Below are 72,089 nucleotides of genomic sequence, written 5' to 3'. Positions count from 1 at the left end.
ATGAGGTAACTGAGGCACAGAGAAGTTAAGTGACTTGCCCAAAGTCACACAGCTGACAAGTGGCGGAGCCGGGATTCGAACCCATGAACTCTGACTCCAAAGCCCGTGCTCTTTCCATGCACAATCTCAGCCAAAGAACACCTCAAGAATTTGGACCCCCTCAGAAACACCCAAGACCACTCAAGAAGTGACACTGGAGATGAAACAGGGAGCTTGGAGAGGGCAAAGAATGGGGCTTAGAGTGAATAATGTGTGCCCCACCCAATCCATTCCATGGGGTAAGGGAACTACTGGGCAGGATGCCAGGGTGGACTGGCCATGTTCCAATATACCTGCTTCCAGTAAATGGCATTGTTTTGTGCCCCTTGGCATGTCGGTTCATTCTGCTGGGATGCTGGGGCATTGGGGTAGTGGCTATTACAGCCCCACTTAGACTGAAAACTCATTGTGGGCAGGAAAAATGTCTGTTTAATGTTATATTGTACTCTCCCAAGTGCTTAATATAGTGCTTTGCACAAAGTAAGTGCTTAATAAATATAATTGAATGAATCAATGAATAGTGGGAGTTCTCTTAGAGACACTCTGGTATGCTGCTAATGGAAGGCAATTTTCAGGAACAGTAGTGTTAAGTATTTTCATCCTCTCTACTTTCCCACAAAACATACATAAAAAAGCAAATTAAACTCTTAAGTGAAATTACCAGATAAAACAGACAATTGAATTAAATGAATAAGTGAAATTTACAGACAGTAATTCCAAACTAAATTCAATTTTAATTCTAAAACTCTGCATTCTGATGTTAAAGAGTGATGACAGTGAACCTGATATGATTAATTTGAAAGAGACTCTATTTCTGGCCTATGAATGATGTCAAAAGCAACTTTTTGTAAATCTACTAATCTGTAAATATTAGCAATTCAGGAAAAATATCCCTACTCAAATAATCCATCCACTTCCAAGCACATTGGAGAGAAAGTAACCTTAAAAAAAACATTTCATTTACATCCTCTATATTCACTCAAGTATTTTGGAATGAAGCAAAAAGTGTAATCTTTTAGTTGGTCATTTGTACTTTGATTTAGAGAATTGACAGTAAATCTTATGACCTTTTCAGTGATGGTATCATTCTGATTTCATTGGAACTGTAACACTGAATAGTGCTATGACAGACTGACGTGAACAGTGCTGAACCTACCCACTCAAGATAATCAATCCCCTGGCTAAGAAGCACGTGACTGTATCATTGCAATTAACAACCTCCTTTTCAGTTACTGGAGTCATCTAAGAGCAACTAGGAAAACCCCATCGTGTTGGAAGTAAAAATGCTAAGACCCATGTTAGAAGATATGCAGCTTCCTAGCCCAGAGCTCAGAAATATGACAATCTCCCTTTATTTGTTAGTCTATCATTATTCTTGTTGTACTGTTTTTCTCTCCGTCTCCATCTTCTTCTTGCTCATCTTCTACTTTAACATTCAACATTGCACACATGTTTAAAATAAAATTCATTCATTTATTCAATCATATTGATTAAGAACTTACTTTAATAATGTTGGTATTTGTTAAGTTCTTACTACGTGCAGAGCACTGTTCTAAGCACTGGGGTAGATACAGGGGAATGAGGTTGTCCCATATGAGGCTCACAGTCTTCATCCCTATTTTACAGATGAGGGAACTGAGGCACAAAGAAATGAAGTGACTTGCCCACAGTCACACAGCTGACAAAGGGCAGAGACGGAATTCGAACCTATGATCTCTGACTCCCAAGCCCGGGCTCTTTCTCTGACTCCCAAGCCCGGGCTCTTTCCACTGAGCCATGCTGCTTCAGAGCACTGTACTAAGGATTCGGTAAGGTACAAAATGACAACAGACACATTCCCTGCCCATAATAAGCTTACAGTCTAGAGGGAGAGATAGACATTAATATAGATTAATTACACATATAATGACAAATATAAATTTCAGATATAAAAACATCATAATGACCCCTAGAAGACTGTAGAGTTACCACAGTGGAGAAAGCAACAGGTAACTTCAGCTTCACCTGTCTGTACATTTTCAGTCCTTCTCTATACTTGCTGAGCAAGGTAACTGGCAATACTCCTACCTGCCCTTCTAAGCTCTTGACATGCTCTGTACATATCATAAGGCAGGGATAATAGGTGCTACTGCACGCTCTCAGTTCCACTCATCCAGACAGACAACCACACTGCCTCCCAGGGAGGCTGGTGGCTGTTACAGCTGTGACTGTGGCTATGGGTTGCCTTGGACTTTGCGCCTGAAGGAGCCTGAATTTCTTCTCTTCTAGCCACAGCACTCTCCTGAATTTTTATTTTGTGCATTTGTCCTTGTCTTTGATATTGTAGTGTTTTGTTGTTTCATCACTTGTGTGTCTGGCTTCAGTCTCTTTTTCCCACTTTTATTCTTAGTTTGTGATCTCCTTGAGGACCAAGGACTGTATCTAATTGGCACTTCTTTATATTTTCCCAGCTCTTAATACAATGCACTGAACAAAGTAAGCACTGAATAAGCACTACTACTACTGTTCAGCTCCTCTCAGGGTCACACCTGACAGTTTCCAGTACTCTACCAGGCTCAATTATGGGAGGGAGAGTCAAGCAGAGGCCTACCCATTCCATTCCTAGCTTGGGGCAGTGGCTAGTGAGTGGAAGGCAATCTGCTACAAGTCAAAACTAATCCGTGCTGGGCAGCAGAGGCATGGGAGAGAGGAGAAGGCAGAGACTCAAGTTTACTGCACAGAAGGAGACAATGGTAAACCACTACTGCAATTTTACCAAGAAAACTCTATGGATGCTTGCAGATGGAGGAGGGGCATTCTGGGAGAGATGTGTCCATGGCATCACTATGAGTCGGAGATGACTCGACAGCATAAGACGAGACTATTGTTTAACCACTGAAAGAGTTCTCACGATACCATCTGTCTCAGCTCCCTGATTCTCCCTATTTGCTTAAACCATCCATTCAAATGTGTCTCTCTCATTTTCCTTTAAAATCTCTAAGGCAGGGGACTCTGCAACCTTCTTCAGTTATAAATCATGCAACAGTCTCTGTTGCCTTCAGTGAATGTTTGTGGGGAAAAATGAGTTTAATCTAGACATTTTTCACGGGTATATCTTTTATGCATCTTCTATGTTGGTTCTAAATGTCTGAGGATATTTCAGTCATTGCCAGAAACTAGATCACAACAGAAGCAGTGTGGCCTAGTCAAAAGAACACAGGCCTGGGAGTCAGAGAAGCTGTGTTCTAATCTTGGCTCTGCCTCTTGTCTTCTGTGTGAGTCATTTACATCTCTGTGCCTCAGCTTCCTCATCTGTAAAATGGGGATTAAATCTTATTCCCTCCAATTTAGACTGTAAGTCCAGTGTGGATAGGGACTCTGTCCAACCTGATTATCTTGTATATACCACAGCATTTGGTATAGTACTTGACATATTGTAAGCACTTAACAAATACCACCATTATTATGACAGGTGACAGGGTCCAAATTCTCTAAATATAAATATGAACGAGATCATCTAATGATTTACACTTCCTATTTCATCACAATATTAGTGGAGTGAGTAGAAGAAAGATGAACAAAAGCAAATTTTCAAGAGTCATCTCCTGCCCACTTAAGTTAAAAAGGCCTGGCTAGCCAATGACAATCGATCAATTAGGCTTATTTATTTAAAGGAGAAAAAAGACCTTGGCCCCAAATGGGACAGGCAGCATGGGTTTTAGGACGATGATATAAAATTAAGCAGAGATATCGATGACTCACTATTTATTAAGCGCTTACTGGAAAATGTAGAGGTCAAGAAATAAACACATTTATAGGGCATTTCCGTAAACTGTGAAATGTTAGTAGCTGAATAACTGTTCTGTTTTGTCTTTAAATTTTGTTTTTTCTTCTAGAGAATGACTGCTTGAACCCAGCACGCTCAGTCCATAGTCCTGAAGGAACTACTGGCCCTTTACAAAGGGGCCTCACAATGTCAGAAGAGTGCCCCTTACCTGTGCCATCGTGGTCTATCCAAAATGCACATGGAAAGGACACACTATAAGAGAATTGATATACTTTAGACATGGTCCCTAGGTCACAGGCACTCACAATCTAAAAGCTAGGAACTATAGATATATACTGCTTGATAAAAAGTAGAAACAATAAACCTAAGACAATAACAAAAGCTATGGTGCCCTACTGCTAGAAAGAACAGCTTTGCCAATGTTCCCTGCCCATGGAGGAATGATCACAACCCTGACTGTATTGTACGAACCAATCATGACCTTGTCCACATGGCAGACTTCTGCTTACCTCAAGGGTATGGGCCTTCCCCTGGCAATGGTTAGTCAGTCAGTCAATTATATTTATGGAGCGCTTACTATGTGAGGAGCGCTGTACTACTTCTACTACTAAAAATAATTATTATAATATCTGTTAAGCACTTACTATATTCCAGGCACTGTACTAAGAGCTGGGGCAGATACAAGCTAAACGAGTTGGACACATTCATTCATTGATACATTCAATCGTATTTATTTAGCACTTTCTATGTACAGAGCACTGTACTAAGCACTTGGAATGTACAGTTCAGCAACAGATAGAGACAATCCCTGCCCAACAACGGGCTCACAGTCAAAATGGGAGAGACAGACAACAAAACAAAACATGTAGTCAGGAGTCAATACCATTAAGATAAATAGAATCATAGATATATACATATCATTAATAAAATAGAGTAAGAAATAATATATACAAATATGCACAAGTGCTGTGGGAAGGGGGAAGAGTAGAAGGAGGGAGTAAGTGAAATGGGGGGGAAGGAGGGGCAGATGGAAAAAAGAGGGCTCAGTCTGGGAAGGCCTCCTGGAGGAGGTGAGCTCTCAGTAGGGCTTTGAAGAGGGGAAGAGAGTTTGGCAGATGTGAGGAGGGACAGCATTCCAGGTCAGTGGTAGGACATGGGCTAGGGGTCAACGGCAGGACAGGCGATAACGAGGGACCGTGAGGAGGTTAGTCCCTGTCTCACATAGGGCTCATAGTCTCAATTCCCATTTTGCAGATGAAGTAACTGAGAAGCTAAATGACTTGCCCAAGGTCACATAAAAGAAAAGTGGAGGATCCAGAATTAGAACGCATGACCTTCTGACTCTCAGGTCAGTGCTGTATTCACTACACCATGCTGCTTTTCCAAGCACTTGGGAGGGTACACTGTAACAGTACAGTACATTTATAAAGTACAGTATAACAGTAAACAGAAAAATTCTCTGCCTACAACAAATTTATAGTCTAGGGGAGAAGAATTAGCTGGAATTAGCTGTCAAACTATCTGTGGCGTTTTGTTTACCTCCTCAGATCGTTTAAAAAAAGTCAATTTTATCATTTTTTTCTAGTTTCCTGCAGATTTTCATTTAAAAATACTATCCACTGTGTGTATTTCTTGTCTCATCATTTACAATTTCCATGCAGTTCATTCATTAAATTTGAAATACTTCTTCCTTAAGTGAACACATTTTACCATCCTGCATTTTAATATGTTCAGAAACAAATTAATATTAATTAAATTAATATTAAGAAATAGAATAGAAATAGAATAGAAATTAATATTAAGAAATAGCTGTTTACAATAATTAGAAAACATTTTTTTCTCACCCTAATTCCCCTGCTCCATCAATTTCCCCTCCCTTCAATCTATAGTAACTGCCCTCTCTAAAGTCACCAAATGATATCCTCCTTGTAAAATCCAGTGGCATCTACTGCCTCTTAATCTTCTTCAACCTCTCAGCTGCCTTCAACAATGTGGACCATCTCTTCTGCTGGCAACATTATCTAACCTTGACTTCATTTACACTGTCCTCTCCTGGTTCTCTTCCTATTTCTCTAGTCACACATTCTCTGTCTGTTTCATGGTCTCCCAACCCTCTCCCCGTCCCTTGTGTTGTCCCCTCCCCAATTACCCTCTCTTACAACTTCAGCCAAATATGGCCTGGAAACCCCTCCTCCATCATAAGGAAGCTTCCTTCCCTTCATCCTTGACCTGTCCCTGACTCAGTGTCCCAAGGTGACCCTGGGGTACCGACCATCTCAAGGTCAAATGCTATCTCGTGACCTCCTGAGCCAGCAGGCGGAACTTGGAAATGAGGGTTGAATACCACCCCCACAGCCAGAACTGCCAGATTGACAGCCTAAGATGGGAATACAGAAAGTGTCCCTCGCCCCTGTGACAATCAAATTAGGAATGGAGGAGTGGAGAGGGCAGAGTTTGGATAAACTGATGCCGGAAGCTGAAATGGCCTAAGGGCACAGGTGATAAATACCTGCCACCTCTAACCTTCTGTGCAGAGGAACAGGACTTGCAGCAGCCGGCCACTCTGCCTGCACCAAGTGAGGAGCTGTGGGACGGGTGAGTGTCCCATCCTGCTGAGTGCTCGTGGGGTTGGAAGCCAGACGCTTCACCATGTAACATTTAAGTGGATTTGATGTCCACTTAAAATGGACATCATGGGGACGTGAACATGGTGGGAGCTAACTGCCTCACTAAGTGTGAGTAGCACATAAGTGGATTTGATGTCTAAGTGGGTGCCTCCCCAAGAGTGGGATGTGAACAGGGTGGGAGCTAGCTGCCTCACCAAGTGCAAGCAGCACATAAGTGGGTAACGCATAACTGGGTTTAATGCATAAGTGTATGTAACTCATAAGTGTATGTAACTCATTAGTGTTTAATGCATAAGTATATTTAATGTAAAGGTGGATTCCTCCTGGGTGGGGCGCGCACACGGTGGGAGCCAGCCGCCTCACCACGTTGTGAGTAAAGCATAAGTGGGCTCGGGCGTCTGGCCACACACAAGTAACATACCAGTATATTCCTCCCATTAGCGAAACTTTAACACCATATCTCTCCCAAAAATGGAAGGCCGATTTGTCGTGTCTAATTAATTAAATTCGCCCCTCAGAATAAATTTTATGCAAACCCAGATTTTCCATCCCCGGCCTCTCTCTCTCGCCGCACCGATTCCCAAAGAACCTGTCCCTGGTGACAGGGGACACTCAGTCACTCCTTCTCTTTGCCATCACTGAAAACTCACTTTCCCCAAATGACATGGTCTCCCTTGCTCTTCTCTCCAGAGGGGACCTTATCTTCTCCTACTCCCTCAGACTCACTGAAAAAGGAGGGAGTGTTGGCTTCCTTCTCACACCCCAGTGCTGCTTTTGCACGATTCCATTTCTCCCAACCCCTTTCTTTCTCTTCCTTCAAAGCCCATATCATCCGCCTCTACCACCCACTGCAGATTCTGGTAACTGTCATATACAACCCCCCAGATCCCACCTCCAACTTCTTCAACCATTTTTATCCCTTTCTCACATTCCTTCTCTCTTTCTCCATGCTTACATTGATCCTTGGGGACTTCATTATCCACATAGAAGGTGGTCAGCAGAAGGGTCATCAGGAAAATCTATCATTTAATTCTGCTGACCTCCTGTTCCAGCCCACCTTACCCACTTAACAACGTGGACACACACCCAATCACGTAATCTCTAGCTATTCCACAATCTCTACCCTCACCAACTCTGAAATCCCTCTATCTGACCCAACCTTCTCACTTGCCTCCTCTCCCACACACCTCCTCCCAATAAATCTGTACTTTTCCCTCAAAGAGAAAGATGGGTTCTTTTGACTCCATCAATTTTTGCAACTCATCATGTCCCACTAAGCCTCCATATCCAAACTACCCTCCTTTGATGTCCAAATGGACCCTCTCTTAGAACCACCCTTTCTACTAAACTCAACTCACTCACTCTTTTATCCCTTCATTGATCTCATACCACTAACCCACACCCCTGGATCACCTTCATTGTCTGCCTCCTTTGCTCTTGTGTTTGAGCAGCAGAGCACTTTTGGCAGAAATCTAAATATCAGGCCGACATCCTTGCATACTTTAACTCTTTCTTCTCCCCGGTCCGGCAAAATTATTTCTCCACCCTTATTGACACCCATGCCCATCATCCTCACCAGTTGTTCCAGACATTTAACTCCTTCCTCAGGCCCCCTATCCTCCCTTCTCCCTCATCCCTTTCCACCAATGAACTGGACACCTGTTTTATTGAGAAAATTGAAACTATCAGGTGTGAGCTCCCTAAAACCTCCCTGCCTCTCCTCAGGCCCTCCTCCCCGCTGTCCCATCTTCATTGCTCCCATCTTTCCCAGCAGTATCCCTAGAGGAGATCACCTGCTGCCTCTCAAAATCCACCCTTCCACCTGCACATCTGACCCCATTCCTTCACACCTTATCTAAACACTTGCCCCCTCCCTTCTTCTCTAACAGCCATCTTCAATTGTTGACTAAACAATGGCTTCCTCCCAAGGCTCCCCCTACTGTAAAAATACCAAACAACAAAACCCTTCTTGTCCCCATGGCTCCCTCCAGTTATCAACCCATCTCCTTCCTACCATTCCTCTCCAAACTTCTTGAGCAAATTGTCTACACCGGCTGCCTTCAGTTCCTCTCCAGTTCTCTCCAATATAGCTTCCATCCTCTTCTCTGTAAAGAAACCACCCATTCAGAGGTCACCAGTGATCTCCTCCTTGCCAAATCAAATGCCCTCTACTCCATCCTAATCCTCATAGCCCACTCAGATGTCTTCAGTATTGTCAACCACTCCCTTCTCCTGGAAACACTATCCAAGTTTGGGTTCATTAACTCTGTTGTCTCTTCTTTCTCCCCTTATCTCTCTGGCCTTTTATTCTCAGTCACCTCTGTGAGCTCCTCCTTTGCCTCCCAACCCCCATCTCTGGAGGTCCTCTGGAGGTTCCTCAAGTATCAGTTCTGAGTCCCCTTCTATTCTCCATCTTCACCCACTCCCTTGGAGAGATTATTCTCTCCCTTGGTTTCAGCCACTATCTCTAGCTCTACTATTGATTGATTGATCTTTCTGGATGAGTCCCAAATCTACGTCTCCCACCCTCATCTTTCTTCTTTGCTGTGGTCTCCTACTTTCTTCTGCCTTCAGAACATCTCTGCTGGAATGTCTCACCAACAACTCAAATTTAACACGTTCAGAGCAGAACTTCTCATCTTCCTGCCCAAACCCTTTCCTTTCCATGAATTTCCCATTATTGTAGACAGTTCCATCATCCTTCCTGTCTCAGAAGCACATAACATTGACATTACCCTTCACTCATGTTTCTCATTCAACCCAGTCAGTTGTTCAGTCATATTTATTGAACACTTACCCGGTGCAGAACACTTTACAGAGTGTTTGAGAGAGTACAACAATAAGCAGATGCATTCCCTGCCCTAATAAATTAAGAGGAAACACACTGATATAAATTAAGTAAATTATAGATATGTACTAAGTGCTGTGGGGCTGGGAGGGGTGAAGAATTAATAGGGAAAGTCAAGGTTATACAGATGGGCATTGAAGAAAAGGAAAAGAGAGCTTAATTAGGAACGGTGTCTCAGGGGAGATGTGCCTTCAATAAGGCTTAGAAGAGGAGAGTAACTGTCAGATATAAGGCAGTCCGGAGAGCAAGAGCTTGGCAACAAGTGAGATTGAGGTGCAGTAAGAAGGTTAGTCTTAGAGGAGCGAAATTTTGCAGGTTGGTTTGTAGCAGGAGAGCAACCAAGTGAGGTAGGAGGTGGCTAGGTGACAGTGCTTTCAAGCTGATGGTAAGGAGTTTTTATTTGAAGTTAAGGTGGATGGGAAACCACTGGAGGTTCTTGAGGAGTGGGGAAACATGACAAATATTTTTGGAGAGAAATTATCCGGGCAGCAGAGTGAAGTATGGAGTCATGGGAGACAGGAGACTGGGAGGTCATCAAGGAGACTGATACAGTAATTGGATTAAAACGTTAGCAATTGGGAGATTTTAGCAACATTATCTAATCTTTGCTTCACTGACTCTGTCCTGTCCTGGTTCTTCTCCTATTTCTCTGGCCGCTCATTTAGGATTTAGTAATGGATTGAATATGTGGCTTGAATGAGGGTGAGGAATCAAGGATAACACCAAGGTTACAAGCTGATGAGACAGGAAGGATTGTGGTGCTATTTACAGTGTTGGTTAAGTCAAGGGGAGGACAGAATTTGGGTGGGAAGATAAGAAGTTCTGTTTTAGACACTTTAAGTTTGAGGTGACAGGAGGACATCCAAGTAGAGATGTCTTGAAGGAAATACGAGGCTGCAGAGAGGGAAAAAGATCAGGGCTGGAGATAAAGATTTTGGTATCATCTGTAAAGAGGTGGTAGTTATGAATGAGTTATCCAAGGCAGTGGGTGTAGAGAGAGAACAGAAGGGGATCCAGAACTGAACCTAGGGGGACAGTCACTGTTAGAGGGTGGGAGACAGAGAAGGAGCCTGAGAAAGAGACTGAGAATGAGTGGCCAGAGAGATAGCAGAAGAATCAGGAGAGGACAGTGTCCATGAAGCTGAAGTTAGGTAGTATTTCCAGGATAAAGGGGTGGTCAGCAGTGTCAAAGGGAGCTGAGAGGTCAAAGATGAGTAGGATGGAGTAGAGACCATTGGATTTGGGAAGAAGCAGCTCATTTGTAAACTTTGAGAGTGTGGTTTCTGTGGAATGAAGGGGACAGAAGCCAAATTTGAGGGGATCAAGGAGAGAAACTTAAGACAGCAGGTGTAGACAACACACTCAAGGAGTTTGGATAGAAAAAGTGTGAGGGAGTTGGGGTGATAACTGGAAGGAACTGTGGGGTGAAGGGAGGGTTTTGTTTTGTTTTCGGATAGGGCAGATATAGGTGCGTATGAAGGCAGTGGGGAAGAAGCCAATGGAGAGTTAATAGTTGAAGATGGCCGTTAGGGAGGAAAAAAGGGAGGGGGCAAGTATTTTGCTAACGTGCAAAGGAACCCACATATTTGGTATCAAATTCTGTCAGCTATACCTTCACAACACTGCTAAATCTGCCCTTTCCTCTACCTCCAAACTGTTACCACTTTGATCCAAGTATTTAGACTATACTGTCCTGACTATTGCATCAGCCTGCATGCTGACCTCCTTGCCTCCTGTCTCTCTACACTCCAGTCCATACTTTACTCTGCTGCCTGGATCATTTTTCTAAAATAGTTCAGTTCATGTTTCCCCACTCTTCAAGAAATGTCTGGTAGTTGCCCATGGACTGCCACATCAAATAAAAACTCTTTATTATTGACTTTAAGTACTCAATTACCCTGCCCCTCGCAATTTACCTGGCTGATTTCCTACTACAACTCAGCAGATTCACTTCATTTCTCTAACACCAACTTATTCACTGTACCTTCATATCTTCTATCTCACCTTGTCTGGGCCCTGCCTCTGGCCTGGAACTCCCTCCCCCTTCGTAGCCAACAGACCAACAGCCTCCCCACCATCGAAGTCTTATTAAAAGCACATCTTCCCATCTCCTCCAAGAGACCTTCATCGATTAAGCCTTCATTTCCTTTTCTCCCCCTCCCATCTGCATCCCCCCTTACACTTAGATTTGCACTGTTTATTCATTCCACTCAGCCCCTATGCACAAATCTATAATTAATTTATATTAATGTCTGACTCCTACTCTAGAATGAAAGCTCCTTGTGGATACATAATGTGTTTTCCCACATTATTATACATACTCTCCCGAATTGCTTTCTACACTGCTATACACCCAGTAAGCACTCAATAAATGCCTTTGCTGGATTGATTGTAACATGGACTTCATTTCTTTTATTTGGGGGTTTTCAGTAGAAAGTGGACCAGAAAAACAGCATGACTCAGAGGAAGGAGCATGGGCTTGGGAGTCAGAAGATATGCGCTCTAATTCCAGTTCACCACTTGTCTGCTGTGTGACCTTGGACAAGCTACTTAACTTATCTGGGCCTCAGTGACCTCAGCCGCAAAATAGGGATTGAGACTAGGAGCCCCACATGGGACCACCTGATTACCTTGAACCTACCCCAACACTTAGAACTGTGCTTGGCACATAGTAAGTACTTAATAATAATGTTGGTATTTGTAAAGCACTTACTATGTGCAGATCACTGTTCTATGCACTGGGATAGATACAGGGTAATCAGGTTGTCGCATATGAGCTCACAGTTTTAATTCCCATTTTACAGATGACGTAACTGAGGCACAGAGAAGTGAAGTGACTGAATCGAACCCATGACCTTTGACTCCCAGGCCCAGTCTCTTTCTACTGAGCCACTTTGCTTCCCTAACACCATATAATTATTATTATTATTATTATGGAAAAAGCAATAACATTTTGGAGGAAATGGAGGAGGAGGGAATGGAATTGTTATTGTAAGTCTTAGATGAAAATATTTTATTATGAGGCTGTTTAAATTGTTGATGTTTTTAACAAAATAAACATGTCTTTATTAGTTGCACTGGCAGTCAGTTATATTCACTGAGTACTGACTGTGTGCAGTTTATTGTTCTAAACAGTTGGGAGAGTACAATATGGTAACACTTATATGAATACATATACAATGATTTTTGTCCATTCATGCAAATGAATGAACAGTATTTGACCTTTGTGCAAAGCACTGTACTAAGCACAGATGTGGCTGAGAAGACTGATGAATAAATAAAACATTATTTTCTAGTAAAGCATGGTTTAATGGAAGAGCATGGGTCTGTGAATCAGGAGACTTGAGTTGTAATCTTGAGGAGCATCGTGGCTTAGTAGAAAGAGCACAGGCTTGGGAGTCAGAGGTCGTGGGTTCTAATCTCAGCTCCCCCACTTATCAGCTCATCTATGTGACTTTGGGCAAGTCACTTTACTTCTTGGGGCCTTAGTCACCTCATCTGTAAAATGGAGATTAAGACTATGAGCCCCACATGGGACAACCTGATTACCTTGTATCTACCCCAGCACTTAGAACAGTGCTTGGTACATAGTAAGTGCTTAACAAATACCATTATTATTAACAATCCTGGCTCCACCAAGTTCTGCTATGTGACCTTGGGCAAATCATTTAGCTTCTCTCTGCCTCAGTGTTCTCAACTGTAAATTGGGGATTCTTTCATAACTCTCTCCTACTTAGGCTGTGAACCCCAGGTGGACAGGGATTGTGTCCAACCAGATTAACTTGTATCTACCCCAGCACTTAGAATGATGCTTGGCAGATAGTAAGCTCTTAACAGGGACCATAATAACAATAAGAACAATGTTAATAATCTCTCTGGATGCAGGTTTCTCATCTGTAAAATGAGAATAATATCCCTATCTCCTTACTTCTTAGATTGTGTACCCTTTGTGGAATTTAGGCTACATTTTGTATCAACCTTGGTACTTAACTCAGTGTACAGCACAGTATATAGAAATTGCCTTATCATAATTATTTATAAGCAAGGATAGAGGTTTGTTGCATTAATAGACTTGAAAACACCTGACCTAGCTCTTTTTTCAACTCTGCTGCTTATGATACTGATCTTCAGAAACTGTGTTGTAGGAGTGTAAGCTCCTTTGGGTAGGAAAATGTCCTGTGATTCTGTTGTACTTCTCAACTACTTAGTATGCTGCGTAAAATAAGGCTGAATACCATTATTACTAATACTAGTAAAATAGCATTATCCTGCCCATAAGTCTTAGTTGTCTGTTGCAGTGGTCTAAGTTGTAAAGCCTAGTAGTGCAGGGACATGAAGTCAAGAGAGAAGATAACAGTAGGCATTGCAAACTTTAAAAATAATACGGGAGAACCATTTCTGTGTGTAAAATGTGGTCAGGAATGTGGGCAGACATGGGTGAATTTCATTATCAGTAGTGTCTTCTATTGTGAATAACATACATATATATATATGCGTATATATATTATGGTATTTGTTAAGCACTTACTATGTGCCAGGCACTGTACTAAGCACTGGGGTGGATTCAAGCAAATCCAGTTGGACAAAGTCCCTCTACCACCTGGGAATCACAATCACAATCCCCATTTTACATATGAGGGAACTGAGGCCCAGAGAAGTTAAGGTCACACAGCAGGCACGTGGTGAAGCCAGGATTAGCGTTCATACACACACACACACATACAAACCCCCCCCCCCCCCTTCCACCCCCGATTCTTCCCGCTTCACAATGCTATTACTGCCCAAGCCAAACAGAGGTTTGAACAGTAGCATGGAAAATAGAAGCAAAAATCAGCACACTTGGAAGTAATTTTCTAATGTTATTTGTTAATAATAATTATGGTATTTGTTAAGCACTTACTACATGCCAGACACTGTACTAAGTGCTGAGGTGGTTACAAGCAAATCAGGATGGTGACAGTCCCTGTCCCAAATGGGGCTCAGAGTCTTGATCCCCATTTTACAAACTAAGTAACTGAGGCACAGAGAAGTTAAGTGACTTGCCCAAGGTCACAGAGGACACAAGTGGCAGAACCACTTAATATGTCTGAAGCACTGTATTAAGGACTAGGGTAGCTACAAGATAATCAGGGTGGACACAGTCCATGTCCCACAAAGTAGTCACAGCTTTAATTCCCATATTAGAGGTGAGGTAACTGAGGTACAGGTAAATTAAGTGACTTGCACAGGGTCACACAGCAGACAAGGGGAGAGCTGGGATTAGAAGACCCACTGTAGACTTAGAAAATAGTCCAATGACTTACATATATCTGAAGCAGCTATCTATGCATAAAGTAGAAAATAATATAGACTGAAGGTATTAGAACACTGAGGATAAAGCATATGTCAAGAGTAGTAGAGATATTTACAGTCATAAAATAATTGTATGATGCACGGTAATTTCAATGGTCAACAAATGGGACTCTGGGTCACAAGTGTGGGAAGATGACATTTCTTTCAAAACATTCATATTTGGGCTTAAACTACAGAACATGATGATATCCAAGAACCTGTGACATTTGCATTGGTCAGATTCAAAATCCAATATGCCTAGATTGAAAATGAACTGTTGGAAATCTATTTTCCACTGAAATCTAATCCAGTTGTGACATGGAGTTTTGAGAGAGTAAACACAGGCCTATGTGATTAGAAATCAAATATATATCTATTCATCCAGAATTTAGCTCACTGCCTAGTAGAAATGACAAGCTAATGTTAATTCCTTTTAAGGTGAAATTCCCCATGCCACATTAAGTGACGAAGAGATCCTAGTATCTAGTTAAGAGGTTAAACATTTCCCCGGATTATGGTGCTCTTATTCCAGCACATGTAGCCCTAATTATCCACCTTTAAGTGGGCTACTGGAAAGATTGATCCACATGGTTTAAGATCCTGATGAAGAAAGTGTTTGCTAGGAAAACTCAAATGAAGGGGTATTGGCTTTTTGTAGCACATCATGAACAAGAAAAAACCCAGAACCTGCCAATGGGAAAAAAAAAATCACATGCTCTAATTTATTGATCATGGACAGTTGCTGAGTCAAAGTGAAAATAGGTCCATAGTGTTGCCACCTAGAAGCAAAATGGAAAAGGTCTTTCAATGAAAGAGCCTGTTGTTTTTTCATGGGTTTGTGTGATTCAAGGGAATGTGTTCCATGATAATCAGAAGATTGAGGAATATGTTTTTCTTTTTAATCTGAAAGTCATTCATTCCTTAAATTGTATTGCATTTACTTTGTGCAGAGCTGAAGTCCAGAAATATAAAACTGATAGGACTATCAGAAAGTGTTTAATAATCCAGATAGTAGAATATCAAGGCAGTGGGAGACAGGAGTCACTTCTGAGGGATATCTATGTACTTGATGATCCCATGAATCAAAAATGTTTTGTCATAAGGTAATTAGTATTTCTATTCCATTTGCACTGATGTTTGTAGAATCCCCTAATTAGTGTTAGGAAAGATATAGTAAAATTCATATTTAGAAAATGGGTATTTAGAAAATGTAGGTGCAGAAAAGCACTACGGGCTTTGGAGTCAGGGCTCATGAGTTCGAATCCCAGCTCTGCCACTTGTCGGCTGTGTGACTGTGGGCGAGTCATTTAACTTCTCTGCGCCTCAGTTCCCTCATCTGTAAAATGGGGATTAAGACTGTGAGCCCCATGTGGGACAACCTGATTTCCCTATGTCTACCTCAGCGCTTAGAACAGTGCTCGGCACATAGTAAGCGCTTAACAAATACCAACATTATTATTATTATCACTATCCTGCATCTTAAAGCAAATTGGGTTGGACACAGTCCTTGTCCCCCATGGACCTCACTGTCTTAACCCCCATTTTATAGATGAGGGAACTGAGGTACAGAGAAATGAAGTGATTTGCCCAAGTCCACCTAGCAGGCAAGTGGTGAGGCTGGACTTAGAATACAGTTCCTTCTGACTCCCAAGCATGTGCTCTATTCACTAGGCAATATTGCTTCTTGATAAACGTAAAAGAAAAAGAAAGGAAAACTGCTCCAGGTAAGTGTGTAACTTTCAGCACTGTTCTACTGTGTGACCAGCTCCAGTAATCTAGGACTGGCACCTCCTTGTCATACATACATACACATACACACACTCACACCCCAACATGGATGTTTTGAGGCATGTCCCCTAGCTTCAGCACTTAGAACAGTGCTTGGCACATAGTAAGTGCTTAACAAATACCATATTATTATTCAGCCCAAGAGAGCACCACCCCAGTGGCTCCTGGACTGACCCTAGCACCCCAGGTTTCCCCAACACCTTAGTTTTTTGGGTATACCTCCCTCCCTAGGCTACATGGGTCCAAGATGGAGGATTGGGTTCTAATACCACCTCCGCCACTACTTGCCTGCTGTGTGACATTGGGAAAGTCACTTAACTGCTCTGTACCTGAGTTACCTCATCTGTAAAAGGGAGTTCAAGCTTGTTGAGCCCTTTGTGGGACAGGGACTGTGTCCAACCTGATTTGCTTTTATCTACCCTAACAGTACAATATCTGGCACGTAGTAAGCGGATACAAATGCCATGATTATTATTAATAATATGTGGTGGCGATCACCAGATCACTGGAGGAGGGATTAAGAGTGATGAACGGGTAGCATTGGAGAATGAAGGATGCCAACTTCTGCTCAACTGCCGACACGAAGAGATGAAACCTGTCAAAAAGTGTGGGGACTAATGCAGGTTCAATTCTGTGGGAACATCTTTGGGAGGGCCAAGGAGAGCTGATTGTGTATCTATGATCTGTGATTCTATTTATCTATTTGGATGGTATTGATGCCTGTCTACTTGTTTTGTTTTTGCTGTCTGCCTCCCCCTTTTAGACTGTGAGCCCATTGGTGGCCAGGGATTGTCTCTGTTGCCAAATTGTACAATCCAAGCGCTTAGCACCATGCTCTGCACACAGAAAGCACTCAATAAAAACTACTGAATGAATGACTGTGACAGCCAGGGGTGGGCTTACGAAAATGAAAGGTGTGCTAAAATCGCATCTGTGTAAGTGGCCCATGCTAAGTACATGGACTGCTCAGTGCCTGGAGCATTGGTCATGTGCAGAGCCATTCTCAGAGCGAATGGGATTAAAGGAGGCTGATTTAGAGCAAGCTGTTGTTCCTGTGTTCTTTATTGAACACCTCACTGGGAGTGATAAAGATCAAAGTAAAATCCACAATTTTTCACTGCTCTAACAGTGAAATCGTCACCTCTTATTTTATCTTGATCCCATGATCTATTCCAATACATTTATTTTTCCTTCTGGAAAGTATTACTGAATTTTTTTGGACTTAAATGAATAGGTATAACCTTGTAAGAGGAAGGAGGATTAAATTATTTCACTTAGAATTTGGCCCTTATGGGACAGGGACCATGTCTGACCTGTTTAAATTGTATATACTCCAATGCTTAACAAATACTATACTTCCCATTGTCGTATCATTTTTACTCTTTTAAATAATTCTATTCCTGAAAAATTATCATGTATAAAAAAGCCTTTTAACCTACAATTTTGATAGAAAACTGCAAATTCAAGCTATATAAAAGTGATCTTGTCAGAAAATCCTGGGCAATATACACATTTGGGCAGTCAGAACAAATAAGAGATCACTTTAATGATCAAGTCCAAAAGCAGAATTTGTTAATATGATATATTTCTTCTTCCTCTTAATGTTTTGTATTTATTTACCTTAGCTGTTCTTTGATTGACTCTGATAACAACAAGCAGGAGGAAATAGAAATAAAGACATAAGTAGTGTAGGTGCTTCGCAAGTATTCAAATTCAAACAGAAGGGCTTCACAACACTCCCAAAAAAGTGTAAAAAAGAAAAACTTCAAATTCTTACATTACTGATCTAATATTTTCAGAGTATCTAAGTCAAATAATACCTCAGATTTCTAATGCCTTACACAAACTTTGGAAAAAAGACAGATACTATTAAAGTTAAGAATGAGTATGTTAACAATGGTACTGAGTGCTCCACTCAAAATAGCTCCTTTAACGAAGAGAGATATTCAAGAAAGCTCTTCCTCCAGCTCTAGAAATTTCACGTCTGTTTGATTTACAAGCCAAATAGATCAAGTTCAGCGGCAATGTGCTTAATAAAAGGCCCTCTCACAGATAAATCATTTCTTGATGTAAAACAATTTTAGAATTTGTTTTCAACTACTTGGATAGGTGAGCCTCTAATTTGAAAAGTGGTGTGAATTGAGATCTAACCAGCAATTAAAATTTGAAAAAAAAATTGAGGTCTTAGTGACTTATGGTCATTGACACATCTCATAATAAGTAGTTCCATGGAGCTGGAAAAAGTCAAGCTTGTGAATTGAATTCTGCCTAACAAAATAGTCTCCTGTAGCTCAAAATGGAAATGTCATTTTTTTTCCACCTCCCCTCAACTGTTGACTGGTTGTTCTAAGAAATTATGCAGCTGTCAAATTTGACTTTGGGGACCTGATTCTTCAGTATTCATTCAAGCAAAACCACCAAATGGCTCTATGAAGTGCTCCCATTTTTAGAATTAGGCAGAAGGAGAGGAAGCAATTTCTTTATTAATGAAATTTTTTCCCCCAAGCTTTTCTGTAAATGCAAGATACTAAAACAAGGAAAAAAAAAGGCAAAATCCAAATTGAAGTTTCAGAAAGATTGAAACAAAACCAAAAAAAAGCCTACCTTAAAGGCCTTGGCAAATGCATGAAAGCAAAATCAATAATATTTTAGGAATATATTTATTCTTCTAGATTGAGAGAACTCAACTTTGTTAATATCATTAGTCAATAGGCAAACCCATTCAATCCAACATGTTCAAAACTGAACTCCTCTCAACACCCAAATTTTAATCTCCCCACTTGCCTTTCTCAACACTGTTTACAATAGTGTTTCCTATTTCCTGGCATTATCCTTCACTCCTCTCTTTCTTTCAACCCCTATGTTCAGTTCAAACCAAACTCTATCTTTTCATTTCTTCACAGCAGTTCCAGAATCCACCCAATCCCCTCCAATCAATCACCATGCTGGCCCATGAGCTTTTCATATCCTGGCATGGTTATTGACATATCTCCCTGCTTCCATCCAGCCCTTCCCATCTTCAATCCACACTTCATTCTGATGCCCATTTTTTTACTACTCAAAATTCTCCAGTGGTTGCCCGTTCTTTTCCAGATCAAGCAGAAACTATTGACCATTGGCTTCAAAGCACTCAATGAGTTTTCTTATACTTATCCTCACTCTTACCCAAGGACACCCCAATTCCCATGCTTGGCTTCTCTCTAATCTGCTCACTGTATCTCATCTCTCTCAAACTGATCTAATTAGCAAGAGCTAATTATCTCTTTTTCTTGGTATTTCCCTCCACTTCACATCAGGCAGACCACTACACTACACTTCTCATCTTCAAAGCCCTTCGAAAATCAATAATCTTCCAGGGTGTCTTTCTTCCCTCAATTTTGTCTCCCCATCCTATTTCCCTCACTACTGCTACTTCTGTATCCCCTAAATATTTGTGCCCAGAAACACAATCTGTATGTGCCTTGGCTTTAAGCTCATGGTGGGCAGGAAATGTCTGTTTATTGCTATACTGTACTTTCCCAGTTGCTTTATACAGTGTTCTGCATGCAGTAAGTGCTCAATATCAGACACATTCCCATCCTCCTCTCTGAGCAACTAGGTAATGATCATCATGTGCAGCTGCTTCTCCCTAACAGTAATTTGTGTTAGTGTCAGTCTCCCCTACTAGATTGTAAGCTCCTTGATTGCTAGGATAAGGTGTACTTTCTCCATTTGTACTCTCTAAAGTGCTTAGTTCAGTGGTCTGCATAGAGTAAGTGCTCAATAAGTACTATTGACTGATTAATTGATAGAGATTATAGCTGGAGGTCTTACCTTATTAACACAATGAATCATTTTAGATATTTCACCCAACAGTATTGATCCCAGGAAGTATTTGTTAAGGAGGATTGCAGGGCAATTTTAAACAAAAAAAAAATACCAAAAGTTGATGGATCACACTTATTCTTAAGAGGTTACTTTAGTGGTTGCCAAGAACTAAAAACCATTCCAAGTGAGGTAATTCTATTCCAGTAGAATGCCTCTAAGCAGTTCTAGGAGCATCTGCAGTACTAACTGGCCTCCCCCACCAAGCTGCTTTCTGTATTTGTACTCTCACATGGTAAGGCACATGCTGATTGAATTCCCCAGTAACAGAGGAATGTCTTGGACCCAGTGATTTCCTACAACTCCCTTTCAGGAGTTTTTTGTTTTTTGTTTTTTTTTTTTTTTAGGCTTGGGATGAAAAACAGCCTTGTATATTACTCCCAGTATAAAAATTATCAGGGCTATCAGACATCCCTCTGGGATTATCAGGGAACAACAGATTACAACAGACTCCTCCAGTTAAGAAGAGTAATAGTATTTAATGTGTCATCTATAATAATAACAATGATGGTTTCTGTTAAGCACTTACCATGTGCCAAGCACTGTTTGAAGCACTGGGGTAGATACAAGGTAATCAGGTTGTCCCACATGGAGCTCACAATCTTAATCCCCATTTTACAGATGAGGGAACTGAAGCACAGAGAAGTTAAGTGGCTTGCCCAAGGTCACACAGCAGACAAGTGGTAGAATGGGATTAGAACCCACAACCTATGACTCCCAAGCCTGAGCTCTTCCACAAGTCACACAAAGAACTGTACTAAACAATAGGCAAAAATACACAAATGAGAGTTGGGCATGATTCTTGGCCTCAAAGGGGCTGTGAACAATTTTAGGGAAAATTAGGTTTAATTCTTTCCTGTTCTCATAAAATGCATTTACTGACCATTTACTGTGTGAAGAGCACTGTACTTAGCACTTGGGAGAGTACGACAGACATGGCAGATATGTTCCCTGACCACAAAGTTCAAAAGCTTAGAAAGCTCACTACTATATATTACCAAAACATATTTATTAAATTGTTCATTGTTTGAGTTTAACATGAGAAGCAGCATGTCTTAGTGTAAAAGACACATGCCTGGGAGTCTGAGGACCTGGATTCCAATCCTGGCTCTGCCACTGGTCCGCTGTGTGACCTTGGGCCAGTTTTGGGTTTTTTGTTTGTTTGTTTTTGTTTTGTTTTTTAAAAAAAACTTCTCTGTGCCTCAGTTCCCTCGTCTGTAAAATGGGGATTAAGACTATAAACCCTATGTTTACCGGAGTGTATCCAACCCAATTATCTTGTATCTTTTTCTTCTTCAAATGCCATCAAGTTGTTTCCTACCCAGAGTGACTCCTTGGACACATCTTCTTCAAAACATCCATCTTCTGTTAAAGTCATTCTGGTATGTTTATCCATAGAGTTTTCATGGTAAAGATACGTCTTCTGTGCAGTAAAATCTGAGTCTCTGCTGTTGTCTTTGATCCACGTTTTGATCATTTGATTATCTGCCTTTGACTCTCTCATACTCTGTGAAGCAACGTGGCTCAGTAAAAAGAGCACGGGCTTAGGAGTCAGAGGTCATGGGTTCTAATCCCAGTTCCGCCACTTATCAGCTGTGTGATTTTGGGCACACTTTTGTTAAACCCCAAAAGACTTAGTGTAAAGCCAAATATCTATTGAGAATTCTGGATTTGACAACGAAGGATGATAGGATGGAAAATTCATTCATTCAATCATATTTATTGGACGCTTACTGTGTGCAGAGCACTATATGAAGCACTTGGAATGAAAGAGAATAAAGAGAAAATAAGAGAAGAGAGAGAACAAGACTAAGTGAACAGGGAGAAAGGAAGAGAGGACAAGGGCAAAGATGACACTGGCAGTGATAATGCCAGAAATGATACAGAATTAGATTATGGAATTTAAAAAAAAAAATCCTTCCCGGAATGCCTTTAGATTTAGGGGTGAAAATGACTTAAATAATGGAGGTATTCTTTAAACAGTCCCTTCCTCAGCACTTACCCTGGCTCCGCCACTTGTCTGCAATGTGACCTTAGAATAATCACTTAACTTCTATTCATTTATATTGATGCTATTGATGCCTGTCTACTTGTTTTGCTGCCTGTCTCCCCCTTTCTAAACAGTGAGCCCTTTATTGGGTAGGGATTGTCTCAATTTGTTGCCAAATTGCACTTTTCAAGCACTTAGTACAGTGCTCTGCACACAATAAATGCTCAATAAATATAATGGAATGAATGAACTTCTCTTTTTCTCAGTTACCTCTTCTTTAAAATGAGGAATGAGACTGTGAGCCTCACGAGGGCAGGGACTGTGTCTAACCCAATTTGCCTATATCTAAACCAGTGCTTAGTACAGTGCCTGGCACCTAGTAAGCACTTAAAGCATACCACAATTATTATTATCTAGTTGTATTAATACTGTGCCTGGCAGACAGTAAGCACTTAAATACCACAATTATTATTATCTGTAATTCATTTATATTACTGTTGTCTCCCCCTCTAGACCTTAAGCTCATTTTGGTCAGGGAACATGTCTACCAACTCTGTTACATTGTACTCTCCCAAACACTTAGTACGATGCTTTGCACACAGTAAGAGCTCAATAAATGCAATTGATTGAGGCACAGGGAATAGAGTCAGAGAGAATGTTTTTAATTACTAGAAGATATTTCAGGGAAGAAAAGAGGAATTTTTTTTAATAAAATCATTTTTGTGCAAACAAAAGTCTTTATGCATATTAAATGTGAAAAGTGTGAGGTCTGAATCACAAATCCAAATAAACACTTTAAAAAGTTGTTTCTACTCAAGATAAGAGTCAGTTTAAAATATGAGAAAAACAGAGATTATGCTTGTTTCCAAATAGGTATTCTTTAAATATCATTCCCCTGCATGAAGGAAACTTGTTTGAGATAGAACCAGGACCTGATGTACTCCTTAAAAAACTCTAGTGGTTGCCCATCCACCTCCGCATCAAACAAAAACTCCTCACCATTGATCTTAAAGCAGTCCATCACCTTGACTCCTACCTCACCTCACTTCTCTCTTTCTACAACCTAGCCCACACATTTTGCTCCTCTGGTGCTAACCTCACTGTGCCTCAATCTCGCCTGTCTTGCCACCGACCCCTGGCCCACATCCTGCCTCTGGCCTGGAACCCCCTCCCTCCTCAAATCTGATAGACAATTACTCTCCCCTGCTTCAAAGCCTTAAAGGCACATCTCCTCCAGAGGCCTTACTTGACTAAACCCCACTTTTCCTCAACTCCCACTCCCTTCTGTGTAACCCTGACTTACTCCCTTTGCTATTCTTCTCTCCCAGCCCCATAGCACTTATGTACATATCTATACTTTTATTTTTTTGTATTGATGTCTGTCTCCCCCTCTCTAGATTGTAAACTCGTGGTGGGCAGGTAATATCACTGTTTATTTTTGTTGTATTGTACTTTCCCAAGTATCTAGTATAGTGCTCTTCACAGAGTAAGTGCTCAATAAATACAATTGAATAAATGAAATCATAAAAGTGGAAAGAATGATCTTTACCAATATCTTCTCTCCAATATGTTTGGAATTTTAAAACAAAGCAGTAAAGCAGTGACTGCAAGTGATACCATAGCATACTCACAACTGGAAAGACCTCAAAGAGGGTGGAGTAGGTAGATCACGAAGGAATGTTATGAAGCTTTGAAAAATTACCAAAATATAGTCTCCTTGTTGTTCAAGATAATGTAATTCTACCAACTTCACCGTAGAACCCAAACAATTTGCCTTTTTCTTTTATGACTGCAACTCTTTATTTCCTCAGAGAATAAAGATTTTTCCTAAGGTACAGTAGGGCACCAATTAAGTTTCACTTTTAAGCAATTAACAGGGTGTCATATTACTTTCACACACATTCCTTTCTTTTTTGGCACTTTGGCAGTTTTCATAAAAATCAAGCAGTAAAACGCGATCTTTACAGTGTTCTCATATACATTTTTAGAGCTTTTATGAGTGAACTATTTTGAAAGCTCCTAAAGTCTAGCTAGAATGAACATCTATAGGTGTGGAAAATTGAACCTCCCCCAAGTTTAATAAAGAAAACTTAAAAAAAAAAAAAGCTTTGCTTTGACTTTAAGTTATAAGGAAAAATGTGTAAATTAATTCATTCAATCGTATTTAGTAAGTGCTACATTTGGTTTGACCCTATCAAATATTCTTCTCTCTAAAAATAAAGCTTTATTCATTAAAAGTTTTGTTATGCACTGGGTAAGGAAGGTCGTGAGATAAAATACCAGTTAACTAAGTAATAGGCTGCATATAAATCTTGTGGGCAGGGAATGTGTCTCATTGTACTCTCCCAAGTGCTTAGTACAGTGCTTTGCACAGAGTAAGCACTCAAATATGACTGAATGAATGAAGGATTAAGAAGGCACTTTGCATAGTCATAACAAGGTGGAGTGAGGTGGCAGTCTCTATAAGTGGGGAAAAATGGAAAACAGTGGAAAAGAGTTGCTAAAATATTTGAAGCTAAAGAAGCCTACCTTATAGCTACCCATGACAAGGTTACCCTTTTGCCTCCCTTAGAACAAAGATATCCTATCTCCATAGCTTGGAACAATGATTGACACATAGTAAGCACCTAATACAGCTATAGTAATATAAAAGAAATACTACTACTAATAATAATGGCTTCACAGAATTTCTAGACAAACGTCATTCAGACCATCACCCCTCCACCCCTATCCTCAACTGACTTGTGAGATTGGGAAGCAGGAATCCTAGGTCCTCCAACAAACAGAACATTCTGAAGGAATAAAAGAGACATTCTGTTTGTCCAGGATTATTGGACCCCTTCAATAAGTCAATTAATGGCATTCATTGAGGGCTTACTTTGTGCAGAATATTATACTAAGTGCTTAGAAGAATACATCAAATATGGTAGAGACACTCCCTGCCCACAGGGAGTTTATAGAAATAAACAAAGCTGAGAGATAATACTAACAGGATATGTTAATAGCAATAACAATTTTGGTATTTGTTAAGTGCTTACTGTGTTCCAGGCATTGTGTTGAGCAGTGGGGTGATACAAGCAATTTAGGTTGACACAATCCATGTCCCACATGGGCATCCCAGGCCAAGGATGATGGAGAACAGGTATTGAATCCCCATTTCACAGATGAGGAAATTGAGGTTCAGAGAAATTTTGACATGCCCAAGGTCACACAGCCCATAAAAGTGATAGAGCCAGGTTGAGAATCCAGGTCCTCTGACTCTTAGATTCATGATCTTTTAGGCCACACTGCTTCTCAGAAATGGCACTAGAAATGTTTTAATGGCATAATGAACAAAAACAGTTCAGGGATGTGGCAAAAGGGAACCGAAGGGACACAGTAGCAGAATATATATGTCAGGAATCAGAAATGGGTAACTTTTCTGTGCTTCAGTTACCTCATCTGTAAAATGGAAATTAATACTGTGAGCCCCAAGTGGGACATGGACTGTGTCCAAGCCAATTAGCTTTCACCTACCCCAGTGTTTAGTACAGTCTCTGACATTATGTGTTTAATAAATACCATTGAAAAACAAAAATCCAAAAAACTGAAATTAGAGAATTTGGAAAAATCACAACCCCAAAGAGAAGAAACAAATATAGCATCAGGAACTATCAATAACAAATAGAAGACAACACCACTATTATTTTTTATGGGATTCGTTAAGCACTTAGCATGTGCCAGGCACTGTTCTAAATCCTGGTGTAGATACAAACTGATCAGGTTGGACACAGTCCATGTCCCACATGGGGCTCGCAGTCTTAGTCCCCATTGAATGGATGAGGTAACTGAGGCCCAGAGAAGTGAAGTCCCTTCCCCAAGGTCACACAGCAGACAAGTGGCTGAGCTGGAGTTAGAAGCCAGATCCTTCTGCCTCCCAAGTCCTTGCACTTCTCTTTGTGGAATACTCATTTCTTTCCTATATTCTAGAGAACTTGAAATCGGGTCCCATTTCTCCACTTCTCCCACTCAAAGTGAAAAAAAAAAACAAAAAACTTTTCGGGTTTAACCTTTCTTTAGACAGAAACTCGGCTCAGTTTCTCTGGCTGCTCTTTCATAGTGAACTGGCATTTTATAGTCACTTTCAGGGGTTTCTCAGCAGGTCAGGTTAGTAAGAGATATTGCCAGGGGAAATGTTGAAAAGTTTAATTATTTTTGAATGCTCAAAATTGCTATGCCTTTATTTTCTCTCTTAATGATCCATTATCATGACCAGATGAGCTTCTTCTAAAATGTTACTCTGATTATATAACATTCCTGGTATATTTATAATACACTAAGCACATAAATAGTTTTAATTAATGTGGAACACAATTCATGATGTATAAAAATCACGTGTGTATATAATCATTGTGTGTGTGTGTATATATATACACACACAGAAATTATATAAAATTGTTACCAGCCTTTTAACTTCCTAATACAAGTCAAGCTCCTAGTTATACCTCACATTCAATTCTCTCAATCAGAGGTGCTCATCTCTCTCACTCTTACAGCTTTCCACTGCTTAAAATTCCTTCCCTCCCATATAAAACAGAATACAGTTCTCCCCACATTCCTAAAATATCATGTCCTCCAATAAGCTTCCCCAGATTAATTTCCCAGAAATCTAAGTCATGTCATCCCTTCCTCCAGTTCTAACACTCTCAAATATAAATGCCCTTTATATTTCTCACACATACACTGATGTTTTTATCAATTTAACATCTTTCTAGGTGTTAATATTTTTATATTCTTCTAGCCTGATAGAATGGAAACTCCTTTGTGAGTAGGGAAAGTATCATTTCACTCTTCCTAGGATCTCGAATACAGTGTACCCCACCAAATGGAAACTCAACAAATGCTACTATTACAGCTAGTGTTAGTACTATCAATCACTGGGTCACCGTTATATATTAATCACTTACTGTGTGAACAGCAATGTACTCAGTATGGGAAAATATGATACAGTGGAGTTGACAGACATGGTCCTTACCCATGAGGGACTTACAATCTAGTGAGGGAAACATTTTAAATTAGATAAGGGAAAGGGCAGAGTAGAAGAATTGGAACAATTTCCATGGGGCATCTCATCCTGCAAACAGATAGGAGACTGGTGGACCTAGAAAAATGATGGCAATAGGGATGCAAAACTTAATGTTTAGTACTGAGCTCTGCACAGAGTAAATGCTCAATGAATGTGATGGATTGGTCTTTCTTAAGAACTGAGAAATACCCACACCTAAGTGGAGTTCTACCAGCTGAATCTCCTAATTTCCTACTCTCACCAACTCGGGAAATAGGACTACGTATCAGCACTGCAGGGAGAAGGTAGGTGGAAATTACAGACAGCCATTGGTAACTTGGCTCAGCTATATTTCTCTTGGTTCTGCCTGCCACTGTTAATAATTAATAATAATGACATTTGTTAAATGCTTACTATATCCCAAGCTCTGTTTTAAGCTTTGGGATAGATATAGGTAATCAGGCTGTCCTACATAATGATGCCTGTCCACTTGTTTTGTTGTCTGTGTCCCCCTTCTAAACTGTGAGCCCCTTGTGGGGTAGGGATTGTCTCTGCTGCCCAATTGTACTTTCCAAGCACTTAGTACAGTGCTCAATAAATATGATTGAATGAATGAATAATCCCCATTTTACAGATGGGGTAATAATATGGTATTTGCTAAGTGCTATGTGCCAAGCACTGTACTAAGCAATGGGATGAATACAAGCAAATTGTGTTGGACACTGGTCACGTCCCACATGGGGCTCACAGTCTCAATCCCCATTCTACTGATGAGGGAACTGAGGCCCAGAGAAGTAAAATGACTTGCCCAAGATTACACAGCAGACAAGTGGCGGAGCAGGGATTAGAACCAACCTCCTCTGAATTCCAAGTCGGTGCTCTTTCCACTGAGCCAGGTTGCTTCTCTGTTGATGACTTCACACTGAGCAAGCCTGTTGAGGATGACTATATGTCTGGCTTTACCTGCCCTACCTAATAATAATAATAATAATTTTGGTATTTGTTAAGCGCTTACTGTGTGCAGAGAACTGTTCTAAGTGCTGGGGAAGATACAGGGTAATCAGGTCGTCCCACGTGAGGCTCACAGTTAATCCCCATTTTACAGATGAGGTAACTGAGGCACAGAGAAGTGAAGTTGTGTCTCTCTTCCCAATATCCCCGCCCTCCTCTCTCCTGTCATGCTTGAACAATTAACTCTGGCCTCAAAAGTCCCTATCTCCATCCCACTTGAAGAAGACTAGGAGTTCCAGCTTCCCTTTGTGAGGAAAGGGGGGCTTAGTGAGCAAGGGCCTCTTAGAGTCCAAACCTTAATAGTTTTGGTATTTACTAAGCATTTACTAAGTTCCAGGCACTGTACCTTAGTGCACTGGGGTGGATACAAGTAAATCCAATTGGACACAGTCCCTGTTCTGCATGAGGCTCACAGTCTAAATCCCCATTTTACAGGTGAAGTAAATGAGGCATAGAGAAATTAAGAGATTTGCCCAAAACTACTCAGCAGACAAGTGGCAGAACTGGGATTAGACCCCAAGACCTTTTATCTTCTAGGCCTGTGCTCTATCCACAACAAGATGCTTCTCCTCTCCATCCTATTCTTTTGGGGGTTTGTTTGTGGTATTTGGTAAGTGCTTACTACATGTCAGGCACTGTACTAGGCACAGATACAGATTAATCAGGTTGGACACAGCTCCCAAATTCACCACGTTCAAAAGTTCACCAAAGGACTTTTTTTCCCTCTTTTTAAAAAAAGAATTCTGTTAGTATTATATTTGAGTATAGGTTTATACAAAGAGCATAATAATAATAATGTTGGTATTTGTTAAGTGCTTACTATGTGCCGAGCACTGTTCTAAGTGCTGGGGTAGACACAGGGGAATCAGGTTGTCCCACGTGGGGCTCACAGTCTTAATCCCCACTTTTCAGATGAGGTAACTGAAATACAAAGAAGTTACTTGTCCAAGGTCACACAGCAGAAAAATTGAGGAGCTGGGATTAGAACCCTGGTCCCCTGGCTCCCTGACCCACACTCTCTCCATTAGGCATTATTACTCACCTGGGAATTACTGGGAATTCTTAAGAAGAATTTCCAGTAATGATTTTAGAGTCAGTCTGGCCCAAGGACATCTCTGAGAATTCATCACAGTAAGAGAGTTTAAGACTATTACAAGATACTAGTTCCTGTTCTTCAGTGAAGATACTCATATACTTGTGTTATTTCACAAATAATGAGTTGAAACAATAATACCAGTAATTTTCCACTTGAAAAAAGTAAATCTAACATTTATTTTGGATTAAATCACTTCTCCGAATTACTTGGCTGGCATACATGTTGCCTGTTTAGGTTTTTCAATTATCCAATAAATCAAGCAAGCAGCAGTATGTAGAGTGCTTACTGTGTGTAGAAAGTGATACTAAATGCCCGGGTGAATGCACTAGCTGTAGAAGACACATTACTTACCCACAAGGAGTTTATTATCTAATGGATAATTCTTCCCTCCATCCACAGCTTCTGTGCTAAGAAATCATTCTTACGGTGGTTAGAGATCTAGTCATTTTCCCCACTATTCCAATTTGCAGGTGATTTATTGCCTTAGCAAAATGTCAAGTTATCAGATTAACAGAACAAATGTATAGTAATATAGCGCCTGTAGCTCATAGCTCATCTTCTTGGCACACTCTATTGATTTCTTTCCAGATTAAATTATCCTGAAATTGCTTATCCAAGTAGATATCTCCTTGAAAATATCAATAAGAAAAAAAACTTAATATTTTGACATTTTCATGAAGCTATAATTCAAATTTTCTATAAAATACATAGTTTTAAGTTAAATGTCAACTTCCTACAGCATGAAAATGGGAATCTACTAAAATACATCTGGACATTTCTTTCATTATGAGTGATACCTGAAGAATCCGCTAGTGGAACAAACCTACATTGAAAAGAGAATGGGCTGCTAAATGAAATAGGCTTAATGGAAACAATTTTAAATATTTTTGCTATCTTTATTATCGCTTTTCTTTTTGATAGTTTCACTAAGGAGTGGTTTGTGACTTCTTGGCTATCTTTCAAACAAAGGCTTTCATTTAAGGGGAATTTTCTGTAGTCTAAATTGATAGCGCTAAATCAAAAGTTCACCAAAGGAGTTTTTTTCCCTCTATTTTTTAAAAAAAGAATTCTGTTAGTATTATATTTGAGTATAGGTTTATACAAAGAGCATAATAATAATAATGTTGATATTTGTTAAGTGCTTATTATGTGCCGAGCACTGTTCTAAGTGCTGGGGTAGACACAGGGGAATCAGGTTGTCCCACGTGGGGCTCACAGTCTTAATCCCCATTTTACAGATGAGGGAACTGAGGCACAGAGATGTTAAGTGACTTGCCCACAGTCACACAGCTGACAAGTGGCAGAGCTGGGATTCAAACTCATGAGCCCTGACTCCAAAGCCCGTGCTCTTTCCACTGAGCCACGCTGCTTCAAGAGCATGTTTTGCCTAGATTGAAGTCAACACTGTTTTTCTAAATGTTAATCAGGAATTTGCTGATTATCACCATCCAAGAATGCCAATCATTCATAGTTGTCTTTCAAACTGCAAGGGGCTTCGTGGTGAATTTTCTATGGGTCATCTGTGTCTGTAACTTAAACACCAAATGTGAGGGTCTCCAGTATCGTTTTAACTATTCTTGTTTTATACTTTCCAAGTGGTTTGTACAGTGCATCGCACAAGGTAATCGAGGCCCAGAGAAGTTAAGTGACTGGCCCTAGGCCACACAATAGTCAAGTGGCAGAGCCAGGGTTAGAATCCAGGTCCTTCTGATGCCCAAGCCCTTGCTTTATCCACTAGACCACGGGGTTCATATTCTTAATTACTGCACAGAATAGTACTTCAGTGCTCAGAACAATGCCTGGCACATAGTAAGCACTTAAACACCATAAAAAAATGACCCATTTTTCAGTTGAAGTAAATGGGGTACAGAGAATTGAAGTGACTTGCATAAGGTCACACAGGAGATAAGTGGTGGAGTCAGGACTAGAACCCATGTCCTTCTGACTCCTAGGCCCATGCACTATCCACTGAGACACGCTGCTTCACAGCATCAGGGCTTTCACTACTTCATGTTAAGATCATCCTGGGTGGGAAGCCTATCCCCAACATTGAATCCCCAAAGGAGGTTTATGCTTCTGCAGGATTTGGCTCCCGCAGTGTCAGGAGAGAAAAAATGGAGTTCAGCTTGACTAGAAAGCACTCTGACCACATGCAGTTTACCAACAGCTAAGATGTGTGGTGATTAGTCTCTAGTCTGTATATGTCTAACTTGGACTACACTAATAATATCCTCTCCCAGTTCTCTTCCTAACTCTGTTGTCACTACTTCAAGATTGCGATGTGATTAATGATTCAAATGTAGTCATTTTCTCATAAAGGCCTAAAATCCAGATGATGGTCTCACAATCTAGCTGTGTGTGCACATTCAGCCAGTACAACCTAGACTGGTGACTCTGACTTAGAAATATATATACATTTTTAGTAAAGCAGTATTGCATCAGCAATTTTATCAATCATATTTATTGAGGGCTTACTCTTAGCAGAACACCATTTTAAGCATTTGGGAGAGTACAAAGTAATAGAGTTTGTAGACAGATTCCCTTCCTACAATACACAATTGCTTATTATTCCTCCAGATCAAGCGTTGCCTACAGAGAAGCAACGAGGCTTAGTGGTAAGAGCACAGGCTTGGGAGTCAGAGGCTGTGGGTTCTAATCCTGTCTCGGAAACTTAACAGCTATGTGACTTTGGACAAGTCACTTAACTTCTCTGTGCCTCAGTTACCTCATCTTAAAATGAGGATTAAGACTATGACCCCCATGTGGGACAACCTGATTACCTTGTTTGTACCCCAGTGCTTAGAAAAGTGCTTGGCACATAGGAAGCACTTAACAAATACCATTATTATTATCTCAAGAAATCCCTATAGAACTCTAAGGCCTGATGATCAATTTACCTATGGGTCATCTGTGGCTGAAAAATGCAGTCTTCATTGTCCCATGCTGCTCCCCAGTCAAAACCCTTCTAATTCTGGATCCTTGTCTCAGAGTCCATATCCCAAACAATTTGGCTCATACACATACACACACTCATCCCTGAAGACATCATATGACTTTATTCTTAACCCAGAAAATAAAAGAATCATTTAGAAATTACAACACGGCATAGCAGACATGATCTCTGACAAATGATATACCTTCTAAAAGCAAACAGAACCCAATTACCCAATAAGGCTCTTGAATTACAAACTACTATATTGGTATTTCTCTACATTGGAAAGGTTAATTGGGTCAATCCAGAGGTATCAAGCATGTGAGACAATCCTGTTGAGGGGACCATTTTCCTCATGTATTTGAACATTTGGTTAACTTGCTTAATGGAAGGGGAAAAAATGATCATGAACTATCCCCTTCTAGAACCAGCTAATATGATCACATTCTCAGGTCTGAACAGGAGAAACTTCATCTGGCTCAGACAGCATTGCTAGGAACTCACCTTTGCCAGAAATTATTTTACTGTAGGATAAAAGCCTATTCCCCTAAAGTCTTAGACTGTTAACCATCACCACGGAACGGGGCCATCTCCAATTCCTGCGTGTGAGTTCTCTCCCAGTACTTTGTATAGAGCTCACTGTACACTGCACACTGTAAGCTATTAAAGACTATTATTTCAAAGTGAGAACAGATTCAAGGTACAATAGGCCTTTATAATAGCTAATTTCAGGGAATATCACACTAAAGAAAACCCACCCTCTAGTACTTACCCATTCTGATAGCATAGACACACAGCTATTTCTTCAGTAATCTATTCACCAATGCTGCCTGAATTACATTTTCTCAAAAAAAAAAAAACAATCCACATTCCCCCCACCCCCAACAAACTCCAATCACTAACCACTTACCCCTACCACTAACAAACACTCCATACCATTTTTAAAGCACTCAATCACCTTGTCCCCTCCTACCTTTCCTTGCTGATTTCCTAATACTATCCAGCTGTCTCACTTCACTCCTCTAACACCAAGCTACTCACTGTAACTCCATCTCATCTATCTTGCTGCTGAACTGTCCTGCCTCTGGCCTGCATCGCCCTTCCCCTTCATATCCAAGAGACCATTACTCTCTCCATCTTCAAAGTCTTGTTAAAATCACATCTGGAGAAGCAGCATGGCTTAGTGGAAAGAGCATGAGCTTGGGAGTCAGAGGTTGTGGGTTCTAAGTACATCAGCTGTGTGACTTTGGGCAAATTACTTAACTTCTCTGGGCTTCAGTTACCTCATCTGTAAAATGGAGGTTAAGACTGCGAGCCCCACCTGGATAGCCTCATTACCTTGTCTACCCCAGGACTTAGAATGGTGCATTGCACATAGTAAGAGCTTAACAAATGCCATTAGTATTCTCCTCCATTTAGACTGTGAGTCCATTATTGAGCAGGGATTGTCTCTATCTGTTGCCAAATTGTACATTCCAAGTGCTTAGTACAGTGCTCTGTACATAGTAAGTGCTCAATAAATACTATTGAATGAATTAATTAATTAATTTCCTCCAAGAAGCCTTTCCCGACTCAGCCCTCAGCTCCCTTCTTCCTCTTCCTTCTACATCACTCTTCCACTTGGATTTGCACCCCATATTCACCCCACCCTCAGTCCCACAGCACATATGCACATCTCCATAATTCATTTAATGTCTGCCTCCCCTTCTATATTGCCTGCTCCTTGTGGGCAGATAACATGTCTGCCAATTCTGTTATATTGTGCTCTCCCAAGTGCTTAGAACAGTGCTCTGCCCACATTAAGCACTCAATAAATATAACTGAGTGATGGAATGGATGAATGTTAATAAGTTGTTAGCTGGTTGATGAGAAAAGTCCTGTTTGTCCTTGCTCCTCGGCGCTTTCCTGTTCAAATAATTTTATTCTCAGCTCCTTCTCCTGGAAATTGAATTAATCGAAGAACAGGTTGTTTTTTTTTTAACATATGATAGCTTTGGAAGAAATGGTTGCAACTTCATTGCAGCTGGGAAAGATCCATAATGAACCAGGAACAGCTTTCCAGCTGAAAATAGCTATAGGCCTTTGAAAATTTTAGTGGGGACTAGGGCTTTGTCATTGCCGTACCTCACTCAATTTAGCATGCAGAATAATGTTCTGGGGTGAACGATGCAGTGTAATGATATGATGTACTGAGGAGATGATATGGGAAATGCCTGAACCAAATTCTGTCTTTGTCAAACTAGTATTTGTCTTTGAAAAATGTGGAGGGCACTGATTGTCTCCAAATAAACTGGCTAACAAATATATTCTCCCCTGTAAAATGTTATATCGATGAGACATGTTTCGAACAGTCTGAACCTGCCTTTGACCAAGGTTGTCTTTCTCAGGAAAATCAAAATTGTTTATGTACATGCATGTGAGTTTTTAAACAATGTTCAGACATACGGCTAAACAAAATGAGGGGAGTTTAAAGTGTGAATGTGTATTTATTTCAACACTAGACTACTTATCTGCCCCAGCACTTAGAACAGTGTTTGACACATAATAATCAATCAGTGGTATTTATTGAGAGCTTTCTGCATGCAGAGCCCTGTACTAAGTACTTGGAAGAGTACTTGATTCTACCTACTTGATAGACTCTTTCCCTGCCCACAATGAGCTTTCAGTCTAGAATAAACACTTAACAAATATAATTGTAATTGATAATTATTATTTATATATTTTTCACTTTTTATGAAAAAGTTCCAATAACATGATCATCTTGAATAGATGTTAAAGAAATAAATGATATTCATCAATAAAATAAAATAATTCTACTCACCATACAGTCATCTACTATTTATAAGTAAAATGATGGGGTCTAGCTACAGCCATTTACACCTGTGTGTTAGTTAATAAGTTGACTGCATAACAGATACTTAGGAATCAACATGATTTATCATGGGGCATTTTAATAATCAAGCCTGGAAATAACCTCATCAAACCTCTTATAGGATGAGACTTTCCCCAGTGGACAGAACACATTACTTAGTAAGAAGTTTGGTAAAACAGAAAGGTTTTAATGGGTTCCTTCACTGCTTAGTTGTGGAATGATAGAAAACCCAAAATATTGCCTATTAAAACTAGATTCTTGTTCCATGTGGAAAAAGTTATGTCAGATTAATGGAATTTACTAAAGGCTAGGTTGTCTTGACCAAACAGATATTGCAGGATGCTCAAGAGACAACATGCATTAGACCAGATAAAGTCAACAAACAAAAATGAGACAACTGTATCCTTCATAACTCTCTGGTAATTCCCTTGTTGGATTCATTAAGCTATTACAGATGGACAAATAATTCACAAATTTGCTGAAGGTGTTCTTCAATTTCTGTTGTCTCCCAAAGTGAGTAATTACTCTCATCTGATCATCTATACCTTAAATACATTTAGATACATCTCAAATACATTTTTAGGACTGAGGGACTCTGGGACAATCCCAGTAATGAGAAGGCAGAAAGTCAGTCAGTCAGTCAACCACTAATATTTATTGAGTGCTTACTATATGCAGAGCCATGTACTAAGCACTTAAGAGGATACAGTAACATCAGTCTTGTCTGTATCACTGCTGACCTCTCGCCTACATCCTTGCCTCTGGCCTGGAGTGCCCTCCCTCCTCATATCTGACAGACAATTACTCTCCCCTGCTTGTGTGAAGCAAATTTTCACTGTCAACCTGGGCACCAAACTATTAGACAGTTTGAATAGACATGGATTTTGAAACTGAAAATTAATGTTGGTATTTGTTAAGCGCTTACTACGTGCCGAGCACTGTTCTAAGCGCTGGGGTAGACATAGGGGAATCAGGTTGTCCCACGTGGGGCTCACAGTCTTAATCCCCATTTTACAGATGAGGGAACTGAGGCACAGAGAAGTTAAGTGACTCGCCTACAGTCACACAGCCGACAAGTGGCAGAACTGGGATTCGAACTCATGAGCCCTGACTCCAAAGCCCATGCTCTTTCCACTGAGCCACGCTGCTTCTCCAAACCAAGACAGAGACCAGCATAAACCCACAAAAAAGAAAATATCTGATTTCCACAGAATGATTCATCAAAGAAAAAGTAAATATACCAATTAGGACTTGCAATAACTCAATAAAATGCTAAGAACCCGAAATTTTCATGTATAATTCAATTTTCATAAGTCCTAGTCTTCTGTCATTTCAGCATTTTCCCTGGAAACTTATTCATGAGCTTATTTATGACTTCATTGCCAAGATTTGATATGTTTCATTCTCAAGCAACATTTTATGGATTTATTTAATAACATTTAGAAAATCATTTTCAAAAATCAAAATGATTCCTTGAAAACTGTGGCTAAGTTTCTCAGGCACATCACTTTCACTGCATTTTAGGCTCTTGTATATTAGAAGTGTAAACAGATCTGATTTTTTTTTAAGGTGAAACCCCTAGCCTGATCATTTGGATATAATTTAAAAAGGAGAAATGAATCATTTCTACTTATTCAATTTGAATGAAAAGCCTTGATTTTCCAAAAGAAGATGGACTATATGATTCAAAGTTGGAAGTACATCAAATGCTGTCAGAGTTTTAGTTTGAGACAGATCAGTAAAATATGAAATTAAGGGAAAATGAGTTGATGAGCCAATTTCTTATAAAAGGATGTTCACCTTTAAACTATCACAATTGACAGTCTCATCATTAAGCTATTCACTGGACTTAAAACAAGTCTCTCCTCATTTTAGGTAGGATGGCTTCAAACGTAAGGCACTCAAGTAAAACAGTATCAGGTAAAGGGGAAGGGAATAACTCTTCTTCAGAAAAAAATTAGTTCAGTCTTTTCTGATTGTATACTAAAATGAGTAATTAATGGAATAAAGGCAGCATAAAAGAACTTACAATTTTTGCAAACAAAAATGTAATTTTAGGAATTTTATCAGGAAAATATTGTCCTGAACACTCACAAAAAGTTTGAGGAAAACATAGTAATAAAATCCAAAGTTATGAGAATGAAAACACACTCCCAGAACTTTTGTGCAAAAACTTTATTCTACACAGTGATATTTTCAGTTGGCAGCACCTTGCCTATCGAGCCAGGATAAATTCTTTAGGACAGGAATCCAGGGAATTTATTAGCATTTCTGAGAGTATTAAAGCCATGAGGAAAGAAAAGGTATGGAAATGCCTCAAATTAATGTTTTATAAAAACGTGTTTGGTGATGAAGAGGCTGTAAATACTTTTGTTTGTCTTTGTAGCAGTTCAAATAAGTCCTCTGTTGAGCTGAGTGGATTCCTGGTCTGCACTTTACATTTCCTGTACAAACAATCAGAAGCTAGTGCACAAGTTGATTCACATGAGGTTATTTGACCTATTGAGAAAGAATGCAATAGCATTTCAGAATCAACAACTCCCACTGTATTTCTAAAATGGTGTGGCAGAGCATTAACTTCTGTCCAATACCATAAGCACCACAGTTCAACCTTATTTCATACATATGGTTGATTTTCTTCAGGACCAGGCCAAAGCCACTACACAAAAGCCTGCAAACTGATCTTCAAATGGACTTGGTACCGCAGTGGAGTCCAACTCTATCCCTCAGAGGAAACATGGAGGGCAGAATCAAGAGACCTAGTGCTCTGAAAGATACAGGTACTGTATTCAATTCTTCTGCACAGGTTCATGGTCCTGGAAATTCAGAACAGAGGCACATCCATCATTCCTAATAGGAGACACCATCATTCACTAGGAGGCTGACACCGTAGAAAGTGTGGGAGGGTGGCAAAAAGAGAAAGAGAGAGAAAAACAGAGACAGTGAAAGAGAGAGGGACAGTGTAGGGGATTCTGAGGTGGGCAGAGCTATCATTCTCAGTATAAATTGTTTATCGAATGAGTCTAGGATAATTAGGAGAAGGAGTGTGGCCTAAGGATAGAGGATGGGCCTTGGGAGTAAGAAAGACCTGGGTTCTAGTACCAGCTCTTCCACCTGTCTGTTGTGTGACTATCTTTATCTTTATTTATCTTCTCTGTGCCTCACTTACCTTGTCTGTGAAATGGAGATTAAGACTGTGAGGCCCAGATGTGCCAGGGACTATATTCAACTTTATTACTTCATATCTACCCCAGTGTTTAGTAGTGCCTGGCACATAGTAAGCGTTTAATATATACCCTAAAATAATTAGAAATCAATATGAAAATGAACTCTCATGGGGAAAAAAACTCCTCCCATTGAGCATTACCTACAATTTTATAGACTGTCCATGATCAAGAGTGAAAAAAAAATACTAGTAGTAAGGCAATTTTTAACTGAATAATCTGATATTCTCAGAGCTATTAAGAAGTATACAAAATCACATTTATTTAATCAATCACATTTATTATGTGATGTATGCAGAGCACTTTGCTAAGCATTTGGGAGCATACTATATAACAGAGTTGGCTTTAAAGCACTCAATAACCCTGCCCCTCCTATCTCGCCTCACTACTCTCCTACTACAACCCAGCCTGCACACTTCGCTCTTCTAATGCCTACCTTCTCAGTGTACCCAATCTCATCTATCTCACCATCAGCCACTCACCCACATCCTGCCTCTGGCCTGGAATGCCTTTCCTCCTCTAATTACCCACCCCCACTTTAAAGCCTTACTGAGGGCACAACTCCTCCAAGAGGCCTACCCTGACTTAAGCCCACCTTCTCTCTTCTCCCACTCCCTTCTGCATCTCCTTGACTTGTTCCCTTTGTTCATCTTCCCTCCCAGCCCCACAGCAGTTCTGTAAATATCTGTAATTTAATTATATTATTCTCTGTCTGTCCCCCCTTTCTAGACTGTAGGCTCCTTGTCTGTTTGTTGTTGTACTCTCCCAAATTCTTAGTACAGTGCTCTGTATACAGTAAGCGTCCAATAAATATGATTGAATGAATGAATGAATATGTACCCTCTCCACAAGGAGCTTACAGTCTAGAGGGAGAGAGTTAGGCAGTAATATAAATAAATTATGGATAGGTACATAATAGCTGTGAGACTGAGAGTGGAGTGAATAAAGGGTGCAAATCCAAGAGCAAGGGTGATGCAGAAGTTAGTGAGATAATAAGAAATGAGGGCTTTATTGGGGAATGCCTCTTGGAGATGTGATTTTAATAAGACTTTGAAAACAGGGAGAGTGATCGCTAATCAGAAGTGAAGGGGGATGGTGTTCCAGGCCAGAAGCAGAATGTGAGTGAGGGGTCAGCGATGAGGTAGATGAGACTGAGATACAGTGAGTAGGTTGGCATTAGAGGAGCAAAGTGTGCGGACTGGGTTGTAGTAAGGAATCAGAGAAGTGAGAGGGCAAGGGCGGTTGAGTGCTTTAAAGCCAAAGAGTTTCTCTAGTTGGTGTGGAAGTGGATGGGCAACCACTGGAGGTTCTTGAGGAGTGGGGAAACATGAACTGAACAGTTTTGTAGAAAAATGACCTGGGCAGCAAAGTGCAGTATGGACTGAAGTGGGGATAGACAGAAGGAACAAAGGTTATTAAGGAGGTTGTAGCAGTAATCAAACTGAAATAGGATATCTGCTTGTATTAACAAGGTTGCAGTAGGAATGGGCAGATTTTAATGATGACATGAAGGTTGTAATGACAGGATTTGGTGATAGATTATGTAGGTTAAATAAGAGAGATAATGCCAAGGTAATTACCTTATGAAAGATGTAGGATGGTGATGCTGGATACAGAGATAGGAAAGTCAGGGAGAAGACAGTGTTTGGATGGGAAGATGAACTGTTCTGCTTTAAACATATTGTTTGAGCTGTTGGTGGGACATCCATGTAGAAATGTCCTGAAGGCAGAAGAAAATATGAGATTGCAAAGAAGGACAAAAATCAGGGCTGGAGATGTAGATTTAGGAATAATCAGAATAGAGATGGTAGTAGAGAAAAATAGACAACCTTTTGTACTTTTTATACTATGAAAATATGATAGAAACAATACATGGTATCTGAATACATCACGCACATATTCATTCAGTCACTCATTCAATCATATTTATTGAGTGCTTATTGTGTGCATAGCACTGTACTGAGCGCTTAGAAAGTAGAATTCAGTAATGGAAACAATCCCTGGCCAAAGGGGCTCACAGTCTAGAAAGGAGGAGACAGACATCGAATCAGGTAAACAGGCATCAATAGCATCAATACAAATAAATAGAATTTTAGATATATACACATCAAAACAAGTAAACAGGCATTAATGTAAATAAATAGAATTATAGATATGTATATATATATATATATATATATATATATATATATATATATATATGTATATATATGCACAAGTGCTGTGGGGCTCTGTCACACTGGACTAAGAAACATTGGAAAGCATCATGGCCTAGTATAAGGAGCATCACCCTGGGAGTCAGAGAATCTGGGTTCTAATCTCTGCTCCATCATATGTCTGCTGTGTGACTTTGGCCAAGCCACTTACCTTCTCTGTACCTCAGTTTCCCTAATCTGTAAAAGAATGATTAAATCCTACTTTCTCATACTTACACAGTGAACCCATTGTGGTGTCCAACCTGTGTCAGGCCGTGGTGTTAGGATAGGTCAGTGCTGGGCTCATGGTGAGTGCTGAACAAATATTGTAATAATACTAATGTTATCACAAATATTATTATTATTATTGTCCAAACATAACACAACACTTAGAATCATAATCCAGAAAGAAAATTTCCATAGAACTGGGTCTCTCTGAAAGCCCAGAGCCTCTCTCTTCCAAGCTGAGTCAGAACTCATCCAGGAAGGAAAGCAATAAGCAGGAAAGCTGCTTCAAAAGCTTCCCTCCAATCCCCTCCCCATCTCTTACTGTAGCCAGATAGATAGTTGCTCTCCTGCTGGGATTATTAACACCAAAGTAGGTCCCCACCTAAGCAACAAACAGAAAGTCCTCACCTCTGCACACAGTAAGCACTCAATAAATACAATTGATTGACTGACTGACTCCTAAATCACCTTGCTACTCTCATACTACAACTCAACCCACACATTTTGCTCCTCTAATGTTCTCATTGTGCCTCAGTCTCACCAGTTTCACTGGTGATCTCTCACCCACAACCTATCTATAGCCTGGAATGCCCTTCCTCATAGGTGACAGATAATTATCCTCCCTCACCTTCAGAGCCTTAGTGAAGGCATATCTTCTCTCATAGGCCTTCTCTGGCTAAGCCCTCTATTCATTTTCTTCAACTCCCTTCTGCACCATCCTGACTTGCTCCCTTTGTTTATCCCCCTCCCTTGCTCTCCCCACTTCAAAGCCATATTGACGGCACATCTCCTCCAGGAAGCCTTCCCTGACTGAGCCTTCCTCTCTTCTTCTCCCAATTTCTTCTGAGCGGCTCATACTTGAGCCTTCATTCATCCTCCCTCTCTTCTCCACATAGCATATGTATATATCTGTAACATATTTATTTACTTATTTATTTATTTGTCTATGTATTTATATTAATGTTTGTCTTCCCTTTTAGACTATGAGTTAGTTGTGGGCAGGGACTGTGTCTGATGCTATAGTGAACCCTCCCAAGTGCTTATTACAGTGCTTTGCACACAGTAAATATGATCATTTTATGAATAAAATATGGTTGTTATTATTATTAATAATAATGATATTCTCCCCTCCCGGCCCCACTGCATTTATGCACATATCTGTAATTGATTTATTTATATTAATGTCGGGCTTCCCACAAGACTGTTGGTTTGATGTCGGCAGAGAATGTGTCTGTTATATTTTGAACTGCACTCTCCCAAGCGCTTAGTACAGTGCTCTGTACACAAAAAGTGTTTAATAAATACAGTTGACTGTTTAGGTTTAGTCAGTTAATACAGTTAACTGACTGATTAACTGCCGATAATCTGCTCCATCTGCAAGCCGGTCATATCTCTCGGGAGACCAGGAAGAGAGGATCTACATTTCAAGGAGATGACAGGGGGTGGGCATTGTGTGGGGCATGAGGACTGAGATCTTGGGAGGCTAGTAGAGCAGGCAGACCTTGTGTCCCGAGGTGGAGTGGCTGGCCCAGCTCTACAACCCTTGTGTCACCACAAATGTTGCTCTTATACCACAAGTGAAGCAGCAGCCAGAGAGAGTCAGAGGTCTGTACTCCAGTCAGGCCAGGGGGGAAAAAAACCTCTCTGAGTGGGTGCTAAAGATATAGAAATAGAGAGTCGTCCCTGGGGGTTTCTGTTCCCTGCCTAGCCTCTGCCCACAACCCCTGCCTCACAACAATGATAATGATCGTGCTGCCGCAAGTGCTTGGTACAATGTTCTGCATGCAGTAAGCACTAATAAATATAATCAATTGAATGACTCACCTCACTAAATCTCTCTTCTCCCTCCTACTTAAGAACATGAGCTTTATGTGGGACAGAAATTGTATCCAACCTGATTATCTTGTATCTACCCCAGTGCTCAGAAAAGTGCCTAGCAAATATTAAGCACTTGACAAATGCCATAAAGAATAATAAATGTCTTCTGCCCCTTTCCAGGGTAATAAATAATATATACAAATGAGCAAAGTGCTGAGGGGAGGGGAAGAGGGAAGAGCAGAGGGTGGAGGGGAAGGGAGAGGAGGGGGAGCAGAGGGAAAGGGGGGGACTCAGTCTGGGAAGGCCTCCTGGAGGAGGTGAGCTCTCAGTAGGGCTTTGAAGAGGGGAAGACAGATAGTTTGGCGGATGTGATGAGACAGAGGGAGGACGTGGGCCAGGGGTCAACACTGGGACGGGCACGGGACCGTGAGGAGGTGAGCAGCAGAGGAGCGGATTGTATGGGGTGGGCAGTAGAAAGAGAGAAGGGAGGTGAGGTAGGAGGGGGCAAGGTGATGGAGAGCTTTGGAGCCAAGAGTGAGGAGTTTTTGTTTCATGCAAAGGTTGATAGGCAATCACTGGAGGTTTTTGTGGAGGGGAGTGACATGCCCAGAGCCTTTCTGTAGGAAAATGATCCCAGCAGCGGAATGAAGAATAGACTGGAGTGGGGAGAGACAGGAGGAAGGGAGATCAGAGAGGAGGCTGACACAATAATCCAGTTGGGATATTATGAGCGCTTGTACCAGCACGATAGCAGTTTGTATGGAGAGGAAAGGGCAGATCTTGGCGATACTGTGAAGGTGAGACCGGCAGGTGTTGGTGACAGATTACGGTGACGGTTGCTGTGTGGGGTGAATGAGAGAGCTGAATCAAGATCTGCTGCCCAGATTATCTTTCTACAGAAATGCTCTGGGCATGTCAACCCCCTTCTCAAAAATCTTCAGTGTTTGCCTATCAACCTTCACATGAAACAAAAGCTCCTCACTCTTGGCTTCAAAGCTCTCCATCACCTTGCCCCCTCCTACCTCACCTCCCTTCTCTTTTTCTACTGCCCATCCCGCACACTCTGCTCCTCTGTTGCTAACCTCCTCACTGTGCCTTGTTCTTGCCTGTCCCGCTGTTGACCCCTGGCCCACATCCTACCTCTGGTCTGGAATGCCCTCCCTCCTCACATCCGCAAAACCTGTTCTCTTCCCCCCTTCAAAGCCCTACTGAGAGCTCACCTCCTCCAGGAGTCCTTCTCAGACTGAGCCCCCCTTTTCCTCTCCCCCTCTTCCCCTCCCCATAGCTCCTACTCCTTCCCTCTGCTCTACCCCCTTCCCCGTCCCACAACACTTGTGTATATTTATATATATTATTCTATTTATTTTATTAATGATGTGTATATATCTATAATTCTATTTATCTATTTTGATGCTATTGATGCCTATTTGTTTTGTTTTGTTGTCTGTCTCCACCTTCTAGGCTGTGAGCCCGTTGCCGGGTAGGCATTGTCTCTGTTGCCAAATTGTACTTTCCAAGCACTTAGTACAGTTCTCTGAACGCAGTAAATATGATTGAGTGAATGAATGAATATACATAAATAAATACATTAAATATATATATATATATATATATATATATATCAGTGCTGTAGGATTGGTTCTAGGTGAATATCATGTGCTTAAAGTGTATAAATCCAAGTGCATACATGATGCAGAAGGGAGAAGGAATATGGTAAAAGAGGGATTAATAGGGGAAGGCCTCTTGGAGGAGATATGATTTTAATAAGGCTTTGAATTTGGGGAGAGTGGTCGTCTGTGTGGGTGGAGCTGGAGGGAATCCCAGGCCTGAAGAACTTCAATTTAATTCAATTTAATCATACTTATTGAGCACTTACTGTGTGCAGAACACTGTAGTGAGTGCTTGAGAGAACACAATGCAACAATAAACAGACACATTACCTGCCCACAAAAAGCTTACAGTCTAGAAGACATGAGCAAGGATATGACATGCCCTTTGGTCAGTGGCATGAATGACAAGGCTGAGGTAAAGAAAATAGGTTGTATTAAAGGCATGGAGTATATGGGTTGGGTTGTAGGAGAAAATCAGGGAGATAAGGTAATAATAATAATAATGATGACATTTGTTAAGCACTTACTACGTGCCAAGCACTGTCCTTAGAGCTAGGGTAGCTACTAAGTAATCAGGTTGTCCCACATGGGGCTCACAGTCTTCATCCCTATTTTACAGATGAGGTCACTGAGGCACATAGAAGTGATGTGACTTGCCCAAAGTCATAAAGCTGATAGGTAGCAGAGCCAGGATTAGAACCCATGAACTCTGACTCCCAAGCCTGTGCTCTTTCCATTAAGTCACACTAGTAAGAGGGAGAGAGCTGATCAAGCACCGTAAGATGATATGGAGTTTCTGTTTGATGCAGAGGTGGATGGGCAACCCTTGATGGCTTTTGAGTAGTCAGGTAATATGAACTGAACGTTTTTTCAGAAAAATTATCTGGGCAGCAGAGTGAAGTGTTGCCTGAAGAGAGGAGGAGACAGGATACAGACAGATCAGTGAAGAGGCTGATCCAGTTGTCAAGGTGGGACCCAAGATCTCCTCGGATCAGAGAGGTAATGGTTTGGATAGAGACAAAAGGTTGGATTCTGGAGATGTGGTGGTAGAACAACCTGGTTTTCATGACAGATTGAATATATGGATGAGAGAGATGAGTTGAGCATATTGCCAAGGCTATGAGTGAGACATGGAGGATGGTGGTGCTGTCTAAAATGATAGGAATGTCAAGGACAAAACAGGGCTTGGTTGGGAAAATGAGGAATTCTGTTTTGGATATGTTAAATTTGAGGTGTTGATGGGACATACTAAAGAAATGTGCTGAAGGCAGGAAGAAATGTGAGCCTGCAGAGAATGAGAGGTCAGGACTGGAGATGTAGATTTGGAAATTATCTGTTTAGAGATTGTCATTGAAGTCATGTTAACAAATGAGTTCTTCAAAGGAGTAGGTGTAGATGGAGAATAGAAGGGGACCCAGAACTGAACATTGAGATAGCTCCACAGTTAGAGGGTGAGAAGCAGAGGAGGAGCCTGTGAAAGAGTCTGAAATAGAATGGTAAGAGAGATAGAAGGAGATAGGAAAGAGAGCTAATTTAATTCTATAAAGCCTTTGGTGAGGAATTTATCATCTCATTTCTCCTGCTAATTTATTTATATATGAAAAATTATAACTGCTAAACATACATTTATCCCTTCCTAAACTACAATTTGATTATAACGCAAAAGGAAGAAAAAGTAGCCAAAGAAACTAAAGGAGGAAAACAGTATGAAACTTTGGCTACTAGATAATTAAATTTATTACAGAACATTTAAAAGAGAAAAAAAAATCAAGTCATATGTGTGAACATGACCAGAATACCAAACTTAGCCCATCTTTGATTGTTTTGACTTTAGACTACTCTTCAAATACGAGTGAATATGGTACATTAATTCAAGAATTTTTAAATAGGAAATTTCTTTCACAAGTTACTTAGCAGCTGAACTAATTCTGGTAATTACACCTAAAAGTGTAAAAAAACCTTTAGTGTCATAAAGCTGCTCCTCAAGATTCTTATTCAGATTAATCATGTTTTAATCATAATGTGATGTGACTTCATAAGAATTTGGAAAATGTGTAGTATAAAGATTCCCACCTTCTTTCTATGCTATGAATTTATCTGAGAAAATACATTTCCTTCTACAATCATATGCATTTTGGTTGCAATCCAGACCTTCATTTTGCCATATTTCCTCAAATTAGTCTTTGTGTCAGCATTAAATACAATATGAATACATACAGAAATGACTTCACAAACATTGTACCTGTAACTCTAGCCATTTTCAGTGCCCTTCTAAATTTTTTCCTCCCACCTATCAGCATTTTCAAGAAAGTGCAAACTTTCTTTTACCTTTCGATCAATGGTTTTGATTGAGTCTTTACCTTAACAAAAGAGAAAATACAACAAAATAGAGTAATCAGTCGATCATGTTTTATTGAATGCTTCTTGTCTCCCCCTCTAGACTATAAGCTCATAAAGGACAGCAAATATGTATGCCAATTTTGTTGAAGCATTCTGCACTTAATAAGCACTTCATAAAATACACTGATTAATTACTGGGTGCAGAGCATTGTACTAAGCTCTTGGGAGAGTACACCATAATAGTGTTGGTAAGGAGTGTACAATCTACAGAAATAATCAAATACTGAAAGTAGTGGTAATGCTCATTAAAATCCCACTTACTGCAATGCACAGTTCTAGACTTGGGAAATTCAGAATAACAACTGGGTTAGATTTACATATTTATCACCAGTGGTCAATAACTGCTGGTCACTGAAGGTTTGTGGAGTATTTTCATTTTGTTTTGTCTTTTTAAAACCAGGTCACAGTGATACACAAGTAGTTCCCTGAACTTCTTGTCTTATCAAAGTAGGCAAAGTCAGAAATGACAGGTTCTGGTGTTGTTAGCCCCAAATCAATCAGTTATTCATGTTTATGGAGTGCTTATTGGGTGCAGAGCACTGTACTGACTGTTTGGGAATGTTCAATTTAACAGAATTGGTAGATATGTTCTCTCTCTGCAATAAGCTTACTGTCTATAGGGGGAGATAGACATTGATATGAATAAATTACATATATACACAGTTGCTGTGGCGCTGAGGAAGGTATGATTTAAGCCCACCCTTCACCTCCCTTCAGCTAAGCCCCCTTTTCCCCCCTTTCCCTCTGCTCCTCCCCCTCTCCCTTCCCCTCCCCTCAGCACTGTGCTCATCCGCTCATTTATATATATTTTTATTACCCTATTTATTTTGTTAATGAGATGTACGTCATCTTGATTCTATTTATTGCTACTGTTTTTGTCAGTCTGTCTCCCCCGATTAGACTGTAAGCCTGTCAGTGGGCAGGGACTGTCTCTATCTGTTGCTGGTTTGTACATTCCAAGTGCTTAGTACAGGGCTCTGCACATAGTATGCGCTCAATAAATACTATTGAATGAATGAAGTACAAAAGTGAAGCAGGAGGGAATAAGCAAAGAGAAAATGAGTGTTTAGCAGGGGAGGGACTCTTGGAGGAAATGTGCTTTAAATAAGGCTTTGAAGGTAGGGACAGTGATTGATTGTCTTTAAGTTATGAAGAGGGAGGGCATTCCAGACCAAAAGCAGGTCATGGCTCAGGGGACAGCAGCTAGATACACTAGATCTAGTTTCGGTGACTAGGTTGGCGAGAAGCAGCCCACGCTGCTTCAGGGGAAAGAGCATGGGCTTGGGAGGCAGTGGGCCAAGGGTTCTAATCCCAGCTCTGCCGCTTGTCAACTGTGTGACTTTGGGCAAGTCACTTAACTTCTCTGTGCCTCAGTCACCTCATCTGTAAAATGGGAATTAATAATAATAATAATGTTGGTATTTGTTAAGTTCTTACTATGTGCAGAGCACTGTTCTAAGTGCTGGGGTAGATACAGGGTAATCAGATTGTCCCACGTGAGTTTCACAGTCTTCATCTCCATTTTACAGATGAGGTAACTGAGGCACACAGAAGTGAAGTGACTTGCCCACAGTCACACAGCTGACAAGTGGCAGAGCTGGGATTCAAACCCATGACCTCTGACTCCCAAGCCCATGCTCTTTCCACTGAGCCACACTGCTTCCCAATAATAATAATGTTGGTATTTGTTAAGTGCTTACTATGTGCAGAGCACTGTTCTAAATGCTGGGGTAGATACAGGGTAATCAGGTTGTCCCACGTGAGGCTCACAGTTAATCCCCATTTTCTACATGATGTTACTGAGACACAGAGAAGTAAAGTGACTTGCCCACAGTCACACAGCTGACAAGTGACAGAGCTGGGATTCGTACCCATGACCTCTGACTCCCAAGCCTGGGTTCTTTCCACTGAGCCACGCTGCTTCTCTAATTAAGACTCTGAGCACCACGTGGCACAACCTGATCACCTTGTATGCCCCCAGTGCTTAGAACAGAGCTTTGCACATATTAAGCACTAAATAAATACCATCATTATTATTAAAGGAGTTAAGTGTACTGGCTGGGTTGTATTAGGAAAGTGGGGGGTGGCAGGCAAGGTGACTGAGTGCTGTAAAGTCGATGGTAAGGAGTTTCTCTTTGATGCAGTGGTGGATTGGCAACCCCTGGAGGTTCTTAAAGATTAGGGAAACATGGATTGAATGGTTTTGTAGTGAGTAGCAGAGTGTAGAATGGACTGAGGTGGAAGAGGCAGAAGGCAGGGAGGTCCATAAAGAGGCAGATTCAGGAATCCAGGCAAGATAGGATAAGTACTTGGATCAGTGTGATTGCAGTTTAGATGGAGAGAGGAAAGGGCAGATTTAACCACTGTTTTGAAGGCTGAACCAATAGGATTTGGTGACAGATTGAATATGTAGCTTGAATGAGAGAGAGAAATTGAGGCTTTACTAATCTGAAAGCCATTGTGAAATCGTTGATGGAAAGGCATGTGAGACCATGTGTGTGTTTGTGACAGAGAGAGAGAAAGAGAGAGAGAGAGAGAGAGAATACTAAGTATTCAAGCTCTAAACATTTCAACTTACATAGTTTAATAGAGTTCACAGTTTGGGGCTATTTTCAGTGGAACTTATCTACCCTAACCACAGGAAAGATGTGTACAAAGTACCCAAAATAAATTGGAGGGTTTTAATTTTTATTCATCACTTAGAAGGTCTTCATTTATCTGGTACATTTGACTAGCTCTATGCTTCCTAACCACTAGGCATCAATTGCTATAAAAAACTTCTTCATGATTTCAGGATAGACAATACTCTTTATGTATAAAACAGTTTAGCTTTAATAAAATAGCAGAAAATGAAAATTTTTGGACTTAAAGATAAAATTACTCAGTAACACTACATATGAACAAAACCTGGATGGGGTTATTGATGATGTTTAATGCCATGGCAACAATTTTATAAAAGCAGAACAAACAACATTTTATATTCATATTATCCTTTCTATGTTTACACTTTCACCCTTTGTTTCTCAACTCCTAGGGACAAGTAATTTTAATGAGCATTGCTGGTAAAAGGTTACTGTGAGAAAATCTGATTTCTGGTACTAAGGATTAATTATCCTTATAATAACTATCATTTTCCCTCTGGTATAATTTGAAGGAAAAAAGTGGGGAGAAGATTAGGAAGAAAAGTAAAGGAAGATGAGAGACTATGTTTCTGGTTGTTTATTTTACAAATATCATTCTTTCTATTTTTTTTTCTTTTTCTGATATATTTCCCTAACACAACACTCTCACCTCAAAAGCCTCCATAGTTTTTTGTCTTTCTCAGTCTCAAACAGAAACTGATGACCATTGACTTCAAGACCTCCAACACTCTCTCTTTACATTTTTCTCTCTTTAGGCAGAGAACATGACTCTGCCATCATTCTGCCATCATCATTACTGTCATCATTCTCTTCTAAGCACCTAGTACATTGTTGTGAACAGTATCCACTCAATAAAAATCTACTGACAATATATTGCAGATTTTCTTTTTATTTCATCAATCTGAAATAATGTCTCACAATTTTTTTAGTGTTATAGTTACCTAAAGTTAATTGTTATATAGAAATCATTAATAGCAGTCTTTCTTCCACTAACCTATGCATTAACAATTTCAGGAATCATTGAGACATTCATAAGAAATTATCAAAATGCCTCTTCTCCAAATTGCTCATCATATACATTCAGAAAATAGCAACACCAGCATCGATACCAGCAGATGAAAATATGAGGCAAAGCTTGAATAACCAAGCAGTATAAGCCCCTGATAGAATTAAACCAAATTTTATTTGTTGCCCTGTCAATTTTAGAATTAGACTCAGTTCCATTTAGTTTGGAAAACTGGAGTTTCACTGTACTATTCAAAAATGGGAGAAACAAATTCAATAATCCTGTCTCTATAACTGAAATGACAAAGGATTTGAGGAATTTGAATAATTCATAGAAAGACACCCCCTTTTGTGGTAGCTTTCTTTCCCTCTCCTCTCTTGCTCATTTTTTTTTTTACTCTCCCCAACACATTTCTTTCAGGAGACAAATCAGAAGAGAAAATGGATGAAAGGGAGAAGAGAGTACAAGACGTCCTTTCTAGCCCCCTTCCCTACCACTTGCTTTGCTTTGATAAATTCCAGTAAATTGTCAATTAAGGTAATAAATAAATTTTTTTCCAGCTATCTCAAGCAGGCAAAACAGTTGGATTTTTACCTCGAAGAAGTCTCTTTAAATTTGAAAACTTATCCTTTTAGAAATTGACCAATAAGTCATAATAAAAGATTATTAAAGTGAGATGCATGTATCATATACTTGGGATTGGAATGAATTTATAATAAAATAATACATTTTTAGGTGGAGAAACATTGTTTTAAACCAAAGAATTCTTAGAAATTGTTTCTTGCAGATAAATGTTTTGGAAAAAAATCTAAACTGAAACATTTTTAGCTTCCTTTAGCTTCACACTGTTTTTGTGATTATGATTTTAGTGGTTGTCATCTCCTAATTGTCCTCCAGGTTCAGAGCTCCATTTTACTTCAATAGAAAAGAGTCTAAAGATGACAAATGCTTTCAGGACCTTGGGTAACTACTAATGATTGATATTCACATTCAGATAAAATTCAAAGAAAGGATAAAAAAACACTGACAGTTGGTAGACAATTTTCCTTTAATTCTTACTACTGTATTCTGAGATGAAATATACATGATAACATTCCTCTTTCTGGTCTCATAAAAAGTGCAAACATAGCCTGAACCCAATTCTGAATCCATGGAGCCAGAAATCAAATTGACGCATAACTTAAAATAGGTTTAGGATTAAATGTGATCCTTTAAATAAGAAAGCTAGAAAGGTCATCTTGTGCTCTCTTCTCCCTTTCATCCATTTCCCTGCTGATTTATCTCCTGTATGAAATGTATGGGGAAGAGGAAAAACGAGAGTGTGTGAATGAACAGGGGGAGAGGAAAGGGAAAGGAAGCCACCACAATTGGTAATGTGAAAGTTTCATTTTGTTATGTGAATTATGCATCGTTGTGTTGTTTTTACTAATATTGTAGTAGAAATCTGCAGGATGGCTACAAGAGCAATAATGATAGGGATGATGATGATTGTAGTATATGTTAATTGCTTCCTATCTACAAATCATCATACTAAGTGCTTGGATAGGTACAAAATAATCAGATTGGACACCGTCCCTGACCTGCTTCAGGCTCACTGTCTAAACTGGAGGGAGAGGAGGCACTGAATACTCATTTTTCAGATGAGGAAACTGAGGCACAGAAAAGTAAAATGACTTGCTCAAGATCACACAGCAGGAAAGTGGTGGAGCCAGGATTGTAATTCAAGTCAGTGTTCTTTCCACTAGGCCATGCTACTTGTCAGGAACTTTTTTCAAGTGGTTCAAAGGTTCATCTCCTCCAGGAAGCCTTCCCAACCTTAGCCCCCCTTTTCCTCAGTTTCCCCTCTCCCCCCATTGCCCCAACTCACTCTTTGTTCTACCCTTCTCCCCACCCCACAGCACTTATGCATATATGTACATATCTATAATTCTATTTATTTATATTAATGTCTGTTTACTTGTTTTGATGTGTATATATATCTATTATTCTATTTATTTATATTAATGCTATTGATGCCTGTTCACTTGTTTTAATGTCTGTCTCCCCCTTTCTAGACTGTGAGCCCATTGTGGTTAGGGTTTGTCTCTGTTGCTGAATTGTACTTTCCAAGAGATTAGCATACAGTGCTCTGCGTAGAGTGAGCACTCAATAAATACAATAACCAATGAATGAATAAAGTGCTCAAAAAACACAATTGACTGACTGACATCGGGCATAGAACTTGTCCATCAGTCTCCTTCAGCCTTGACTGGTGGATCCAGAGGAATATTCTTAGTATGTTGGGGATATTGAGAAGGCCTTGACAGGTCAAGGAAATTGTGGTGTTTGTTAAGCAGTACTGTGTGCCAATTAACTACTATTTCTCCTATCTGTAAATTACTTTAATATCTGTTTTCCCCTTTAGCCTTGTAAATTCCTACTGGAAAGAGCATGTCCCTAGGATTCAGAGGCTCTGGGTTCTAATGAGAAGCAGCGTGACTCAGTGAAGTGGAAGCACGGTCTTGAGAGTCCAAGGTCATGGGTTTGATCCCAGATCTGCCACTTGTCAGCTGTGTCACTGTGGGCAGGTCACTTAACTTCTCAGTGCCTCAGTTCCCTCATCTGAAAAATGGGGATTAACACTTTGAGCCTCATGTGGGACAACCTGATTACCCTGTATCTACCCCTGAACTTAGAACAGTTCTCTGCACGTAGTAAGTGCTTAACAAATACCAACATTATGATTATTATTATTAATGCCAGCTCTTCCAAGTGATTGGGGTGTGGCCTTGGGCAAATCACATAACTTCTCTGTGCCTCAGTTGTCCTATTCTCCCTCCTACTTATACTATGAGGTCCATGTAGAATAGGGACTAACCTAATTAATCTATATCTGCACCAGAGTTTAGAACAGTTTTTGGCCCAGATTAAGCATTTCACACATGCCATTTTGAAAGAAGTAATTGTGCCTACCAACTCTATTTTGCATTTCCCAAGCACTTACTAGAGTGCTTGGCACAAAGGAAGTGCTCAGTAAACACCATCGACTGCCTGATTGATAAGCACACTACTAAGAACTATTACAATATAATTAGGTCCCATATGTGGCTCGCAATTTAAATAAAGGGAGAGCTGTGAGAACACAGAATCCCCATTTTCCAGATGAAGGAACTGAGGCACAGAAAAGTTAAGTGATTTGTCCAAGGTTATAGAGCCAGTAAGTGGAAGAGCCGGTATTAAAACACAGGTCCTCTGTCTCCCAGACCTGGCATCTTTCCATAGGCCCTTCTGCTTCTTTAGAAATATATGTCTTCACAAACATATATTTGAGGGTGTAAAAGTGAAGTGAGAGATTTTGTAGGTAGTGGTCAAACAAATGCATTTCAAATTGAATAAAGCCACCGGACAAAAAAATAAGGCAAAGGGTAAATGTGAAATATGTTCTCTTGTGTCATTAGGCAGGACTCTGATTTTTGAGAAGCAGCATGGGCTAGTGGATAGAGCATGGGCCTGAGATCCAGAAGGTCATGACTTCTAATCTTGGCTCTGCAACTTTTCTGCTGTGTGACCTTGGTTAAGTCGTTCACTGCTCTGTGCCTCAGTTACCTCACCTGCAAAATCTGATCTGATCTCTGATCTCCCTTCCTCCTCTCTCGCCCCGCTCCAGTCTATTCTTCACTCCGCTGCCCGGCTCATCTTCCTGCAGAAATGATCTGGGCATGTCACTCCCCTTCTTAAACACCTCCAGTGGTTGCCTATCAACCTCCGCTCCAAACAAAAACTCCTCACTCTAGGCTTCAAGGTTCTACATCACCTTGCCCCTTCCTCCCTCTCCTCCCTTCTCTCTTTCTACTGCCCACCCAGCACGCTCCGCTCCTCCGCCGCCCACCTCCTCACCGTCCCTCGGTCTCACCTATCCCGCCGTCAACCCCTGGGCCACGTCCTCCCACTGTCCTGAAATGCCCTCCCTCCTCACCTCCGCCAAACTAATTCTCTTCCCCTCTTCAAAACCCTACTTAAAACTCACCTCCTCCAAGAGGCCTTCCCAGACTGAGCTCCCCTTCTCCCTCTACTTCCTCTACCGCTCCCCCTTCACCTCTCCGCAGCTTAACCCTCTTTTCCCCCCATTTCCCTCTGGTCCTCCCCCTCTCCCTTCCCATCCCCTCAGCACTGTACTCGTCTGCTCAACTGTATATATTTTCATTACCCTATTTATTTTGTTAATGAAATGTACATCACTTTGATTCTATTTAGTTGCCATTGTTTTTACGAGATGTTCTTCCCCTTGACTCTATTTATTGCCATTGTTCTTGTCTGTCTGTCTCCCCCGATTAGACCGTAAGCCCGTCAAACGGCAGGGACTGTCTCTATCTGTTGCTGACTTGTTCATTCCAAGCGCTTAGTACAGTGTTCTGCACATAGTAAGCGCTCAATAAATACTATTGAATGAATGAATGAATAAAATGGGGATTGAGACCGTGAACCCCAAATGGGACAAGGACCATGTCCAACTCGATTTGCTGATCCCCACCACTGTGCCTGGCACATATTAAGTGCTTAACACATACCATTATTATTATTATCATTGTCTGTCAGTTCTTCAGATAAAAACCTCCGTGTTCCCAAAGCATATCCTGCCTAAACCTTTCATGTGTAAATAGCACCCTCAGCCCAAAGCATGCTTTATTTCAAGGAACTCTAAACTCGCCCACTGTAAAAGGTAGAGACCACCTTACCCTAACCTTACTCTCTATCTGCTCTTCCCTCTACATCTACTAGGCACTTGGTTGTTTATCCCCTAAGTACTTTGTTTCTCACCACAGCCCCACAAAAGTTACATAAATATCCTAATGCTCTACTATTTCTCCTACCTGTAACTAATTTTAATATCTATCTTCCATTGTAGACTCCAAGCTCTTTTTGGTAGGTATCACATTTAGCAACTATTATTTTCTACTTTCTCAACAATAGTCTGCACAAAGTAAGCACTCAATAAATACCTTGATTGATTAATTGATTGAAGACAAAAAGAACACATAAAATGTCTAAGTACATCATGTGCATTTTCTATTTTAATTTGGGACAGGAGAAGTCGCAAGTCTTTTCATCTTGGGTCTGATTTTATGGAAAAGTGTCCTTGACTCATTCTTGCTTGTACGGTAATCAAAGGAGAAACAGGGTAACATTAATCATTATCACTTTCTGTGATTATTATCATTCTTTACTTATCTTGCTAATCAGTGTAAATGTCAACTGCTGTAACGGTCAAATACTATATATATTTCCATCTATTAAAATTGTTAATTATAATTTCAAGGATATTTATTGATTTAGAAAAATGCCACTACATTAAAAAAGGTAAACAAGCATTCTAGTTCAACAATTACTTTTATTTCACTTCTTTCAAAGCACCCTGCATATTTGCATAACTAGACTTATTTCTCTTAAGCAATATATAATACTTGAAGTACAGAATGTGCCAATTCTCATTTGTCTCCAGGAGATTTTCTTATAAGTAGGACAGCCAACGCTTGTTTATGGAAGCCTCATTCTTCATTCTCACAGATTTTCCAGGTTAAGTAATTACAATCCCCTCTGCCCTAAAATACCCAAGAGGAATGGAGATGAGGGCTCTTCATATTTCTTAAGCATGCTGGTTCATTTATTTACTTCATTTAAACATATCAGCATTCTCACAGAGCTCATTAGCCTTACTAATAGTGTCATCTCATAGTTCATTATTAAATGCTCTTTTTATGTGCAAGTATTCTAAATGAGAGGAGGTTTGTTTAGATAAGCATCAACATTTATATGCTAAGATTACCTGGTGTTGCAGAGGGAACTCGTTCCTTCTATCTGTTCAGAAATTACCTCATTTCACTTTAGGTTACCAAGATACTGGGAAATATTTTCCAGGGGAAAACTTGGTGAGAGCCCTGGAAAAGGACACTCCACCATATATACTAGACCTTGGTAAAAAGCAGATTGTTCATTCAGTGGAAAAGAGAGGGTATATTTTCCTAATAGGAAAATTGAGAACTTCCCTACTTCTGTCCAATGGGTGTATAAGGTGTCAGTGGTGGTGACATAAAGTCCACTGGTGAAACTAAATTGTTTGCTTGTCTTATTCCTCCTTAAAAAAGATTATAATACAATTGACTTCCAGATTAGCCTACCTATAAATTGTGAGTGAGTGTGTGTGTGTGTGTGTGTGTGTGTGTGTGTGTGTGTGTGTTTCCCAGGGCAGGAGTGTGGGGGGCATGGAATGGAATGGTCCTGATAGGAATTGTTTCTCCTCCCTTTCCTTTATGTCAAGAAGTAATAACAATTCTTTCAACCCTTCATATTTTCTTAGCACGGGTGTCTTCTTTCTTATTTTGTTATTGATTGAATTTAACAGTAAGGTGCTCAGCAGAATTTCTATTAATATACCCTTTTATGTATTCTCACAGAGCAACAAAAAACAATTTTTTTACTATCATTATTCATGCATTCATTCAATCGTATCTATTGAGTGCTTACTGTATGCAGAGCATCATACTATGTATGCAGAGCTTGGGAGAGTACAATACAACAATAAACAGAAAGATTCCCTGCCTACAGTGAGTGAACTTTGCTTATCTACCTTGGCATCATTGGTCTTAATTGTATTTATCATTTATCATTCCAATTTTATAGGATGTATTAACTCAAGGTAAAATGGAGGACATCTCAAGGTAGTACAAGCAAAGAAACCAGAAATTAGTCAATTCTGATTGGTTACCCATCCACCTCCATATCAAACAAAAACTCCTTCTCCATTGGCTTTAAAGCTCTCCATCATGTGGGAAAAACTACACAAGCGAAAATTAGACACTACCCTGCCTACCATGATGCTCCCAACCTAAAGTAAGATGGAGAGAAGAGTCAGTGTGACTGGCACAAAAAAGGATGAAACAATGAGAACATAGAGATAAAAAAAGACAAGACCTCTGAAAAAAGCAGCTTGAAAACAAGGCATTTTGGCTAATGGAGAAGAGATTCAGGCTCCTCAAGGTCAGAATATTTGCTCTACTTCTTTGCTGCTGATCTCTTTTTACTGACTTTGTAAGATTTATTTTAGCTAAGCGATTACTCTGTGGTGCCTTGCCATGTCCATGACCACAGTGACAGTCACAAAGCTCTGGTTTTGTACCAGGCTGAGTGGATAATAGTAACAATAATGATTACGGTATTCGCTAAGTGCCTACTATGTACCAAGCACTGTTCTAAGCACTGGAATAGATACAGGTCAGTCAGACTGGACACAGTCCCTGCACCACATGGGGCTCACTTTCTTAATCCCCATTTTACAGATGAGGTAACTGAGGCCCAGATAAGTGAAGTGACTGTACTAAGTGCTTGGGAGAGTATGCTATAACAATAAACAGACTCATTCCTTCCCACAACAAGCTTACTCTTTTCATCACCTGTTCTGTTCAATAAAGTCTGTGGAAATGATTATTGCCTCAGGGCTGGGAAGCCCACTACTTTCCAGGTCCTAACTCTAAGTGATCTTGTTTACTTAGGTCACACAGCAGACAAATGGTTGTCAGGTTAGAACCCAGGTCCTTCTGACTCCCAGGCCCGTGCTCTATCCACTAAATCATATTACTTAGTAAGGAAACCGACTTAAAAGAATAAATTTTCAGTTACAGTACAAAAGAATGTTACATCAATTTCTGTTAACTAGGAAGCATGCTATTCATTCAATAGTATTTATTGAGAGCTTTCTATGTGGAGAGAACTGTACTAAGCACTTGGAATGTAGAAATCGGCAGCAGATAGAGACAGTGCCTGCCCACTGACGGGCTTACAGTCTAACCGGGGGAGACAGACAGACAAAAACAATAGCAATAAATAGAATCAAGGGGATGTACATCTCATTAAAACAGTAGCAATAAATAGACTCAAGGTGATGTACATCTCATTAACAAAATAAATAGGGTAATAAATATATATATATATTTATATATATAAATGAGCGGACGAGCACTGTGCTGAGTGGAGGGGAAGGGAAAGGGGGAGGAGCAGAGGGAAACGTGGGGAAAAGGGGGCTTAGCTGAGGGAAGGGGAGGGGGGGTAGAGGGGCAACAAAGGGAGCAGAAGAAAAAGGGGAAGCTCAGTCTGGGAAGGCCTCTTGGAGGAGGTGAGCTCTCAGTAAGGCTTTGAAGAGGAGAAGAGACTTAGTTTGGCGGAGGTGAGGAGAGAGGGCATTCCAGGACAGTGGTAGGACGTGGGCCAGAGGTCGATAGCGGGATAGGTGTGAATGGGGGATGGTGAGGAGGTGAGCGGCAGAGGAGCAGAGCTTGCTGGGTGGGCAGTAGAAAGAGAGAAGGGAGGTGAGGTAGGAAGGGACAAGGTGATGGAGAGCCTTGAAAACAAGAGTGAGGAATTTTGTTTCATGCGGAGGTTGACAGGCAACCACTGGAGGTTTTTAAGAAGGGGAGTGACATGCCCAGAGAGTTTCTGCAGGAAGATGAGCGGGCAGCGGAATGAAGAACAGACTGGAGCAGGGAGGGACAGGAGGAAGGGAGATCAGAGATAAGGCTGACACAATAATCCAGCCGGGATATTATGAGAGCCTGTTCCAGTAAGATAGCCATTTGGGTGGAGAGGAAAGGGCGGATTTTGGCGATATTATAAAGGTGAGACCGGCAGGTCTTGGTGACAGATTGGATGTGTGGACTGAATGAGAGAACCGAGTCAAAGATGACACCAAGGTTGCAGGCTTGAGAGACTGGAAGGATGGTCGTACCATCCACAGTGATAGGAAAGTCAGGAAGAGGACAGGGCTTGGGAGGGAAGATAAGGAGCTCAGTTTTGGACATAATAATAATAATGTTGGTATTTGTTAAGTGCTTACTATGTGCAGAGTACTGTTCTAAGCACTGGTAATCAGGTTGTCCCCCGTGAGGCTCACAGTCTTAATCCCCATTTTACAGATGAGGTAACTGAGGCCCAGAGAAGTGAAGTGACTTGCCCACAGTCACACAGCTGACAAGTGGCAGAGCCTGGTGACACACAGGTAAAGAAATAGTTACCAAATAAAATCAGACAACCAGCAAGGTTTAAAGGATATTCCCTAACAGATTTATTGATAAACCTGTGTAATTATAACATCTTGTCCTGCTGAAGAAGGTATGTCCAACTTCTCACAGAGTTTCCACAGTATCATCTGTATGCCATCATCATCAGTGAGTAACAAACAAGATCACTTAGAGTTAGGACATGGAAAGTAGTGAGATTCCCAACCCTGAGACAATAAGCATTGCCACAAACTTTGTCGAACAGAACAGGTTAGGAAAGCAATAAGCTTGTTGCAGGCAGGGAATGTGTCTGTTTATTGTTATAGTGTACTCTCCCAAACACATAGTCTAGTGCTCTGCAAATAGTAAGTGCTCAATAAGTCTGATTGACTGGCAATAGCAGCATGGTCCATGGACAGTGTTTTGGGAAGGGTCAAGTGGAGATACTATCTATTTTAGTGATACAGTAAAGAGCAATCAAGAACTATTTACTCAAACTGCATATTAAATGATAACTGAAATAGTTGAACCAGCCTGGGATGCAGGACAAAAGTTACATTCCTTGAGAAGCAGAGGATTCAGGAAGCTCAGGATGTTAAGAGGCAAATGTGAAAACGGAGACAGGTGACAAAAGATCATCTATACATGGACACAGATGGAATGAATTCTCATCCATGCATAAATGTCCCTGGACACACCCACAAATCAGGATAGAAGATTCTCCATTTAAAAATATAGGATATGCCATTTTTTATTTAAAATGTTCCTTGTCCACAGAGTGATTTTAAAAAGATATTCAAGTTTTTAAAAGGGGCTTATTTCTTCCCACAGAAGAAGGCAATGGTAAACCTCTTCTGTATTCTTTACCAAAAAAACTCTTTGGATACACATATGTCCACAGAGTCGCTATGAACTGGAAATGACTCAACGACATTTGAAATGCAATATTTCTTCCCAGTTGACCATATTTTCAACATTTCCACACATTTTCAAAATTAAAACAAATATCACTAAGCAGTGATTCATTAGCAAAATTGAAAGCTTCAAGTTTCCCAATGTTTTTACTGAATTGAATTTTCTATATTTGGGATGAAGGCCCAGAATTTTCAATTTATTAAAGACCCTTCTACAATGACGATAGTCTTTTCTGCTTCCCTGATCAAGATAAGCATAAGACAAGGGATCTGGTTTCTCTTTAGTTGAGTAATAACAACTCCATTGACCCCTTTCCCCACCTCAGAGAATTATTAGTTTATGCTTTCTACCACTATGGCTGTAAATTTGTATGAAAGGAGTTACATCTTTTCCAAATGACTGAGCCTTGAAGTGTTCAACTCCAGAGCCCCGGAGAATACTTTATATTCAATTATTAAATATTTTGCTATTACTTGGTAATTCAGTATTGAATAACTGTTCTAGCTGATATTCAGAAGCCACTGCCACTGGATGTGTCATCTTTCATATGAAATATAAAAGGGTGACTAGGGACACAGAATTGATCTTAAAAATAAAGGTGCTAAATGTGAGTTTTTACATTTATGCTAGCTGCATGTTCTCTGTTTATTGGTTTTCTATTAAGACCTTTCAAAATGTAATTTATAGAGGAAAACTTTCCCCACATCAGCCCAGAAATGGTCAAAGGAGAAAAAACATAGTGATTGTACAACCACATATGAGTGTGAAAGACTTTGATAGAAACAGTGACATACTGACACACACTCATCTTCCAGGAGCTAACCAACTGAGTTTGAAAAGACAAGCCTGCATTAGAGATGGGTTTAATTATGGTAAATTATAGTGTTGGTCATTTGTACCTCAATAGTGTGGTTCTATGTCTGGTTTTCAACTGGAAGTTCAGTTTTCAGGTATTCTGTCTTCTGACAGTACAGATAAGTCATTGGTTCCCCTTTTAGGTGTCATTTTTATTTTCAGTACACTAACCTGTGCTGGGGAGCAGTAGCATGAGAGAGAGTCAAGAGTGGAGACTAAATTTTACTCCGTGGAAGGAAACAGTGGTAAACCACTTCCATATTTTTACCAAGAAAATTCTGTGGATACACTCCAGAACAGCTGTAGATGGAGGTAGGGCATTCTGGGACAGATGTGTCCCTGGCATTGGAGACAACTCAACACCATAAGACAAGACTTCCTTGGCCTTGACTCTAGGCCCTGGTTTCTGGCTATTTAACAAAGACTAAGAAAGACAACCCAATGACTCTACAGCAAAGGTAAGGAGGGGGGTGACACTTCTGGAAAGAGACTCGTTTCTGCCGACTTCTGGACAGGTTTCATCTTTAGGTTACATAATGTAACCAGCATAATACATTACCCTGGTTGGTCAGGGAGCATTTAGTTTTGGCAAGTGGTTCAATGGGCACCCTAAATGTCAAATGTGACACACACACACTCTCTCTCTCTCTCATTCTTAGTCTCTGAAGAAGATGCTACTGATGGGGTTATTTACCTGAGTGTGCGACCAAAATGGCCAAAGCAGAAACCCACAGTCCTGGTCACTTCCTGGGCACAAAACAGTTATCCCTTGTAACAACAGGGTTGATGGTTACAGTATCTCATGTCTTTTCACTTTTGCCTCCTTTTCTCACAATCTTAATGAAGCTTCTTGCTGGTGTCTCCTCAGAAATTCTAAGTTTTCAGCTATGATTATTATTATGTGTTATTACAGTTGTTGATTTGTTCAATGCTTAATATGCCAGTCAACCAATCAAGTGTATTTATTGAGCACTTACCATGTGCAGAGCACCATATTAAGCACATGGGAGAGTAGACTGTAAGCCCATCCTCTAGAGTGTAAGCTCGTCCTCCCGAATGTAAGCTCGCTGTGGACAGGGAATTTGTCAGTTACTGTTGTATTGTACTCTCTCAAGCACAGCACTCTGCACATGGTAAGTGCTCAATAAATACAATTAAATGAATGAATGAATACAATAGAGACATTCTCTGATCACAATGAGCTCACAGTTTAAAGAGGGAGAGAGACATTAAAATGAATTACAGTATGTACAGTTCTGAGAGCCTGAGAATGGGGTGAATAAAAGTTGCAAATCTAATTGTAAGGGCGACACAGAGGGAGAGGGAGAAGGAGAAATGAGGGCTTAGTTAAGTAAGGTTCTTTGGAGGAATGTGTGATTTTAATAATCATTTGAAGGTGGAAAGAATGACCATCAGCCAGATATGAAGGGGGAGGGAGCTCCAGGCCAGAGGCAGGACCAAGGTGAGGGGTCAACGGCAAGATAACTAGACATTGGTGTTAGATGAGTGAAGTGAGCATGCTGGGTTGTAGTACAAAATCAGTGAAATAAGGTAGGTGGGGGCAAGGTGATTAAATTTAAAGTCAACGGTAAAGAGTTTCTGTGTAATGCAAAGGTGGATGAGCAACCTTTGGAGGTTCTTGAGGAGTAGGCTGGATTTTTTTTTTCTTTTAGAAAAATGATCCTGACACTGAAGACAGGAGGCATGGAGGTAGGTTAGCAAAGAGGCTGATACAGTAATCAAGGTGGGATAGGATAAATACTTGTATCAGTGTGGTAGCAGTTTGTATGGAAAAGAGAGGGCAGATGTTAGCAGTGTTGTGAAAGTAGAACTGACACGATTTGGGGAAGCATTGAATATGTGGGTTGAATGACAGATGAGTTGAAGATAATGACGAGGTTACAGGTGTGTGAGACAGGAAGGATGGTGGTGGTGTCTACAGTGTTTGGAAAGTCATGGGAAGGACAGTGTTTGGGTGAGAACATGTCATGCTAATTTGGAGGTGTAAGAGGGACCTCCAAGTGGAGATGTCCTGAAGGCAGGAGTAAATGTGAGACTGCAGAAAAGGAGAGGGATGAGAGCTGGAGATATAGATTTGGGTTTAATCCTCATAGAGTTGGTAGTTGAAGCTAAGGGAGCTAATGAGTCCTACAAGGGAGTGGGTTTAAAGAATAGAAGGGGATGCAGAACTGAGCCTTGAGGGACTCCCACAGTTAGGGGTTGGGAGGCAGAAGAAGACCCCATAAAAAAGATGAAGTGTTCAGAGAGCTAGAAGGAGAATCAGTTGAAGACAGTGTCATTGAAGCTAAAATTAGTCCACAGCTGAGAGGTGAGGAGGATTTGGATAAGGTAAAGTCCATTCAATTTGGACAAGAGGCGATCACTGGTCACCTTTAAGATAGGGGCAGGAGGAGGGAGATATTATAGAGAAGCAGGGGAGATTTTAGGGAAACCACGACTGATGGTTTCAATTTTCTAAATAAAGTATGGGGCTAGGTCATTAGGGCAATAGATTGGGGTAGATGGACAGGGGGGTTAAGGAGAATATCAAATGTCTCAAACAACTAGCAAGGAAAATGACTATGACCTTAAGAGTCAATAAGGATGGACAGATAAACTTGCCAGGTGAATAAACCCGGCAAGGACAATGCTAAGATAGACAAGGTTAGCTTGATACCTAGATTTTTGCCAGCAGCTCTCCATGGCTTTTGCACAGAAGTGAAGGAAGTGAACTGTGGTTTGTGGAGTGAGATCAACAAAGAGATAGGGAAGTGAGTGAGTTGACTTCCAGTTATCGCCCTATCTCCCTATTACCGTTCCTTTCCCAAATCCTAGAACGAGTCATCTACAATCGCTGCTTAGAATTCCTTAACTCCCATTCTCTCCTGGACCCCCTCCAATCTGGCTTCCATCCCCTCCACTCTACCAAGACTGCTCTCTCTAAGGTCACCCATGACCTCCTTCTTGCCAAATCCAATGGCTCCTATTCCATTCTAATCCTCCTTGACTTCTCTGCTGCCTTTGACACTGTTGACCATCCCCTCCTCCTCCATACCTTATCTCACCTTGGCTTCACGGACTCCGTCCTCTCCTGGTTCTCCTCTTACCTCTCTGGCCGGTCATTCTCGGTCTCCTTCGCTGGCGCCTCCTCCCCCTCCCATCCTTTAACTGTTGGAGTTCCTCAAGGGTCAGTTCTTGGCCCTCTTCTGTTCTCCATTTACACTCACTCCCTTGGTGAACTCATTTGCTCTCACGGCTTTGACTATCATCTCTATGCAGATGACACGCAGATCTACATCTCCGCCCGGTCCTCTCCCCGTCCCGTCAGGCTCGCATCTCCTCCCGCCTCCAGGATGTCTCCACCTGGATGTCGGCCCACCACCTAAAACTCAACATGAGCAAGACTGAGCTCATCTTCCCTCCCAAACCCGGTCTTCTCCCAGACTTCCCTAGCACCGTCGATGGCACGACCATCCTTCCCGTCTCTCGGGCCCGCAATCTCGGTGTCATCCTTGACTCGTCTCTCTCGTTCACCCCACACATCCTATCCATTACCGAGACCTGCCGGTTTCACCTTTACAATATCGCCAAGATCCGCCTTTTCCTCTCCACCCAAACGGCTACCTTACTGCTACGGGCTCTCGTTATATCCCGGCTAGACTACTGTGTCAGCCTTCTCTCTGATCTCCCTTCCTCCTCTCTTGCCCCGCTCCGGTCTATTCTTCACTCCGCTGCCCGGCTCATCTTCCTGCAGAAACGACCTGGGCATGTCACTCCCCTTCTTCAACAACTCCAGTGGTTGCCTATCAACCTCTGCTCCAAACAAAAACTCCTCACTCTAGGCTTCAAGGCTCTCCATCACCTTGCCCCTTCCTACCTCTCCTCCCTTCTCTCTTTCTACCGCCCACCCCGCACGCTCCGCTCCTCTGCCGCCCACCTCCTAACCGTCCCCCGTTCTCTCCTATCCCGCCGTCGACCCCTGGGTCACGTCCTCCCGCGGTCCTGGAACGCCCTCCCTCCTCACCTCTGCCAAACTGATTCTCTTCCCCTCTTCAAAACCCTACTTAAAACTCACCTCCTCCAAGAGGCCTTCCCAGACTGAGCTCCTCTTCTCCCTCTACTCCCTCTACCACCCCCCCTTCACCTCTCTGCAGCTTAACCCTCTTTTCCCTCCATTTCTCTCTGCTCCTCCCCCTTCCCATCCCCTCAGCACTGTACTCGTCTGCTCAACTGTATATATATATTTTCATTACCCTATTTATTTTGTTAATGAAATGTACATCGCCTTGATTCTATTTAGTTGCCATTGTTTTTACGAGATGTTCTTCCCCTTGACTGTATTTATTGCCATTGTTCTTGTCTGTCTGTCTCCCCCAATTAGGCTGTAAGCCCGTCAAATGGCAGGGACTGTCTCTATCTGTTGCCGACTTGTTCATTCCAAGCGCTTAGTACAGTGTTCTGCACATAGTAAGCGCTCAATAAATATTATTGAATGAATGAATGAGTAAAGAAGGGGGTGTTAAGTGTGTCAAATTGTTACTTGAGATCATTTGTGTGAGTCAAAAGTTAAGAGGTCACTGTGGGGGGACTAGGACAGATTTGCTGGAAGGGGAATGTAAGGAGAGAAGGCAGGTGTGGTAGTTGTAGTTAAGTAGAAGGATTTCAGAGTTGGAGAGTGTGGAGATTGTCCAGAGACTAGAGATGATGAGATGAAGTGTGTGTCCAAGTTGTCGAGTAGGTAAAGTGAAGCATGAGGTCAGTGTAGTTGAGGAGTCATAGGAAGTGGGCAGCAGAAGGGTCATTTAGAACATCCACAGGAATATTGAAGTACCCAAGGATCAATGTAGGGGTGGCAAAAGAGAGAAGGAATTAGAAAAAGGAATAAAATGGCTCAGAAAGTTGGAAGTGGGGCATGGGGTGCTTACGTACAAATTACTCAGGTCAGACACGGTCTCTGTCCCTCATGGAGTTTACTAACAGTACAATGTAGCATTGTTTGAGGCTTTTTTTATTGTGTCCTTAAAATATTTCCACTGCAGTTTTTGCTTTCAGTTTCCCAAACTCACCTCTACATGGAGAAGTTGTTTAGGTGTAATAATTACTTTGGTACTTGTTAAGCACTTATTAACGCCAAACAAAGTCCATAGCTGCCAAATCAAAATCAAACATCTGAATGTTATGGTTTCTGTCCACAATGATCAACCAGTTGACTTGATCATTTAGCATATGATTATCCAATCTGTGGGTTATACATTCCCCTTGCTCTTCTATTATCTTCTGCTGCCCTCTACCCCTCCCCATGTCTTTCTTCCCCTCTGGTCATTTCACTACCTGTTTACATCCCTCCCCTGCTTAATAGACTTAATAGAGAGAAGTAGATGAAACTCTAGATGATTCAGATTTGTATTTGCCAGAAAATTTAGTAAAGGATTCAATATGGAAGTAGAGGTAAACTTATCAGCTAAACCCTAATGAAATATTGCAGTTCACTTAAGAGGGAAAAGTGAACATACTTATTACAGTTGTCATTTAAGACTGTGAGCCCCACGTGGGACAACCTGATCACCTTGTATCCCCCGCAATGCTTAGAACAGTGCTTCACATATAGTAAGCAATTAACAAATACCATCATTAATTAATTTTATTTTTATTCTTGTGACTTCTTTATCTCCCCTTCTAGACTGTGAGGTTATGGGCAGGAAACGTTTCTGCTAATTCTGTTGTATTGTACTCTCCCAAATGCTTAATACAGTGCTCTGCACATAGTAAGTGTTAAATAAATACAATTTATTGATTGAGCTATGGTTATTTTCTACTCTCTATCCCTATAGCACTTACATATGTATTCATAATTCATTTTGATGTATGTCTCCCCCTCTACACTGAAAGCTCCTTATGGTTAGGGAACAGGTCTACCAAAGCAGCTTGGCCTGATGAATAGAGTAAGGGTTGGCGAGTCAGAAGGACCTGGATTCTAATCCCAGTTCTACTGCTATGTGATGTTGGACCAGTCACTTCACTTCTCTGTGCCACAGTTACCTTATCTGTAAAATGGGGATTAAGACTGAGCCCCATATAGGACATGGACTGTGTCCAACCTGATTGTCTTGTATCTACCCCAGTGTTTAGCACTGTGCCTGGCACAAAATAAGTGTCTAACAAATACCATGAAACAAATGTTACCTTCCCAAATGCTCAATACAGTGCTCCATACACAGTAAACATTCAATAAATATTGATTGATTAATATTGGGGATAATTGTCTTTTGGTAGTAAAAAAAAATTCCACTTAATATTTAATGAACTTTAGGTTACCTAATATCTTCCACAAAAAACAGGTTTTCATACAATCATATTTATTGAACACTTACTTTGTGCTGAGCACTGTACTTAGTGCTTAGGAGAGTAAATTATAGCAATAAACAGACAATTTCCCTGCCCACAACAAGCTTACATTCTAGAGGGGGAGACGAGACATTAATATAAATAAATTACAGATATGTACCCAAGTGCTGTAGGGCTGGGGAGGGAGGATAAATAAAGGGAGCAAGTCAGGGAGACATAAAAGGGGGTGGGAGAAGAGGAAAGGAGGGCTTAATCAGGGAAGGCTTCTTGGAGAAGATGTACCTTCAATAAGGCTTTGAAGAAGGCTTTGAGAGTAATTGTCAGATTTGAGGAGGATGGGCATTCCAGGCCAGAGACAGGAAGTGAGCGAGGGGTTGGTGGCAAGATAAATGACATCAAGGTACAGTAAGAAGGTTAGCATTAGAGGGGCAAAGTGTTCAGGTTGAAATGTGAAAATATAAAACAGTTGATAAATGAATTTGGCAGTTTGCACAACCTGAAATTTGGATGAAGTTGACAAAGCAATCTTGAAGGCAACAATAACAGCTGAAAACAGAATGTGTCAGCAGCATTCAAAGCTGTTTAAAGCCATGTCCACCTGCTACAGACAGTTGTTTAAGGCTTAGCTCTTATGAATTGACAGAAGACTTTAAATAAGAAATCTCATTTAGGAAGGTTCTTTAAAGCAAATTAACATTTCTCACTTTTAATATATTTCCTTTTGCCTATCCACAAATTATTTTTAAATGCAGTTTCTCAATACTCATAGAAATAAAAATTTCCAATTCTAGCACATGTAATTCTCTTTACTACAAGTCATGACTTTACAGTAGTTTATAGTACTTTACTACTGCAAAACAAGTGATGCTATGCAAATGATTAGCTAAAGAAATATGGGTAAGATTTCAAAAATCAAGAAGCACACCAACTCTAGCAGTAATAACCAGGAAGAACCAAAGTGCTGAAATCTTGGAGTCGCTGTCAAGGATCCCAGTTGGATTTCCCTTGAAATAGAATGAATTAACAAGTTAATTGAATTATAATGGATATGTGGCTCATAAACTAGCAACTAAATTCCATACTGATTGATTTGTAATTTCTTAGGAAACAGCTATGCCTTTGGGTAAGGGTAGGACAAGGTAGCATATTAATGAAACCTCATAAAAAGCCTTCTAATTGGAGTAAATTAAAATATTTTGACAGGATCACCCCCTACCCTTCCTTAACAACTATATTTAGGGGAAGAAAAATGTGTGTGTTGAAAAAAATTGGGTTGAGGAAATTTGTTTTGAGGCAAATCAGTTCCCACCCTCCTATGTTAACTCACTGATCTCCTCCCACACAGCCCACATACTTCATCCCCATTTACAGCCAACCAGCATGCATGCATGCATGCATGCATGCATTCATTCATTCATTCATTCATTCATTCATTCATTCATTCATTCATTCAATCATATTTATTGAGTGCTTACTGTGTATAGAGCAATGTACGAAGCACTTGGAAACTACAATACAGCCATAAAGAGACAATCCCTGCCCAAAACAAGCTTACAGTCTAGAGGTGGGGAGACAGACATCAATACAAATAAGCACCAATATAAATAAATAAAATTATAGATGACTGATATTGACATTGACATTGACCCTTTGTCATGTCCTTCCTCTAGCCTGAGACTCCCACCGACTTCGTATCTGACAGAACACCACCACTCAGCTCCTCACATCCCTCCTAGAATCACACTTCTTCCAAGAGAAAATTTCCTCCCCTGACTATCCCTCATTTCCTCTGCTCTGCCTCCTTTCTACATTGCTTCTGCACTTGCATCTGTCCCTCCTAAGCACTTAATATTCACCCAATTTCAGCCCCAGAGCATTTATGTACATATCCCTACATTCTGCAATTTCCCTTATCCATAGTCTTGAGTCCATCAAATTCCTCATTTGCCTCTGGCAGCAGCATCTTCTTCAACTTTGTGTTCTTCATGGAGCCCCATAAAAATCACTTCTTCTCAAAGAGATTACACCTTAGATTTTTAATTTTGCAAATCCACCGTGGAAACTGTCCTGTCCCCTCCTACCTATTCATTCGTATTTGCTGAGCACTTACTTTGTACCACACCCCAGTGCTCCTGGTTTTTGTGGCAGTTCTATGATGGATTGGGACATTTTGTGCCACGGCACGTTAATTAGTCAAAATCCTTCAAGATGATCTGATAAATGAGAGATTTATGATGTTTACTGATTGGCTGTCTTCATAGTTTAAAATACAGAAGCAGGCTCCACCACCTGTCTGCTGTGTAACCTTGGACAAGTCACAACTTCTCTGTGCCCCAGTTACTTCATCTGTAAAAATAAAAGTTAAGACTGTGAGCCCTAGTTGAGACAGGCACTGTGTCCAACCCGATTATCTTGTATGTACCCCAGAAATTCAATCACATTTATTAAACGCTTACTGTGTACAGAGCACTGTATTAAATGCTTGGGAAAGTACAATACAACAATGAACACAAAGAGCTCACAGTCTAGACGTGGGGAGAGAGATATCAATACAAATAAGTGAAATTACAGATATATACATAAGTGCTATGGGACTGCGAGGATGGGGAAGGACAAAGGGAGAAAGTCAGGGTGACACAGAAGAGCGTGGGAGATGAGGAAAACTGGACTTAATCTGGGAAGAACTCTTGGAAGAGATGTGCCTTCAATAAGGCTTTGAAGGAGGGGAGAAAATTGTCAGATTTGAGAAGGGAGTGTATTTCAGGACAGAAACAGGACATAGACCATGGGTCAGTGGCAGACAGGTGAGATGGAGGCACAGTGAGAAGGTTAGCACTAGAGGAGAGAAGTGTGTGGGCTGGGTTGTGGAAGGAGAGAAGTGAGGTGAGGAGGAGGGGGCAATGTTGTGGACTGCTTTAAAGCCAATGGTGAGGTGTTTTTGTTTGTTATGGAGGTGGATAGGCAACCACTGGAGATTTTTGAGGAGGAGGGTAAGATGTCCTGAACGTTTCTGTAGAAAGATGATCCGGACAGCCAAGTGAAGTATGGACAGGAGTGGGGAGAGACACAAGATTGGGAGGTCAGCAAGGAGGCTGATGCAGTAATCTAGGCAGGAAAGGATGACTGTATTAACATGGTAGCAGTTATGATAGAGAGGAAATGGTGGATTTTAGTGATGTTTTGAAGGTGAGACTGACAGGATTTGGTGGACGGTTGAATATGTGGGTTGAATGAGAGATCGAATGAATGGGTTAGTGGAAAGATCAGAAGCCTTATGTTTGTTTCCTCTTTATTTAAATAAATGAGAAAAACTAAATCCCTCCAGGGCCAGCAGCAGTCTGGGGGCAGAGGCCACCCCTGATCCAGGAAGTGCCATGGCTGATGCCTATGCAGAGAAGCAGTGTGGCTCAGTGGAAAAAGCACGGGTTTGAGAGTCAGAGGTCATGGGTTCGAATCCCTGCTCTGCCACTTGTCAGCTGTGTGACTGTGGGCAAGTCACTTAACTTCACTGGGCCTCAGTTACCTCATCTGTAAAATGGGGATTAAGACTGCAAGCCTCACGTGGTAATCACCTGATTACCCTGTAAATCTACCCCAGCGCTTAGAACAGTGCTCTGCACATAGTAAGCACTTAACAAATACCAACAGAATCATTATTATTATGCCACCATTGTGGTTGCATGAAGGCTTTTAGGACGGGGAGGTTGGGGTAGGGAGCCAGGCCAGGGTCAGATTGTGTCATGTGACTGGCAGGGTGAGGAAAGGCCAATCCCCCACTATTAAGGGTTGGTAGAACTGATAGGTTGTCCAGACAAGTTCATAATCCATCCAAGTGTCCTTTACGTAAATCACCCGTCATGGACCCTCTGTGACTTTTTGGGACTTTTATGGTTTTTCTCCCCTGTCCTTTAATCAAGTTCATTCATTATCTCCATTATCTTCTTTTCACCCCATGTATGCAGTATCCTACTTGAAAACTGCAAGTGAATTACCATGCGTAGATCAGCATGGCACACTGCAATCTACAAAATCATCCATCATATTCATAGAGGGCTTACTGTGTACAAAGCACTGTAAAGGGCTTGGGACAGTACAATATGAAAGAGTACAGTGGAAGAGCAGCATTTTTTTGGCAGAAGGTTCTTTATGGTTAAGAGTCAAGGAGGAAAAAGCAAAATCAGCACCAGGAGCTACAAAGTCAATAGGAGAACACAATAAGGGATGATATTTTTGTGTGCATAACACGGCTAGAACTCTGGGTCCTACATTGGCCTTTTCAATCACAAATGCACTCATAGATGCATTTCACAGTCAGTGGTATTTTCTTCATGAAAAAAATGATTGAGTGATTTTCTAGAGGATGAAATACTACTACACATTATTTCAGGTTTCATTTTTTTTTCCTACAGCTCACACTAGATATTTTTCTGCTACTGCTAGCATTGCTGTTAAATCCCTGGCTGCTTCTCTAACTGGCATTCCCTGCCTTAAGGACTGAGACAAGCCTGGGCAATGGGGGGGGGGGGTGTGTGGAAGGTGATGGTGGAGAAGAAAGAAATAGATTCAGATGGAAAGGTCTATGGAGAGCCAGACAATTTACAAATCTCCAGCAGGAGT

At 40.8% G+C, this 72,089-nt stretch overlaps 1 long non-coding RNA gene across 1 annotated transcript; it reads left to right on the top strand.

The window, feature by feature from the left end:
• The first annotated feature begins 42,226 nt into the window (after positions 1–42,226).
• Positions 42,227–51,006, top strand: LOC114814587. Its single transcript, XR_003762357.2, has 3 exons — positions 42,227–42,460; positions 45,158–45,282; positions 50,752–51,006. It is a non-coding gene; the product is annotated as an uncharacterized LOC114814587 (long non-coding RNA).
• The last annotated feature ends 21,083 nt before the right edge of the window (positions 51,007–72,089 follow it).

Source organism: Ornithorhynchus anatinus, chromosome 1 (genome assembly GCF_004115215.2).
Source record: "Ornithorhynchus anatinus isolate Pmale09 chromosome 1, mOrnAna1.pri.v4, whole genome shotgun sequence".
Taxonomy (NCBI): domain Eukaryota; kingdom Metazoa; phylum Chordata; class Mammalia; order Monotremata; family Ornithorhynchidae; genus Ornithorhynchus; species Ornithorhynchus anatinus.
Note: the sequence above shows the minus strand (reverse complement) of the source record. Positions and strands in the feature narration are given on the sequence as shown.